We start from the raw sequence: 60,948 nt of genomic DNA, 5'->3' as shown, positions 1-60,948 counted from the left end.
AAATTTATTAAATATACTTTACAACTTTTTTAAATAAAAATATATTTTTTTTAAAATACCATTCATTTAATATAACCTTAAATGATTAAAGAAGATAGAAAATAATAAGGAGGAAATGATATCATAAAAAAAGTATAATATTTAATAAAACTTAGTTTTTTTTATCAACTTATCTTATATTTTGAGACTCTAGATAACCTTCAATCAAAATTATCTTATAATTTAAAAATTAGAATAGAATGATGAAGGTATTATTTTGCAAAAGTGAATCATGGCCAGAGACAAAATATAATTGCAGGCAAAAAATTTAAATTGCTACTGTTCCTATTTAACATCAGATTGTTACCGACTTACAGTTTGATTAACTTTATTACAGCTGGCCAAAAAATACAATTTTTTTTTTTTTACATATGATAAAACTGTTATTAAAGTCTTTTTTTCCATCTGCTAGCGTAAACTTTACATCGAGCCGAAGCCGAGCTGTTTAGCTTCGAGCTTCGACTTGTCGTCGTTGTCGGTGGTTCTTACTGTGGAGTGACGGCTACGACTGTGAAGCGCCCGACGTTTCCTTTCGTCCCCTCACTGAGACTCTGCACTAAAGAAAATGAAAAAGTAACAGTCAAATAAGGAAAATACAAAGAATAAGCAAATCGAAGCTCACTATTTCTCCTACCCAGGCGAACATCCTGATCTTGTCATCTCTCTCTTCCTTTATCTTCTGCTTCTTCGGGTTCCCTTCTCTTGCACGAAACCATTTGATGCATTTTAGCGCTTCTTCATTTCTCTGCGTCTGAAGGTCTTGCTCCTTCTCTCTTCTCATTCGTTTCTTTTAGCTCCTTGCATTGATTAAAATTGATGTACCCTGTGAGTTTCATGCATTTATGTCCCTGATTCGTGCATTCCTGGCATAAATTGGATAGTGTTTTCATCTTCCATTAACTAAACAGAATGGGGTTTTGACTTTGATTTTTCGGTAATTGATCTACTATCTTTTCTCCAAAACTCGTTGACTGTCACTGCAATTTGTACGGAGGTTCCATTTTTGGGCGATTTGGTTGCATTTCGCTCTATTTGTTTGCTGAGGAAACCTAGATGCAAACTTATAGTCCTCAATTTCGTCATCATTGAAGTGTCAATTCAGAGGCTAATTTGTATTGCTTATGGTGATAATAAGATAAATGATTTTGGAATATTCGTGGAATGCTGCAGCAATTTATCCGTTCTTTTTGGTTTTCTTCTCGTGGGCTAGGTCGATCATCAGCATTTAAATTGTGAAAGTATTAGCGCAGGATCGGGTTGTTGCATTATAAATATCCCCCCAATCCCCAGTTATCATTGAGATTTGCAGTTGGCTTTGATTTTTATTCGTTGAAGTTATAATTACTCGGCAGGGGGCTTTGATGTTCTGGCTGTCTCTCCAGTATAGATCTGGAGGGGAGCTGGGTGCTGAATCGATCTACTTGGGTGTCTTGACGTGAACTGAATATGACGACTACACTTGCCTGGAGGTTTGGTTCCAACAATGGTGGCAGCCTTGCTGCTAATGATATGGTGCATTTTCAAATCAATGTTAATTTTTCATTCGTTGCCAGTATTCCAACATAAATAATAATCTTATGCAATCATAACCAGCCAATTGGATAAAATGATTGTTAGACTTGTATTAGCGTGTAATATTTCATAAATCACTTTCAATTGGTGCATCTAGAATTTTGAAAATTGATATAAAATTTAAGTTGCTACTGTCTTGTCTGAGCCAAGATATTGTCAACGCTCTCCTCTTGCACTACTACCTAGAGTATCTAGAAAGTTTAATGTGGCACATAAAGAAGTTACAACTTTCTGCTGTCTGTTTCTTCCCTTTATCACTAAAAACACGTTACACTTACACTTCATACTTAAGACACGTACAAGTTAAATCCAGAAAATCTCTTGAGTATTCAAATTTACTTGGCTGATGCTATATTAATGTAGTGACCTTTTATGCTGCATGAATACTGCCATAGATACACTCATCTTGGTATTAAACATTTGATGCAGGCAAAGCTAGAAAAAAGGAAAAGAAAAGGATAGTTATTGAATAGTCTTTCTGTTTTATCAATGCGGTAATCAAAAGTTATAACTATCCTATTGGTTAGTTAATATTTCTGCTCTCTAGAAGAAAGTATAGTTGTCGAGAGTACAGTTCTTTGCTGACACAATATAGTATGTCCCTACAATATTATATTCCTTTCCAATTTTCCATCTGTTTGGCTCAACAGACGCAATGGGTCAGTTGGAATTAAATCTGTTAGTAATTTGGTTCTTACATTTTACTGAGAAGGAATATAATCAAGCTGTGGTATATTGTTATTGGATCTCATTTTTTCCTTTTTTTCCTTTTTCATAGAACTTAGTTTTCCCAAGCTTCTTGTTTTTAAGAAGCAAGTGTAAAGTTCACACTGGAATGAAATGAGCAATTAAAAATTTGAAAGAGTAAAAATGCCACCAATGCCCTTAGAATGATTTATATTTATGGAGTATCAAATTTGTTAGTCCCTGGTTTTTTGTTATTTTTGTTCTTTTCTGACGTGGCCATGCCAGTTGTCATTCTTCAGTCTTCACTATTGATCTATTGATTGCAGGAAAGAAATGGCGAGGGTAATATTCCAGATTCAGAGCCCCCTACTCCACATTCTGTTTTGAAGATGGGATTGAGGTTAGCTAAATCATAATATTTCCTAGATATTTTGCAATACAGGAACAATTTACTACCTGACATGATTATAGACTCAAAATTCTCATCTGTTTCAAAATCTAAACATAAAAAGGAATTGTGTTTACATAAAAATACTCATATCATGCAATATCTAAAGCGGGGGCCTCTTTGATAATTTGGTATATTTGTCATCTGAATCAAGAATTCCTTTCCCCTGAATTGATTATCTAAATTTCATGGCAATGGAAATTTGAAATTTGAGTAGAAATCTGACTTCAGCTGTCCAACTCAAGCTCCTTACATCCTTAACTGGTTGCAGAGAGCGCAGCAGCAGCATGGAGGATCCAGATGGGACATTAGCAAGTGTTGCCCAATGCATCGAGCAGCTGCGACAGAGCTCATCCTCTGCACAAGAGAAGGAATACTCCTTAAGGCAGTTATCGGAGCTTATTGATGTGCGTGAAAATGCATTTAGCGCTGTTGGATCTCATTCTCAGGCAGTGCCAGTGCTTGTTTCTCTTCTCCGATCAGGTTCAGTGAGTGTGAAGATTGAGGCAGCGACTGTTTTGGGCTCCCTTTGTAAAGAAAATGAGCTAAGAGTGAAAGTGTTACTTGGAGGATGCATTCCTCCATTGCTTGGTCTACTTAAATCCAGTTCAGCTGATGGTCAAGTAGCTGCTGCGAAGACTATTTACGCTGTCTCTCAAGGTGGCTCAAAAGACCACGTTGGATCAAAAATTTTTTCAACTGAGGGAGTGGTACCTGTGCTGTGGGAGCAGCTTCAGAAAGGGCTGAAGACTGGAAATGTAGTTGATGGTTTATTGACCGGAGCCTTGAAAAATCTCTCTAGCAATACGGAGGGATTCTGGAATGCAACAATACAAGCTGGAGGAGTGGACGTGTTAATGAAGTTATTGACAGCAGGTCATCCTAGCACTTTAGCTAATGTGTGCTTCCTACTTGCCAGCATGATGATTGAGGATGCGTCTGTTTGTTCTAAGGTGTTGGCTTCAGAGGCGACAAAACAGCTCCTAAAATTATTGGGCCCTGGTAATGACGCCCCTATTAGAGCTGAAGCAGCCGGTGCTCTGAAATCCTTGTCTTCTCAGTGCAAAGAAGCAAGGCGGGAGATAGCTAATTCTAATGGCATTCCTGCTCTGATCAATGCTACCATAGCTCCTTCGAAAGAGTTCATGCAGGGCGAGCATGCTCAAGCATTGCAGGAAAATGCCATGTGCGCGCTGGCTAACATCTCTGGTGGTTTGTCTTATGTCATCTCCAGCCTTGGTCAAAGCCTTGAATCGTGCACCTCAGCTACTCAAATTGCTGACACATTGGGGGCTTTAGCTTCAGCTCTTATGATATATGATAGCAAGGCTGAAGCTACTAGAACATCAGATCCGTTGGTAGTGGAGCAAACATTGCTCAAGCAATTCAAACCTCAATCACCTTTTCTTGTGAAGGAACGAACCATTGAAGCCCTGGCTAGTTTGTATGGCAATCCCGTACTGTCAGTTAAGCTTGCAAATTCAGATGCAAAACACCTGCTTGTCGGATTAATAACGATGGCTGTCAATGAAGTGCAAGATGATCTTTTAAGATCTCTCCTTACATTGTGCAGCAATGAAGGCAGTCTGTGGCGTGCCCTTCAGGGCCGTGAAGGAGTTCAGCTGTTGATATCCCTTCTCGGGCTTTCATCAGAACAACAGCAAGAATGTGCAGTCGCTCTGCTATGCCTTCTATCTAATGAAAATGATGAAAGTAAATGGGCCATTACTGCTGCCGGTGGTATACCTCCTTTAGTTCAAATTTTGGAGACAGGATCCACAAAAGCAAAAGAAGACTCGGCAAAAATCCTTACAAACCTGTGCAATCACAGCGAAGATATACGTGCTTGTGTGGAGAGTGCTAATGCTGTTCCTGCATTGTTGTGGCTATTGAAGAATGGAAGCCCAAATGGGAAGGAGATAGCAGCAAAAACCTTAAATCACTTGATTCATAAATCTGATACTACCACAATCAGTCAGCTTACAGCCTTATTGACAAGCGATCTGCCTGAATCGAAGGTCTATGTTTTGGATGCTTTGAAGAGCATGCTGTCAGTTGCCCCTCTCGGTGACATTCAACGAGAAGGTAGTGCTGCAAGTGATGCAATTGATACAATGATAAAATTAATGAGCTCTACGAAAGAAGAAACTCAAGCTAAGTCAGCATCAGCTCTGGCAGGCATCTTTGAAATGAGGAAAGATGTGCGTGAAAGCAGTATTGCTGTTAAAACTCTTTTGTCAGCCATGAAGTTGCTTAATGTTGAATCTGAAAGTATCCAAATAGAGTCTTCAAGGTGCCTTGCAGCAATATTTCTTTCCATCAAAGAGAACAGGGATGTAGCTTCTGTTGGTAGAGATGCATTTCTCCACCTAATTACACTAGCAAATTCTTCTGATTTGGATGTTGTAGAGTTGGCAACATGTGCTGTGGCTAATCTTATTTTAGATAGTGAGATTTCAGAGAAGGCTGTTGCTGAGGAAGTTATCATGCCGGCTACCAGAGTATTACGTGAAGGCACAATTTCTGGAAAAGTTCATGCAGCAGCAGCAATTGCTCGCCTCATACATTCTCGACAAGTTGATTATTCTATAACTGAATGTGTGAATCGTGCTGGGACTGTGCTTGCTTTGGTTTCCTTCCTGGATTCTGCTATTAATGGATCAGTTTCTACCTCTGAGGCTATAGAAGCACTTGCTGTTCTGTCCAGGTTGGACCAGAATAGTGAACATGTTAAACCAGCATGGGCTGTATTGGCTGAATTCCCTGAAAGCATAAACCCAATAGTGCTGTCTATCGCTGAATCAACACCAATGTTTCAGGATAAAGCTATCGAGATATTATCCCAGTTATGCAGGGATCAGCCCGTTGTTCTTGGAAACAATGTTGTTTCAGCCAATGGATGCTTGAGTTCGTTGGCTAAAAGGGTAATTGGTACTAAAAATGTAAAGGTCAAAATTGGGGGAGCTGCACTTATTAGTTGTGCTGCCAAAGTAAGCCACCAGAGAGTGTTGGAGGAACTCAACCAATCAAACTTGTGTGTTGATCTTGTTCAATCTCTTGTTAATATGCTTTCTTCTGCATTGCCTTTGTCATACCAAGGTGAAGGAAACAAGGAATTCATTAGCATTTTCATACATAGAAAAGAAGACGCCAATGGTTGTAAATCCAGCACTGGCACCATTATATCTGATGCTAAGCTAGCTATATGGTTATTATCTATTCTTGCTTGTCATGATGAACAATGTAAAATTGCAATAATGGAGGCTGGAGCAATTGACATTCTCACTGAAAAAATATCAGACTGTTACTCGCAATATAGCCAGGTATTAAAGAAGGCCATTTTATTTTGCAGTCAATCAGAAAGAAATATGACATGTATTAGGCTCTGGTTGGTCCAGAAATTTGCATATTTGCACATAAAAACAACCTTACCTGTCAAACATTGTTTCTAAGTAATGTCTCATCTCTCTGGCATGCACGAATGTTATTGGTTAGAAATTCATTTGTGATTATTGTTATATATATATATATATATGAACCTTTGTCCTTTTGGTGTCATTGCAGATTGATTATAAAGAAGATAGTAGCATGTGGATTTGTGCATTATTGTTGGCTGTATTATTTCAAGATAGAGATATCATCAGAGCACATGCTACCATGAAATCTGTACCAGCTATTGCCAGTTTATTGAGGTCAGAGGAATTAGATAACAGATATTTTGCGGCACAATCAATAGCTAGCCTAGTCTGTAATGGAAGTAGGGGTACACTACTGTCTGTTGCAAACTCAGGGGCTGCAAGTGGGCTAATCTCCCTACTTGGCTGTGCTGATGTTGATATACAGGACCTTCTGGACCTGTCAGAGGAGTTCTCCTTGGTTCGTTATCCTGATCAAGTTGCTCTTGAGAGGTTGTTCAGAGTTGATGACATTAGGGTTGGTGCCACTTCACGGAAGGCAATACCTGCCCTTGTTGATCTGCTCAAACCAATTCCAGATCGCCCAGGAGCACCGTTTTTAGCTCTTGGGCTTCTAACTCAGCTCGCCAGAGATTGCCCATCCAATAAGATTGTAATGGTAGAATCTGGGGCCTTGGAGGCACTTACGAAGTATCTTTCACTGGGTCCCCAAGATGCAACCGAAGAAGCTGCTACTGATCTGTTAGGAATTCTGTTTGACTGTGCTGATATCCGGAGACATGAGGCAGCGTTTGGTGCTGTTACTCAACTTGTAGCTGTCTTACGTTTAGGGGGGAGAGGTGCGAGGTACAGTGCTGCCAAAGCCCTGGAAAACTTGTTCTCTGCTGATCAGATTAGGAATGCAGAAACATCTCGACAAGCTGTTCAACCCTTGGTGGAGATTCTTAATACTGGTTTGGAGAAGGAGCAGCATGCTGCAATAGCTACGCTCATTAGGCTCCTAAGTGAAAATCCATCTAGAGCGCTAGCAGTTGTTGATGTTGAAATGAATGCAGTTGATGTGCTTTGTAGGATCCTTTCATCGAATTGTTCATTGGACCTCAAAGGGGATGCTGCGGAATTATGTTGTGTCCTGTTTGGAAATACACGGATTAGGTCCTCAATGGCTGCTGCACGCTGTGTTGAACCTCTAGTTTCTCTCCTTGTAAGTGAGATTAGTGCTGCTCAGCATTCGGTTGTCCGCGCACTGGATAGGCTTGTTGATGACGAGCAATTGGCTGAACTAGTTGCTGCTCATGGTGCCATTATTCCTCTTGTTGGTCTTCTCTATGGCAGGAACTTTTTGCTCCATGAGGCTATTTCTAGAACTCTGGTTAAACTAGGGAAAGACAGACCTGCTTGTAAAATGGAAATGGTCAAAGCTGGAGTTATTGAAAGCATACTTGACATTCTTCATGAAGCACCTGATTATCTATGCGCTGCATTTGCTGAATTGCTGCGTATATTGACTAACAATGCTAGCATAGCTAAAGGGCAGTCTGCTTCTAAAGTGGTTGAACCCCTATTTTTGTTGCTGACAAGACATGAATTTGGGCCTGACGGACAGCACAGTGCATTGCAGGTTTTGGTTAATATCTTGGAACATCCACTATGTCGTGCTGATTATACGTTGACATCTCACCAAGCTATTGAACCACTTATCCCCTTGCTTGATTCTCCGATACCGGCAGTGCAGCAGTTGGCTGCTGAGCTTCTCTCACATCTACTTTTGGAAGAACACCTTCAGAAAGATCCAGCTACACAGCTGGTAATTGGTCCTCTTATTCGAGTTCTTGGCTCTGGTATCCACATATTGCAGCAGAGAGCTGTGAAAGCCCTAGTTAGTCTTGCACTGATATGGCCAAATGAAATTGCAAAAGAGGGTGGTGTTGTTGAACTTTCGAAAGTAATATTGCATGCTGACCCTTCACTTCCGCATGCTTTATGGGAATCTGCTGCTTCTGTTTTGTCAAGTATTCTGCAGTTCAGTTCTGAATTCTACTTGGAAGTGCCTATTGCTGTGTTGGTAAGATTGCTTCGTGCTGGTTCAGAGAGCACAGTTATTGGTGCATTAAATGCTCTTCTAGTGTTGGAAAGTGATGATGGCACTAGTGCAGAAGCAATGGCTGAAAGTGGTGCGATAGAGGCTCTCTTAGAGCTTCTAAGGTCTCATCAGTGTGAGGAAACTGCTGCTAGACTACTGGAAGTATTGCTAAACAATGTCAAGATTAGAGAAACAAAAGCTACCAGATCAGCCATTGTGCCGTTATCGCAGTACCTCTTGGACCCACAAACCCAAGGACAGCAGGCAAGGTTACTGGCAATTTTGGCTCTTGGTGATCTATTTCAGAATGAGAGTCTTGCTCGAACAAGTGATGCAGTTTCAGCGTGTCGTGCTTTGGTGAATGTGCTTGAAGATCAGCCAACAGAGGAAATGAAAGTTGTTGCTATATGTGCTCTGCAGAACCTTGTGATGCATAGTCGATCAAATAAAAGAGCAGTTGCTGAGGCTGGTGGTGTACAGGTTGTATTGGATCTGATAGGTTCTAGTGATCCAGAAACATCAGTTCAGGCTGCAATGTTCGTTAAACTTCTCTTCTCTAATAACACAATTCAAGAATATGCTTCAAGTGAAACGGTCAGAGCAATAACTGGTGAGTTTTTATCTGCTGCTTGTGCAGTATTTACTGCTTGCTAAATGATCTTTTTACAATTCATTTTTATTCTGAACAGCTGAAGAAACACATTATCATTTTTTTACTTGTATAAGAAAAGGCATAATTGTTTCAATAGGGTTGGGAACTTTTGGCACAGATTTTGTTCTCGTATCATCTGTTAATTGAGCAATCATGGTAATTTGTGTTTAGATTACTTTTAAAAGGCAAGGAGATAACTTGATTTTCAACTAAATTTACAATAGCAGAGATTTACAATGTTGCAGTGAGTATATTATGTTATTCTCTTGCGGCTGACATAGTATAAATTGAACTTAAAATCCCATGGCATATGAAAGAACGTGCTGTTTTTGATGTGGGGTAATGATGTTTTTCAGTTCAAGACCTCAAACTGTTTAGCCTTGCATACAGCCACAGTCTGATATCTGTGTCTGTATTTGCGCATGCCCTGGTGCACTTGTTAAATTGATTATTGATTTTTCACGGTGATGCAGCTGCTATTGAAAAGGATTTATGGGCTACTGGAAGTGTGAATGATGAGTATCTGAGAGCCTTAAATGCTCTTTTTAGCAACTTCCCACGACTGAGAGCCAGTGAGCCAGCAACACTTAGCATTCCCCATCTGGTTACATCATTGAAAACAGGTTCTGAGGCCACTCAAGAAGCTGCCTTGGACACACTTTTTCTTCTCAGGCAAGCTTGGTCAGCATGTCCGGCAGAAGTCTCAAGAGCTCAGTCAATAGCAGCTGCAGATGCTATTCCTTTGCTACAGTATTTAATCCAGTCTGGTCCTCCTCGGTTTCAAGAGAAGGCTGAATTTCTACTGCAGTGTTTGCCTGGGACATTAGTTGTGATTATAAAACGCGGTAACTACATGAAGCAGTCAGTTGGTAATCCAAGTGTTTACTGTAAGCTTACACTTGGCAACACTCCTCCAAGGCAAACCACGGTATAATGTTTTATTTAAGACTTGCTTATCTCCAAACTGCAATCTTTTTATTTTTCCTTTTTTGTTTTTGGTCCATCTTTGTCCCCAAAAAAATGTGGGGGGTTGGGGGTGGAGAGAAGAGGTTAAAATGGGCCTAGTTTCTCTCTACGTGCGCTAGGATGTGATGAAAATGGTGCACTAGACTAGATGTAGATCCAAGTAATGCACTACGATTTGTTGAGCTGGTTTGTTATTAGAGAGTTTATGCTATTTCTTGAGGAAATTATGGCAAAAAATTTTTTCTCAATTAAATGATGTGCACTCTTGGGTTTGCTGCCTCGAAAAAAATTCCAGTTGACCTCCATGTATATGCCATAGTTCTGCAGCTATTCCAGTTGAGCAGGTCAATTTAGGATTTGGTGAAAGCTAATCCCATGACTCTGTTTGCATGTGAAACTTCAGTTTTTTTTTTTTTAAATTTATATTTTATTTGTTTCAAAATTCTGAGCAGTTAAACTTTTTGTTTGATTTCACAAGTTGATAACATTTTATATGGAAGCAGCTATTTATTAGAGGGGATTATTTGGCCGATTATCAGAGCCGAAGTGGTTAGTTTGCAATCTGGTTTTTTATTTTGGTGTGCTTGCAGTTTAGATAATTTGAATTAATTTGTGATTTGCTTCTTTGTAGATGTGGAAGTATCCCCCCTAGCTGTATAACCACCCCAAGTCCTAGACTATTTTGCATTTAATATTCAACCACAAGTGTGATTTGTCCCCAAATTGTGATTGTACTATGATTTAAGCCTAGGACATTGTGTTTTTTGCTTGCTACAATGTTTAATACATTTAATCACCCCCCCTTGCTTATAGTGATCCCTTTTGTATTTACTCTGATCAGGTGGTCTCAACTGGCCCAAATCCGGAATGGGATGAGAGCTTTTCATGGTCCTTTGAGAGCCCTCCAAAAGGCCAGAAGCTTCATATTTCTTGCAAAAATAAGAGCAAAATGGGAAAGGTAAGTTGGGGAAAACATAGATTTCAAGATAAAAAAGGTGTATTCATTCATCTTCTTAGTTTTATTCTCTTTTCCTTCTCCACTGTCATTCGACATTTTATTGTAATATGATGACAGAGTTCATTTGGGAAAGTGACGATCCAAATTGATCGCGTCGTGATGCTCGGATCTGTTGCCGGCGAGTACACTCTACTACCAGAAAGTAAAAGCGGTCCCTCGAGGAATTTAGAGATAGAATTCCAGTGGTCTAACAAGTGATGCCCGTTAGAGTTTAACTTCAAGCTTCAGATTTGGTGGTCATAGGAAATGCCTGGAGAGAAATTTTTGTTGTGTTATTTATCATGTTAATGTACATAAGGCAACATTTGCTTTACTTTTGGCCTACACACCCATACCTGTATTCTTTTGTAAAATTTGCTTGTATTCTTTTATTTTTGGATTACATTTGGATCCAAAGTTCAACCAACTCTTTCGAGTTTCTTTTGTAATTCTTGCTTCTTGTCAATTTATACTTGAGAGGGCAATGCGATTGTTTATACTTTTGGGTTGTAGACATTTTTTTCCTCCACGAGGGATGAAATACCATCAGTGGAGTTTATCATATGCTGGAATCAATAATTAGTCACTTTTTTTTTTTTCCGGATGATGAAATTTTTAGTGTTTGAAGTTTGCTTCGATCCTCAGCTATCTTTGTGGTCTTTTAAGTTTATTTTTTTTAATTCTTACAATTTTTTTTTAAATTATCATGTTAATTCTTTAAGTTTTAAAATATAAATTAACTTTTAAATTAATCTAATGTATAAAATGTATTAACGATTTGATATGTATGTATAATTAAATGAAAACAAATTAGTTTTTAAATTGTTTTAATTTTTATCAATTTAATCAGTTATGTTGTGTGTTTTTCAATAAACCAATTATGTTGTGTTTTATTTTTTCATATAAATAATTGTACTCTCTTTGTTAAAAAATATAAGATATTTTTTGAAGGGTTGGATATTCAACAATACATAACATTTAAGGTGTAATCATTGTGTTTTTTTAAGTGCTCCTAATGAATAAATTACTTTATATTTATTTTAGAGTGAAACACTTTATTAAATAGAAGTAAATGTAAAAAGATAATGTTAGTTTGAAGACAAGTAACTATTTTATTAAAGATAAAATTTAATTAAAAATACCTTATATTTTTTAACGGAGTGAGTATTTCATTTTATTAATCTACACAGCTGTTATCTTTAAATAAAAAGAATCAAACTGATAATTGATGCAAATTTAAGGGATTAAATTAAAAAAATTAAATTTAAAAAACTAAATTGATAATTGAGATAAATTTAAGAGAATAAAAATTTTATTTTTTTTTAAATATTTGTTTAGTTGGAAAGAAAGGACATACAAAATGAAATATATACAATTTCATTTATAAATATCTTCCTCATAAATACACAATCTCGTTTGAAATAAGTCTGACATTAAATGCAATTATCTCTTCTACAAGGAATTCGAACTTTAATCCCTCATATTGTGAGGGTTATTTTTTTTTTTTTTAATTAGACCCAACTCTCACTAGTTAGCCCATTATTCTTTTTGTGATGAATATTTTTAATCCATTTTTCTTCTGTTTGGATGTTGATGAAATAAATAAGATTGTATTAATCTTGAAAATTTCTAAATTATTAGCAGACATTTTGACATCAATGGTCTTGATTTAGTTTCATAATTGAAAATAGCGAGAGAAAAAATAAATCATTACTCCATGGAAATACAAAACAACATCATCAAATTGGATTCTTCTAAAAATATATGCATTGTTTATAGAATATTATTATTATTATTGACAACACTTGTTAGGATTCCTATTGCCTGATATTTTTAAATTAAAATTGCTTAAACTGAATATGATATTAACTTTGTTAAAAGATAGACTGAACAAATTAAGCATTTTCTATATTTAGAGTGACATATTAAAACTATTTTACTATGAGGGCTAAAGTACAAATTTATCCTCAATCTACAAGACGGCACGCTAGCAACCATGGCAACAAAAATCACAGCCAACTATCTTTCTCCACATAAAATGAAAATCACAGGCAAACATAGCTAATTTATACTTCGATCTAAGAATGCTATCCAGATTAAACCCATCGTTGTTCACCCAGAAAATTATAAAAAAAAAAAAAAAATCAAACCCTAGAAACCCGTTGAACCTAGAAATCCAATGCAAATTAATTTCTGGAGAACACGTTGGATCCAAAGGAGAAATCAAGCACTAAACAATAAAGCCCAAAAGAGAAATCAAACACAAAATCATCCAAAAAAAAAAAAAAGAATTCAAAGAAGAAAAGCACAAAATCCAGGACCAAAAGATTAAGCCTTGTGAATGAAGGCAGAACTAGATGGAGATGGTGCGATCGTTGGAGTCGAAATAGGTGTGGGGCCTTCAATAGAGTAGCCAAGCTCTGATCAATCTTATTCCCAGTTGCGACCCAGACGACGAATCAAGGTTGAATTGCTAGTGTTCAATGAATCAGCCTAGTAAAAATCGCTCATATTCTGAGGAGAGGAATCGAGGTTGATGGAGCTGGATCGAGGTCCCAGGAGCACTTTGTCGACTCTTCGGACAAGATTCCGAAGGTACGGGACCTAGAAGAAGAATGAAGAAGACAAAGAAGTACTGAGAAGAACAAAGAAGAATGACAAAAAGCACACATCATACACCATTTGAAGCATAACTGGAAGAAGAATGGAGAGGAATGAGAGAGATGGGTCTTTTCTTATACTCATCAAGAACCCAAAAACCATGAATTGAAGGTGCCGAACCACACGTTCTTCAATCACCGTCTTTATTGGCGCAGCTGCTCTACCTTTCCTCATGATCTAAACCAATAGAAACCACGATCTAGTCTTCATATCAAATGAGCAGATAGACGATTTGGGTCTTGGGGTTTTCGGAGCTTAGATTTGGGAAGATGATGAAGGTGGAAAGGAAGAGATATGGAAGGGAGTACTGAGGGTGGCCTCCTTTGTCTATCCATTCACGTAGAGATAAATCTGGATGTTTAGATTTAATATTTTTAATTTATATTTTAAAAAAATATACTAATCAATATGAAAATTTAAATTTAATATAAATAATTTAAACTTAATATTAAAATTTTAAATTATTTTTTAATATATTATGAATAGTATAAATATATTTTAAACAGAGCAATAAATTTATTAAAAAAATTTAATATTAAATTTAAACTTCCAGACTAATAAGTTTATTTATTAATTTTTTTAATAATTTTTTATATATTTTTATTTTTAAAAAATAAATATTAAATATTAAATATTAAATTTAATTAATTTAAATTAAACCTCTACATAGAGAAGTCTTTTTTTTTTTTTTTTTTAATTTTAATGGAAGGAAGCCAACTCCGAGACAGAAGAGCTGGAGAGGCAGAGCAATGGGATAATTAGAGAGGCAGAGGCGCAGAGCCAATGGTATTACTACGTGGCTGTGAAGAAGAAAAACAATAAAATGATTTATGTCGGACATTGACTTCACGTAACAGTCAAGGAGGGGATTTAACAGCGAAAATTACTAAAGTAACAGTCAAACTGACGGTGGAACAAAATTGTTTCAAATTTAAAAACGTTATGATTACATTGCACCAAAAAAAAACTTGAAAATATCAGATGCACTTGTGTAAAAATTTTAAGAATAAATTTATACTTTAGCTATTACTATAAAAAAGAAACATATGGGAATGGATGGATTATATAATCATAATTTTTTTAAATGAGTTAAGTTTCAAAAACTCATTAAAACTAAAACATAAATGAATGAATTATATTATAGCATTAAGATACATTTTCACCCTATTTGATTTGAGGCGCACTTGAATAAAAAAAAACACAATATCATCATTCTAAGTATTAAAAATAGTAGAATATCATTCCTTCATTTAATAGTCTACTAGTTTGATTAAGAGCTATCAAAATGAGTTAACTTTTATAAATTGTGGATTGAATAGACTAACTCATTCAACTTACATTAGTTTAATATGTTGAATATCAAAACTTAACTCATCAAGCAAGTTATACGAGCCAACTCACTTAATTTGTATAGAATTTTGAAATAAATAGAAAATCAAAATTACATTTATTCAACATTTAGCATTCATCATCATCAACATTTTAATTTGTAGATTCCATGCTAATAATTTTTGAAAAAAGGAAAAAGAAAATCAGGTATAATTATCTAAAATTCTCTTTGTATTCTTCCAAAACATTTTTCATATGAATAGCGAACTATAATATAAATATAATAACGTAACTCAACTTCCGTACCCCCTGCTAATTTACTTTCACCCAACTTTTCTTTCAACATCCGTTATGTATCTTTTACTATACCAATATTTTATGAAGGGAAAATCTCACTCAAAGACTCTGGCATCATATAATTCACGAAAAATAAATTCTGAAATTTCTATGTGGTCCTTGAGGTCTGTTCTACAAATAAGATTCAAGAGAAAAAGATTATAATATCCTTTTTTTTTAAAAAAATTCACTTTCTCCTTTATTATCGGCGTTGGCCGTTGGATTGCTAGCCGTTAAGGCTGTCAGATTCAATGATCAATTAAATCCTCTAGGTGATTAAAGGGTCTTGGATTCAAGGGATGCTTGAACTTTAGTTATGTAGCACAAAATCTAATATATATTGTCAATTTAATTTTTTTTAGTTTTCAAACTATTTACTTATTTAAACAAGCATGCATTCATTACCTAAGAAATATTCATATGCATTTAACAAGTAGAGACATGCATTAATTATCAAATTCAAAAATTTAATAGACCTATTGTGGGAAGAAATTAGTGTAGGACTTGTTTGTTTCAATAAATGTACATTCATTTTTAATTTTATAACTTTAAATCTCTGCATTTTACTCACCTTTTTGTTATAGGTTTTTGTATTTTTTTTTGTGTTTTAAATTTTTAAATAAATAAAGTGTAGATACCTTAGAGAGACCTAAAATACTAAAAAATAAAAGTGTAAAAATTTAAAATACTGAAAAAAAGTATAGGAATTTATAGCAAAGTGCAGGAATTTAAAGTTATATTTTTCTTAATTTTATGTCTTTTTCTCCTAAATTAAAAAGGAAAAAAGGCATAAAAGTTAAAAAAAAAAAATATCTAGACACGACCAATATTCTTTGCCATGAATAACTTCTAAGTCACAAGCGCTGCGACATCAACTTCTTATGAGTCAATCTTTTATAGCTTAGCCATAAGATCAAACAAAAGCAGAAGGAATTAAGAGACAGAGAGAGAGCAAAGATGACTGAGAATACATCACTTGTCCCAAATTTGAAGAATAAATAAAGGGTCAAGAAATAGCAGCTGGTAACGAAGGTATAGAGTCTCAATCTCAATCATCGTTATCATACCAGCAAATGCTTGCTGGTGCAACTAATAATAATACATAAATAATTAAATCATATGTGTAGCCTCTTTGTCTTCTCTCGCAGCCAATTAAACATAGAGTTTATTATTTTATTACAATAACAATAATGCAAAGTCACGTTATTAGCATAAGATATTTTATTGGTGTGTTATCACTGTGGCTAAATGAGAATTAGTTGTGTATTTTATGTTATCATCATCATCTCTTGTACATGTTTCAAAGTTCAAAAAACAAAATTATAGTTTGTTTACTAACAAAATTCTCACTGCAACCTTGTGAAATAAAAGTTAAATCTCTGTTGTCATGGTAATTGTTGTTATTATTAATATTTACTTATTTATTTATTTATGGTTTTCTAGCTTTACATGCCTCAAGCCCTTCTTTGTCACTGCCAAAGTTGTTTCTTTGGAGTTTATTTAGGGAGAATGACAGATAGATTTTAAGAAATCAATTGATTTAAATTAAGTCTTAAGTGTCAAATTTTAAAAATTTACAAATTTGACTTTCAATTATACAATTTCATTGTGATAAATTTGTAATTTATGTTCTAAATTTTAGTAAGGAAAACAAATTTAATTATTCTTTAACTATGTTAAAATTTAAAAAAAAAAGTTACAAATTTATCACAATAAAATTATAGAATTGAGAGCCAAACTTGCAAATTGCTAGAGTTTGGCACTTAAAAATTAATTAACATTAATTAGTCCTTTTGAGACTTATCTATTATTCTCCTATTTGCTTATGGCTTATTATTGTATTATATTAGTTGTATTGTACACGATAGTTTTAAAATTAAAACCAATGTAGGTATAATTTTAACATTAATTTGGTACTCTTTCAATCTTAAATTATAAAATATTTTTGAATAAAATCTCACATATATACAACTTCATTAGATATATTTGACAAATTTATTTTTTCAAAACAAAAATATAAATTTACAAAAAAAATTTTTATTTAATATATTGAAAAAGAAAGGGAGGTAAATTAAATAGGGAAAGAAAGAATAATATTAAAATAAACCTATTTAATAAAATATTAATTTTCTCACAATGTATTATATCTTAAAATGTCAAACTTCTCCTAAAAATGTATTCCAGTTTGGGATGGAGGAGTATCATTCAAATTCACACCTACTGTACTTAAAAGTTTGACCAATTTTGAGTCATTTAGTAGAATGTTTTGAATGATAAGAAATTCAATTTTTCTTTATCAACATTTTAAATCCGAATGAAATAAATGATCCTTTGGAGGGTGATAGAAGCTAAAATAAACAATGTATGAAGTTTGCCTGTGAATTTATGCAAAAGATAAAATAAGTAGTATTATATATAAACAATGTATGAACATTACTGCAAATTAATCATATAATTATATATATATATATATATATAATAAAAGTAATTATTAATTAAGATAGACTAATTTTAATTAGAGGCAATATCAGCAAGTAGTGATAAAGTTTTACTATTACAGACATTTTTACTATTTTTTTAAATAAACGTTTTTTTTTTAAATTTTATACCTAACCTAGCCCAACCTTTCCCTTTAAAAAAAGGGAAATACACGTATAGACAGGTATATAGACATGTCAATACTTGGTTTGAATTTAGGAGGCATGACCTTAAAAGGAAGGTAACGCTACTGCTGAAATAACTAGCCGTTAATTTTTGAAGAAGTGGTTAAAATGTTTGAGAACGGGTATATTTTCATTGTTTAAAATTATAAAAATGACATTATAATTGTATTTTCTAAAATTTAGAATTATGAAATTTTTTGGGGCAACGAAAATTTTTCAAATTGACGTGCATGATCTGGAATCTGGAAAAATCCAAAACGAAAGTTGCATTATTGAGCATCCACTTAGTGGCAGTAACATTGCACTAAGCCGAAGTAGTTGTTGAAGCTTCGAGCTTCCTTGTCGGTGTACTGTGAAGTGACGGAGACAACTGTAAATGCGCTCAAAGTTCCTCAGTCTTTTCCTCACCGAGACTGTGTGTTCATGAAAATGAGAAGAACGTAAAACAAAAATTTAACGTTGCAAAATAAATAAATAAATAATTACATAAATCGAATCACACTATTTCTCCTACCGAACGTTCGAACCTCCCAATCTCCTGCCTCTTCTTTTCTCTTTCTTTTATCTTCTGCTTTTTCTTGTTCCCTTCTGTTTCACGAAACCGTTAGATGCATCAAAGCGCTTTCTCATTTCTCTGCCTCTGAAGGTCTGTAACTGCTCACTTCTCTTGAGTATCTTTGAGCTGCTTGTATTTATTAAAACTGATGAATTCTGCGAATTTGATGTATGAGTCTTGCTGACTCGTGCATTCCCAGCATAGATTCCATAATGTTTTCATCTTCCATTGACTAGACAGAATGTGTTTCTGACTTTGATTTTTCGGTGATTGATCTGTTATCTTTTCTTAAAAACTCGTTGATTTTCACTGCAATTTGTTCGAGGATTCGTTTTTTGGGATGATTTGGGTGCATTTCACTCTATTTGTTTGCTGAGGAACCCGAGATGCAGTCTCACTTTTTTCAATTTCGTCACAAGTGAAAGTCTCAATTTAGAGGCTGATTTGTATTGCTCATGCATGATGAAAACATTAACCATTTCGGGATGCTCGTGTGATGGTGCAGTAAATTATCCGTTCTTTTCAATTTTCTTCTCCTTTGCTGGGTCGATCATTAGCATTTGGATCATTCGAATTGTTTCCGTTAGCAAGCTTCACGTCCTTTTAAATTGTGAAAGTATTAGTACATGATTGGGGCATTGGAAATTTTTGTCTACTTATCTGAGATTCCTAGCCGGCTTTGATTTTTATTCCCACATCGTTGAAGTTATTTCTAACTCATGCTTATTATTATTTGGCAGGAGGCTTTGATGTTCTGTCTGTCTCTCCAGTTTAGATCTGGAGAGAAGCAGCGTGCTGGATCGATATACTTTGGGGTGTCTTGAACCGAAATCAGTATGGCGGCTACTCTTGCTTGGAGGTTCGGTTCCGATAATGGTGGCAGCCTTGCTGCTAATGATATGGTACTTTTCAAATCTATGCTAATTTTTCATGTACTGCCAGCATTCTTGCATAAAAAATAACCCTAAGCAATTGTGACACCGAATTAGGTAAAATGATTGAGATCTGTAGTTGCGTGCGATATTCTGGAAATCATTTTCCGTTGGTGTATCTTTAATTCTATAAAGTGATGTAAAATCCAAGTTTCTTGGCTGACCCTGAACATGCTCTCTTCTTGCACGATAACAGGTTCTAGAAAGTTTTATTTGGCACGTAAAGACAGTGCAATTTTCTGCTATCTGTTAAAGACGTTTGATTATGTTCTCAATTGGGAGTTCAGACTTGTAAAAGTTCAGGAGTATTCAAACTTATGTACAGAAACAATATATTATGTCCGTACAATTTGGTTGATTGGTCTTCAAGCATATTCTTTCTTCTAGTTATAAGATTTTATAAAATCCAGAAAACCTTAAGAAGCAATCAAATTTAGTTGGAGATGTTATATCAACTACTCACTGCACCTTTCATGCTCTGTGCTCTGTGCTACTGTAATAAGAGAGTCAATTCATTGTCTTTCTCTGTCTTCTATGTGGCAATAATAAGTCATTACTATTTATCTTCATTGGTCAGTTAAGATTTTTGTTCCATAGAAGAAAGTATTGTTGTCCAAAGTCCAGTTCTTTGCTGACATAATGCCTACAATTTTGATTTCCTTTCGAAATTTTCCTCTGTTTTGCCAAGCCCAATGCATTGTGTCAATTGAAATTTTGGCAAATTCTCTCTAATTAATTTGGATTTTACATTTTCTTGAGCAGGAATATAATCAAGCTGTGATATATTGTGATTGAAACTCACATTTCTTTTTTCTTTGTTCCTTTTTAATAGAACTTAGCTTTTCCAAGTTTCTTGTTAAAGGCAAGTGTAAAGTAAACATTGGACATGCCATTTATCATTCCTCAGTTTTCACTGTTGATATGTTGATTGCAGGAAATAAATGGTGAGAGAAACAATCCAGATTCAGAGCTCCCAACTCCACATTCTGTTTTGAAGATGGGATTGAGGTCAGTTAAATCATAATTCATAACATTCACAAAAATTTTCATCTGGTTCTAAATATAAAGATAAAAAGGTTTTGTGTTCTCATAAAAATTCTCATATGATGTGATTTCTAAAGCAGAGGAATCTTTGATAATTTGGCATATTTATCATCTGAATTAAGAATTTCTTTCCCCTGAATCGATTCTCTGAATTTAATGGCAATGGAAATTTGAGATTTCAGTAGGAAATCTCATACTTCAGCTATCCAACTTAAGTTCCTTGCATCCTTAACTTGTTGCAGAGAGCGCAGCAGTAGCATGGAGGATCCAGATGGGACATTGGCAAGTGTTGCCCAATGCATCGAGCAGCTGCGACAGAGCTCATCCTCTGCACAAGAGAAGGAATACTCCTTAAGGAAGTTATCGGAGCTTATTGATGGGCGTGAAAATGCATTTAGCGCTGTTGGATCTCATTCTCAGGCAGTGCCAGTGCTTGTTTCTCTTCTCCGATCAGGTTCAGTGAGTGTGAAGATTCAGGCAGCGACGGTTTTGGGCTCCCTTTGTAAAGAAAATGAGCTTAGAGTGAAAGTGTTACTTGGAGGATGCATTCCTCCATTGCTTGGTCTACTTAAATCCAGTTCAGCTGAAGGTCAAGTAGCTGCTGCGAAGACTATTTACGCTGTCTCTCAAGGTGGCTCAAAAGACCATGTTGGATCAAAAATTTTTTCAACTGAAGGAGTGGTACCTGTGCTGTGGGAGCAGCTTCAGAAAGGGCTGAAGACTGGAAATGTAGTTGATGGTTTATTGACTGGAGCCTTGAAAAATCTCTCTAGCAATACGGAGGGATTCTGGAATGCAACAATACAAGCTGGAGGAGTGGACGTGTTAATGAAGTTATTGGCAACAGGGCATCCTAGCACTTTAGCTAATGTGTGCTTCCTACTTGCCAGCATGATGATTGAGGATGCGTCTGTTTGTTCTAAGGTGTTGGCTTCAGAGGCGACAAAACAGCTCCTAAAATTATTGGGCCCTGGTAATGACGCCCCTATTAGAGCTGAAGCAGCCGGTGCTCTGAAATCCTTGTCTTCTCAGTGCAAAGAAGCAAGGCGGGAGATAGCTAATTCTAATGGCATTCCTGCTCTGATCAATGCTACCATAGCTCCTTCGAAAGAGTTCATGCAGGGCGAGCATGCTCAAGCATTGCAGGAAAATGCTATGTGTGCACTAGCTAACATCTCTGGTGGTTTGTCTTATGTCATCTCCAGCCTTGGTCAAAGCCTTGAATCGTGCACCGCAGCTACTCAAATTGCTGACACATTGGGGGCTTTAGCTTCAGCTCTTATGATATATGATAGCAAGGCTGAAGCTACTAGAACATCAGATCCGTTGGTAGTGGAGCAAACATTGCTCAAGCAATTCAAACCTCAATCACCTTTTCTTGTGAAGGAACGAACCATTGAAGCCCTGGCTAGTTTGTATGGCAATCCCGTACTGTCAGTTAAGCTTGCAAATTCAGATGCAAAACACCTGCTTGTCGGATTAATAACGATGGCTGTCAATGAAGTGCAAGATGATCTTATAAGATCTCTCCTTACATTGTGCAGCAATGAAGGCAGTCTGTGGCGTGCCCTTCAGGGCCGGGAAGGAGTTCAGCTGTTGATATCCCTTCTCGGGCTTTCATCAGAACAACAGCAAGAATGTGCAGTCGCTCTGCTATGGCTTCTATCTAATGAAAATGATGAAAGTAAATGGGCCATTACTGCTGCCGGTGGTATACCTCCTTTAGTTCAAATTTTGGAGACGGGATCCACAAAAGCAAAAGAAGACTCGGCAAAAATCCTTACAAACCTGTGCAATCACAGCGAAGATATACGTGCTTGTGTGGAGAGTGCTAATGCTGTTCCTGCGTTGTTGTGGCTATTGAAGAATGGAAGCCCAAATGGGAAGGAGATAGCAGCGAAAACCTTAAATCACTTGATTCATAAATCTGATACTACCACAATCAGTCAGCTTACAGCCTTATTGACAAGCGATCTACCTGAATCGAAGGTCTATGTTTTGGATGCTTTGAAGAGCATGCTGTCAGTTGCCCCTCTCGGTGACATTCAACGAGAAGGTAGTGCTGCAAGTGATGCAATTGATACAATGATAAAATTAATGAGCACTACGAAAGAAGAAACTCAAGCTAAGTCAGCATCAGCTCTGGCAGGAATATTTGAAATGAGGAAAGATGTGCGTGAAAGCAGCATTGCTGTTAAATCTCTTTCGTCAGCCATGAAGTTGCTTAATTTTGAATCTGAAAGTATCCTAATAGAGTCTTCACGGTGCCTTGCAGCAATATTTCTTTCCATCAAGGAGAACAGGGATGTAGCTGCTGTTGCTAGAGATGCATTACCCCCCTTAGTTGCACTTGCAAATTCTTCTACTTTGGAAGTTGCAGAGTTGGCAACGTGTGCTTTGGCTAATCTTATTTTAGATAGTGAGATTTCAGAGAAGGCTGTTGCTGAGGAAGTTATCGTGCCAGCTTCCAGAGTATTACGTGAAGGCACAATGTCTGGAAAAACCCATGCAGCAGCTGCAATTGCTCGCCTCATACATTCTCGACAAGTTGATTATTCTATAGCTGAATGTGTGAATCGTGCTGGGACTGTGCTTGGTTTGATTTCCTTCCTGGATTCTGCTATTGATGGATCATTTTCCACATCTGAGGCTATAGAAGCACTTGCTGTTCTGTCCAGGTTGGACCAGAACAGCGCACATGTTAAACCAGCATGGGCTGTATTGGCTGAATTCCCTGAAAGCATAAACCCAATAGTGCTGTCTATTGCTGAATCAACACCAATGTTTCAGGATAAAGCTATCGAGATATTATCCCAGTTATGCGGGTATCAGCCTCTTGTTCTTGGAAACAATGTTGTTGCGGCCTCTGGATGCATGTGTTCATTGGCCAAAAGGATAATTGGTACCAAAAATGTAATTGTCAAAATTGGGGGAGCTGCACTTCTTACTTGTGTTGCCAAAGTAAACCACCAGAGACTGGTGGAGGAACTCAACCAATCAAACTTGTGTGTTGATCTTGTTCAGTCCCTTGTTAATATGCTTTCTTCTGCGCTGCCTTTGTCAAACCAGGATGAAGAAATTAAGGAATTCATTAGCATTTTCATACATAGAAAAGAAGATGCCAACGGTGATAAATCCAACACAGGCACTGCCATTATATCTGATTCCAACTTAGCTGTATGGTTATTGTCTATTCTTGCTTGTCATGATGAAAAATGCAAAATTGCAATAATGGAGGCTGGAGCAATTGACATTCTCACTGAAAAAATTTCAGATTGTTACTCACAATATACCCAGGTATTAAGCACCTTCATCCATTTTATTTCTGTTCAATCAGAAAGATGTAGCATGAATTAGATTCTGCTTGGTCTAAACATTTGCATAAAAAAACAACCTTAGCTGTCAAACAGGAAGGACCAAGGTTAAATGAATTTGGGGCAGTCACCCTCCTCAGAATTTGTGATGATTTATGTATCATATATGCATTTTGATGGGTACTTCCTTGTTGATACCACGACAGGCATTGAAGCAGCTGAAAGGGACGGAGTGGGTTAACATGAATTTTTGGAGTTCTTGTCTGTGCTGTGTTTGATGTTTGACTGGCTGTTTTTATTTTTTCTTAGGGTGACTTGTTCATTAATTCTTTTTTCTTGTACAAGATTTTTTGTATTATTAACTGTGGCTGCTTTGTGGTTTTCTAGGCTAGTTTTTGGATTCTTTTAGAGTTTATGGATTATGCTTGTTTGGGCTTTGTATGTATTTCTTTGGTTAACGCAATATTCATTTCATAGAACCATACTTTAAAAAATAGTTATATCTTATATTGATAATAAATATAAATTTTATCAAACAAATCAAATAAATTAAAATTTTTAGTTTTTTATATCCCCATTCTTTCAAAATGATTAATGTGCGCGTGCGCACGCTGTTTACTCTCCATCATTTTTGAACAAAATTTCTTTCTTTTTATTTTTTAACTATACTTTTTACTCACAATAATATAGTTAATTTTTGAACAAAATTAACTATATTATTGTATTGATCAGTAATTTGTAAAGAATTTTGCTATATAATATATTATAAATATTTTTTCTCAGTTAAAAAGTGATTTTAATGTATATTATTTATTAATTACTATAATTTAAATTCTTAGATTCTGGCCATTATATTTATTGTAATATTATTTTTTATTATTGTATTAATTTAATGAACATTTAAGCTATATTTTTAACGATTATTAATAACAGTATACAGGTTGGCCCCCTATTGATGATTTCTGGTTCCACCCTTGCGGTCAAACATTGTTTCTAATCGTGTTCCATCTCCTTGGCATGTATGAATGGTATCGTTAGATGGTTAAACAAATGTTCGTATGATTATTACTTATATATATATATATATATATATTTATTTATTTATTTATTTATTAACTTCGTCCTTTTTGGTGACCATGCAGATTGATTATAAAGAAGATAGTAGCATGTGGATTTACGCATTGTTATTGGCCGTATTATTTCAAGATAGAGATATCATCAGAGCACATGCAACCATGAAATCTATACCAGCTGTTGCCAGTTTATTGAAGTCAGAGGAATTAGCTAACAGATATTTTGCAGCACAATCAATAGCTAGCCTAGTCTGTAATGGTAGCAGAGGGACACTACTGTCTGTTGCAAACTCAGGGGCTGCAAGTGGGCTAATCTCTCTACTTGGCTGCGCTGACATTGATATACAGGACCTTCTGGATTTGTCAGAGGAATTCTCTTTGGTTCGATATCCTGATCAAGTTGCTCTTGAGAGGTTGTTCAGAGTTGATGACATTAGGGCTGGTGCCACTTCGCGGAAGGCAATACCTTCTCTTGTTGATCTGCTTAAGCCAATTCCAGATCGCCCAGGAGCACCGTTTTTAGCTCTTGGGCTTCTAACTCAGATCGCCAGAGATTGCCCATCCAATAAGATTGTAATGGTAGAATGTGGGGCCTTAGAGGCACTTACAAAGTATCTTTCGCTGGGTCCTCAAGATGCAACCGAAGAAGCTGCCACTGATCTGTTGGGAATTCTGTTTGACAGTGCTGAGATACGGAGACATGAGGCAGCGTTTGGTGCTGTTACTCAACTTGTAGCTGTCTTACGTTTAGGGGGGAGAGGTGCGAGGTACAGTGCTGCCAAAGCCCTGGAAAACTTGTTCTCTGCTGATCAGATTAGGAATGCAGAAACATCTCGACAAGCTGTTCAACCCTTGGTGGAGATTCTTAATACTGGTTTGGAGAAGGAGCAGCATGCTGCAATAGCTACGCTAATTAGGCTCCTAAGTGAAAATCCATCTAGAGCGCTAGCAGTTGTTGATGTTGAAATGAATGCAGTTGATGTGCTTTGTAGGATCCTTTCATCGAATTGTTCATTGGACCTCAAAGGGGATGCTGCTGAATTATGTTGTGTTCTGTTTGGAAATACACGGATTAGGTCCTCAATGGCTGCTGCACGCTGTGTTGAACCTCTAGTTTCCCTCCTTGTAAGTGAGTTTAGTATTGCCCAGCATTCGGTTGTCCGCGCGCTGGATAGGCTTGTTGATGACGAGCAATTGGCTGAACTAGTTGCTGCTCATGGTGCCATTATTCCTCTTGTTGGTCTTCTCTATGGCAGGAACTTTTTGCTCCATGAGGCTATTTCTAGAGCTCTGGTTAAGCTAGGGAAAGACAGACCTGCTTGTAAAATGGAAATGGTCAAAGCTGGGGTTATTGAAAGCATACTTGACATTCTTCATGAAGCACCTGATTATCTGTGTGCCGCATTTGCTGAATTGTTGCGCATATTGACTAATAATGCTAGCATAGCTAAAGGGCAGTCTGCTTCTAAAGTTGTTGAGCCCCTATTTTTGTTGCTGACAAGAGATGAATTTGGGCCTGATGGGCAGCACAGTGCGTTGCAGGTTTTGGTTAATATCTTGGAACATCCACAATGTCGTGCTGACTATACATTGACATCCCACCAAGCTATTGATCCGCTTATCCCCTTGCTCGATTCTCCAATACCGGCAGTGCAGCAGTTGGCTGCTGAGCTTCTCTCACATCTACTTTTGGATGAACAGCTTCAGAAAGATCCAGCTACACAGCAAGTAATTGGTCCTCTTATTCGAGTTCTTGGTTCTGGTATCCACATATTGCAGCAGAGAGCTGTGAAAGCCCTAGTTAGTATTGCACTGATTTGGCCAAATGAAATTGCAAAAGAGGGTGGCGTTGTTGAACTTTCAAGAGTGATATTACATGCTGATCCTTCCCTTCCTCATGCTTTATGGGAATCTGCTGCTTCCGTTTTGTCAAGCATTCTGCAGTTCAGTTCTGAATTCTACTTGGAAGTGCCAATTGCAGTGTTGGTAAGGTTGCTTCGTGCTGGCTCGGAGAGCACCATTATTGGTGCATTAAATGCTCTTCTAGTGTTGGAAAGTGACGATGGCACTAGTGCTGAAGGAATGGCTGAAAGTGGTGCCATAGAGGCTCTCTTAGAGCTTCTAAGATCTCATCAGTGTGAGGAAACTGCTGCTAGACTACTGGAAGTATTGCTAAACAACGTCAAGATTAGAGAAACAAAAGCTACCAGATCAGCCATTGTACCATTATCCCGGTACCTTCTGGATCCACAAACCCAAGGACAGCAGGCAAGGTTACTGGCAACTTTGGCTCTTGGCGATCTATTTCAGAATGAGAGTCTTGCTCGAACAAGTGATGCAGTTTCAGCTTGTCGTGCTTTGGTGAATGTGCTTGAAGATCAACCAACAGAAGAAATGAAAGTTGTTGCTATATGTGCTCTGCAGAACCTTGTGATGCATAGTCGATCAAATAAAAGAGCAGTTGCTGAGGCAGGTGGTGTACAGGTCGTATTGGATCTGATAGGTTCTAGTGATCCAGAAACATCAGTTCAGGCTGCAATGTTCGTTAAACTTCTCTTCTCTAATAATACAATTCAAGAATATGCTTCAAGTGAAACGGTCAGAGCAATAACTGGTGAGTTTTTCTTTGCTTCTTGTGAAGTATTTACTGCTTGGCTTACTGATCTTTGCATTTTGTTTTATTCTGAACAACTGAAGAATTTCGTATCATTATTGTTACTTATATAAAAAAAGCTGCTGATTCATTACTTTTCTGTTGGGTGCTTTTGGCCTAAATTTTGTTCTCATATAATTTAATTGAGCAATCAGGGTAATTGGTTTTTTATTACTTCTATAAGACATTGAGATAATTTGATTTCAACTAAATTTATAATAAAATGGGATATTGCATGTCAATAACATTACCTATGAAGAAGCTGATGGAGATTTGAAAAATAGCAGAGCTAATCTTCTATAGTTATTGATCGCCTTACTGGTCATTGAACCTTTCTTCTTCATCATCCTGGGTTTGTACACATCAATTATTGCTGCATTACTTGAACAGCTTGATTTATTTTTGCAATGTGACTTTTTGTAGCGTAGATCAACCACATTTCAATGAGTATATTAAATTGTTGTCATGTGTCTGACAAAGTACGCATCTAATATTTACCAAATTTTGTAGGAAGGCATTTAAGCTGTTTACTATTCCTAAGGTCACAAAATTAGCTTTTCTCTGGGCACTGTGCCATTATTTCTTTTATTTTCAAATTTGAAATTTAAACTTTCCCTCCTCTTTCTTTATTTTCATCTAACTCCTCTTTTTTAATTTGATTGCATCTAATTTTTTGTATCTTGTGCATACAGGCACACCTATGTACATTTCTGTGTGGGTGGGTGTGCTCACATGTGCATGTTAAATTGGTTATTGATGTAAAATATTTTTTTCGGTGATGCAGCTGCTATTGAAAAGGATTTATGGGCTACTGGAAGTGTGAATGATGAGTATTTGAGAGCCTTGAATGCTCTCTTTAGCAACTTCCCACGACTGAGAGCAACTGAGCCAGCAACACTAAGCATACCTCATCTGGTTACATCATTAAAGACAGGCTCAGAGGCTACCCAAGAAGCTGCTTTGGATGCACTTTTTCTTCTCAGGCAAGCTTGGTCAGCATGCCCAGCAGAAGTCTCAAGAGCTCAGTCAGTAGCAGCTGCAGATGCTATTCCTTTACTACAGTACCTAATTCAGTCTGGTCCTCCTCGGTTTCAAGAGAAGTCTGAATTCTTATTGCAGTGTTTGCCTGGGACATTAGTTGTGATTATAAAACGTGGTAACAACATGAAGCAGTCAGTTGGAAACCCAAGTGTTTACTGTAAGCTCACACTTGGCAACACTCCTCCGAGGCAAACCGCGGTAAAATGTTTTATGACTTCATGCTTATCTGCAAACTGCAATCTTGTGATTTTTCCCTTTTCTTTTTTGGTTCATCTCTGTCCCAAGAAAGAAAAAACAAAAGAAAAGAAAGAGGGAGATGGATTATCCAGGAGAGAAGAGGTTAACCTTTTTGTGTCTCTCTGGGTTTGGCCAGACTAGATTTAGATACTTATAGATGATTGTTTGTCTGTGTTGATCGTGCAAAATTTTATTCTGTGAATTTTGTTAGTTGAACTTACTAGTCCTCTGAGAACTTAATATTATTTGCTATTTCTAGAGGAAGTCACTAGGTTTCTCAATTCAATGATACGCACTCTATGGTATGCTGCCTAAAAATAATTCCAGTTGACCTCCACTTATACTGCCAATTGCCATAGTTCTGCTGCCATTCCAGTTAAACCATATCAATTAAGGATTTGGTGAAAGAGGGGATTATTTGACCGATGATTAGAGTTGAAGCGTATAGCTCGCAATTTGGATCCTTTTTTTTGGGGTGCTGCTGTGATAGTTTGAATTAGTTTGTGATTTGTTTCTTTATAGAACATATGGTTTCCAGATTCTGGCGTCCCTCTCCTGCCAACCAATTAAAGTCCTAGACTTCTTTTGAATTTTAAGCACAAGTATGATTTGCCCCACATTGCGGTTGTATGCTGTTAAGCCAGGGACATCGTGTTTTTTCCCCCCTTCGCACATGAATTTTTTTTTCCCTGCTTCTAACGAAGCCATTTGTACTTGCACTGATCAGGTGGTCTCTTCTGGCCCTAATCCAGAGTGGGATGAGAGCTTTTCATGGTCCTTTGAGAGCCCTCCGAAAGGCCAGAAGCTTCATATTTCTTGCAAAAACAAGAGCAAAGTGGGAAAGGTAAGTCTGGGAAACATAGATTACATGGTAAAAAAGGTGTTTTTCATCTTCTTAGTTTTCTTTTTTCCCCCCTTCTCCACTGTTCATAAGCATTTGACATTGTCGTTGTAATCCGATGACAGAGTTCGTTCGGGAAAGTGACGATCCAAATTGATCGCGTGGTAATGCTAGGATCTGTAGCCGGAGAATACACTTTACTGCCTCAAAGTAAGAGTGGTCCCTCGAGGAATTTAGAGATAGAATTCCAGTGGTCTAACAAGTAATACCTGTTAGTGAGTTCATTCTCAAGCCTCAGATATTCCATCATAGAAAATGCTTGGTGCGAAATTTTTGATCTGTTATTTATCATGATGTATATAGCAGCAATTGTTTTATTTTTGGTCTTTAGTTCCATATCTAGCAGATTCTTGTGCCTGTATTCTTTTGTAATTTGATCCTTAAATTCCTACCATAAACACTGGGGATGCAAAGATCAACTCTATTTCGAGTTGCTTTGTACAATTCTTGTGAGTTGTCAGATTTGTAAGGAAAGATAATGAGCTTGTTGCTTGTTTTTGTTTTGTAGTAGACTTTTTTCCTCCCTTTCTTTTCACGAGAGTCCTGTACGAGTATATAATATCATTTTTTTTTTGTTTTTTTTTATTGAGTATTTGTCACATGCTCTTGTTAATCGCTGGAAAATCATAGAGCCAATTTGTTGTTGTTATTATTTTTGGAAAGAAATTTCATATAAGACGAAATATATGCGCTATAAGATAAAAAATAAAGTAATCATTTACTCTCTGTTTTTTCCCCCAAAGTAATCACTACTCTCTCCATTGCATATAAAAATGTGTGGCAAAGCAAATTTTTTTAATATAGACCAAGAAAATCATAAAATAATTGAAGTTAATCTAATACTTTTCTAAATTGCTCTTAATGTTCTCTAAATAATAAAAAGCAAAACAGAAGTTAATCTTAATATCTTTTTTAAATTTGAAAATAAAATAATTAAAATGCAAAAATTAAAATAATATTTTCTCTTTTTAATATAATACTAAACGAATAATAAAGACTTGGACCCCACACAACACCAGATGAACCCCACCACCAATGGAAACTCGTTGTTTTGTCTGACACGTAAAGATAAGGGTGGGGCCACCCGCGTGGCGTCCCCTCGCGGCGTAGTCAGAGTCACAATCATTAACCTTTCAAATTCGTAAATGCTAATCATAATAATAAAATTTCCTTCCCGAAATCACTTTTTCCTTACTTTACATTAAGTAAATTAATTAAATCAATATAATTAATTCCATTGTTGGATTTTATTATCTTTGTGTTTTATATTTTATTTTCTTGATACAACGCAGAGCACCCCCCATCGGCCCATCCTAAACTTCTCGGCCCCCCTTGCCAAGTGCCAATGATAGTACCATTACCAAACCAACACCAAAAGCTTTACTTATAATGTGTCTCTTCTATACTCTGTAGTCTGTACCTCCTTCATCCATAAAATCTTCCGACCAATATTCTATTCTCTCTCAGCTCTAACTTGTGACTTCGATTCAGTTCTGTTATCTCTGGAAGACTTGAAGGCCGATCGAGGTATCGGACTTGTCTTAGATCTCGGCCTACGAGGCTCTTCCTGATCCCTCGCCATGGCCCCTCAGTGGCTGTTGGTCTGGGTAATGGCGTCCTTTCTCCATGCGAATGCAATGCCGATCACTTTTTCTGCGAGGCTGATTCATCGTTTCTCCCAAGAAATGAAGGCGCTCCGGGTTCCGAGTGGTGGTGGTCGTAATATGTCTGGTGGCTGGCCGGAGAGGAGGAGTATGGAATACTACGAGATGCTTGTTGGCGGCGACTTTCTTAGGCACAAGATGAAGCTTCGAGCACCGCATCAGTTGCTTTTCCCCTCTCATGGCAGCAAAACGATGTCGCTTGGAAACGACTTTGGCTGGTAAGCTTCTGCTTTTTCCCTGGTGTAAAGTGTTGTATTCGTGTCTTTTTCTTTAAATTAATTAAAAAGATTATTGTAAATTGTTCATTGATGTCCAATCGTTGATAGAGATAGTGTACTAAACTTTCAGGCCGCCTTGATTACTATATTCAGATAGAAAACACAAAACTGTTTTTTGTTGCGAAAAACGATTAGAAATTTTGACTCTCAGATCAAAGCTGAGAAATACAAGGGAAGTATATCTCACTCTTCTAGTCATGGAAATTATTCTCTTGGCCCCAAAAAAACAACGATAAATTATTCGGTCTGTTTTTGTGGCCGAGTGGAAATTCTTCCGTTTGAGGATATCATTTTGTTCCTGTTTTGTTTTTTGAAACAAAAATTTCGCCCAAAAGTTTACATCCTTGTTAATGAATACTTCAAGTGGAAAATATTAAATTTTCAACAAAGGTTGCTGAATAGTACTAGTCTTTATTTCTTTAGGAGCCGGAACCTGCTAGGTACGGCACTGTCTTTTGTATTGACGAAGATTTAGACAGAAGCATTCAAGATTTTTAAATGGAAAAAGTTACAACAAACTTTTTTTTTTGAATGAATGTCTCAAGATATTTCTAAATACAATTCCCCTCTGGAGCTTTCCTATCGCTATGCCAGTGGCAGTGGGGAAGATGTTAAGCTGAATAAATGTAAATCTTGTGATATTTTTTATTGATTCTTTGTCTCCTCATGTTTCGCCTTTGTCTAAAGGCACCTTGTCTTTGCTCATTGCTTGTTTAGTATACCTATTCTTTTTTAAAATAATGATTTGGCATATAGCATTGTTTTCATCTGTTTGCAAAGTTCTCAATTTTCCTTGTGCCATTTCTTAGGTTACATTACACATGGATTGATCTGGGGACACCAAGTACTTCATTCCTTGTAGCACTGGATGCTGGGAGTGATCTGCTTTGGGTTCCATGTGATTGCATACAGTGTGCTCCTCTATCTGCTAGTTATTATGCCAATCTGGTAGGCAAATCATCTTATGTTTTAATTCTCTTTTGTTGAGTAACATATTATCTTCTTCTATTATCATCGTTTTTTTCCCCTCCCTTTTGCATGGGAACTTTTTCTCCCTTTTATTGTTCTTGAGGTGCTTTTGTTTGATATTGTAATGCCAATGCTTTTATTTTCTTTGGGAGGACGTCTTTCCTATTTTTCCTTCTGAAATTTTCCTAAAGAATTTCATTGCCCCATTATTTCAATATGATTGCGATGCATCTTTCCCCTATGATGTTTACTATATTAGTAATAGGATAAAAACCAAATGTTCCTACTTCCAAGCAATTGAATATTGATTTAAGGGAGAATTACATTGAAGTCTTACATAAGGAAATTAATTATTGCAAGGTTCGTTGATAGCTGAACTAAATTGTATTGACAACACAACCAGCTGTCAATGCAGCTTAGTTCAGTTATCAATGGACCTTGCAATAATCAATTTCCCTATGTGGGACCTAGTTGTAATTCTCCCATGATTTAATGGCCTCATTCAATCAGTTGGTCTAAAGTGAATATTTGAGAAATTTGTGATCGCAAAGAACTCCAAGACTGCATATTATTCACTTTCTTATTTGTGATAGCATAAAACTTTTTTCCATAGGTCTTAGAGTTAGGAAGAGTGTATGCTGAAGTCCCACAAGAATTCTGTATCATTTAAATTTGAAGCTCAGACATGAGACTCGAGTGTAGCCAGTTGAATGTGTTATCTTTTGTGACACTGGTGTAAGATTCCAGCCTCTTAACAAAATTTGTTTGTCTAGTGATCAATGGCCTGCGGTGTAACAAAATTTTGTGCTCTTGATCGAGCCAATCTTCATGCTGAATGTATAGTAACCTGGGAGAACACTTCCTTAATCTCTCTGCATATTTCTCAATGGAATTGTGAAGTCAAAGCTAAGACTTGGTAACCGGTTTTGCACTTATTTCCAATAATTGATTGGCAGGTGCTCCCTCATATACGGGGCATGTATTATGCAGGATAGAGATCTGAATGAGTATAGTCCATCTCGATCAACATCCAGCAAGAACCTATCTTGCAGCCACCAGTTATGTGAGACGGGTTCCAACTGTAAAAGTTCCAGGCAACAGTGTCCTTACACTGTCAATTACGTCTCAGAGAATACCTCAAGTTCTGGATTTTTAGTAGAGGACATCTTGCATCTTGCGTCAAGTGGTGATGGTGAATCCAACTCTACAGTTCAGGCTCCAGTCGTTATAGGGTGTGGCTGACAGATCTATTGCTTCTCACTTAAGTGTTTTCCTGATGAATTGTTTTTAAAATTGTAGAGGATACCTTACACATTTTATGTTCAATGTATGTATTAATAAATGCAGATGCGGCATGAAGCAGAGTGGTGGTTATTTGGATGGGGTTGCTCCAGATGGTCTTCTGGGTTTGGGAACGGGGGAAATTTCAGTTCCAAGTTTGCTTGCCAAATCAGGATTAATCCACAATTCTTTCTCAATGTGCTTTGACGATGATGATTCTGGTAGAATATTCTTTGGGGACCTTGGATCATCCATTCAACAGTCTACTGCATTCTTGCCACTGGATGAAACATAGTATGGAACTCTGTACTCTAATTCAATTTACTATTATTCACAACATTTAAACTATTTACAAAGTTACAATCTTGTTATTTATTATTGATTTCTTTGCCTAGTTCAACTTATATTATTGGAGTGGAAGCATGTTGTATCAAGGATTCATGTCTTAAGATGACTAGCTTCGAAGCACAGGTTGATAGTGGAACATCTTTTACATTTCTTCCAGGCCATGTGTATGATGCAATTGCCGAGGAGGTACCTATGTTTTGTGAGCTGTCCAAGACTGTAAAATTTCTTGTCAGCTATTTAATATGATTTCTTTTGTGGCAGTTTGACCAACAAGTGAATGCTTCGAGATCTACCTTTGAAGGATCCCCATGGGACTATTGTTATGCATCTAGGTGAATTTAACAGCTGCTTCTGTCTTTTTTTCTTTTTTTTGCCCCCTCTCCCCTTTCATTATCTGTTTAGTGTATAATATTTCCTTGAACTGTACCATTTTCATGCCTTTATGAAGACTTATTATTATTATTATTATTATTTTGGATACAGATCACCTGAGTTGCCCAGGGTTCCCTCCCTCACATTTACGTTCCAACAGAATAGCAGCTTTGTGGTCCATAACCCTGTATTTGTATTTTCTGACAATCAGGTAGGTAGCAACTAACTTTCCATTACTTGATCCTTTTCACTTGTCAACGATAACTAGGGGTCTCAACTTAAAGGAAGTAAAAGACTTAATGATAACAGGGCATAGGCTTTTGATCAGTCAGATAACTAATATCAGTGCATCCCTAATTCTGATTCTGGACAGCATAATTTGTTCTCACCCATCTATTGGTGTGTTTTGGCCCTAAGGCTCTCGTAATCCTTTTCTTGCTGTTCTTGGTTACTGCCAATCTGTCCCAATCTTCCTGTTTTCATCTTACTTCCATACTCTCTGGCCCATAGTGTTTGATCTGCTTAGCTCTTTTTCCTTGACATTGTAGTTATTGTCACTCCTCGCTGCTGATGTGGAAATGCAATTCATAGTTTTCTTTTTCTTCCAGGTTTATCTGTTTCAGTAAGTTCTATGAAGCATGGACACTACAAAATAAAAGGGGGGGGGGGGGAGAAATCGTGTCCATGTCCATTACATGTTAAAAAACTCAAATTAGACTTGACTTCTAAATTGCACTCATGCATTTAAGATTTGTCATATTTTGACGTCTGTGTAATGTCTTGTGTCTGTGTCTGCTTCCTGGAGCAAGAGTGTGTAAATTTGTCGCAGAACTGAGCTTTAGCAAACTTAGTTGTCTTTTCTTCCACGCACAAATTTCTTTCCAAATACATTGGGTTTTGCATAATTGCAACCAACTATATAAATTTCAAATTTTTTCAGCAAAAAGCAAAAAAAAGGGGGGGGTGGGAATGCAAGAAATGAAGAACGTTTGTAATTTTTTTCTTGGTATAAGAGCATTACTGGCCTTTTTTGTGCAGGGAGTTATTGGATTTTGTTTAGCCATACAGCCAACAGATGGAGATATGGGAACAATTGGACGTAAGATTGAATATTTTCTTCAGCAGCCTGCCATTTCCCTCTACTTCCCTAGGCTCTGAAAATCCATCTTTGATCATTAATCTGATATTAACCTTTTTGCAGAGAACTTCATGACAGGCTATAGGATGGTGTTTGATAGGGAAAACATGAAACTGTCCTGGTCACCCTCAAGTTGTGAGTTTATTGTACTTCTCTATGAATTTTATATACTACCACCTATGAGCATAGCTTCATGTTGTGCGCATCAAGCCAAACCTCAATAATAGGCGAATGAAGGTTCGAATCGTTGACCTATTTCTGCTTGCTTTTTGTAGGTCAGGATCTTGCTGGTAAGAGCATGCCCTTGTCCCCTCCAAATAAGACGCCACCAAAACCCTTGCCTACGAATGAGCAGCAGAGAACCAATGGGCATGCCATCGCCCCAGCCGTTGCCGGAAGAGCTCCTCACAAACCATCAACTGCTTCATCTCGGATGATGTCATGCCGACAACTTCATTGGCACATTTGTTTGTTTCTTCTTCTCCAGCTTGTAGTAGTAGCCTCTTTAAGGCTCTAAGGGTTACATCGGCATGCCATCTTGTATTGTCTAGGTAGTATTACATGTATATCCATTTTGTCCCCACTTTTTGCCCCTTAGTTCTGTAAGTATTTTAGATGTCTTTATTATCATCTGATGCTGCTATTTTTACCATACCAGGCATTAGATTGATTGCAGCTAGTGAAGGATCATATTTTTTAGCGTCCTCCCTTGATGAGTTTGGGGCTGTATAATTTTATTTGTTTGTTTTTATCCTTCTGAGTTAGACTTTGTCGTACCAAGAACTCTATTGTGCAGTTTGTGCACACTTTACACAATATGGTGCTTTGCACCAAAAGTACAGTCCCACAATTTAAAGTTAAAAGGCCATAGATTTTGGGGGGAAAAAAAAAAAGCAACCGAGGATTTGTCAACTTCAAAGGAAAAGTTCGTTCTAAAAGATTAGTTTGTCTGAATGAGAGTTTTCCGAACTTATAAATTCTAATTTTCTCACTAGATTTGCTGCGTATGAAGTGACTTCGCGATTTCTGGATTTTAGTTATAAATGATAAATGAAGCTACTACTTTTTCAATTTATTCTTAGGATGTTGGGTCATGTATTTTGTACCGGAAAATTGAGGTAGTTATTTATGTATGAGGTAAAAATTATATAATAAAAATGATACAATTTTTAAAATTACATATATTTTTTCTGAATCACAATACCAAACATCTTCCAGAAATCCTATTTGGTATAGAATATGTGGCATTAGACATAGTTAGTTTATATAATTGTTTTTTTAATTATGTCGCTATCACATTTATTTTTTTTTTTGAAAAAGATAATGTATTGAAATTTCAATTGTCATTATTAAAATATTTATATAAGATGTTTAGTATAATTATAAAGATGTAAATTTGTTTTTTAAGAGATTAGGATTTCACCAAAAAATTTTGGGAGACATGAGGCAGTTATTATTACATTATATTGTAGTCAAGGGGGCAAAATATATTTGAATATAGATCCAAAACTGACGGTGTGATGTAATCAGATGCCAGCGCCCAGCTGTATATGAAAACAGATTTAGGTGAGCGTTTTCAAATGCTCATGAGGAAATATTGTACAGGTTGACGTAGCCACGTAGATGCGCTTCATGACAAAAATATCGAGTAATATACCAAACATAATAAAATGTTAATAATTGAGAAGAATTGGTCTTAGGAAAGGCCAATGGCATGAGGGCTTATATCGAAATAAAAGATTGCGTTACAATATAATCTCACCTAATCCTGTTCGTATGGATGCCAGCTGATGAAGTTGACAAATTTTACTTCGAATAAAAACAGCTTTTTGAGTCCCAACTTGAATGTGATAACCTAAAGGCAAGAACACGTTGTGGGCCGAGTGCTGAATCTTTTTGCAAGCTTTTTAATTACTTTTCAGCCAAATGAAATTTTAGTTGTGTGACGAAGAGAGCAACAGAACTGTCAATTATTGGAATGGCGAAGGAGAGAGAGATTTTTTTTTTTTTTGAGCATTCGGTATCCTGGATTTGCTCAACGTCGAGCTGAGAGAAATTTAATGAAGCTAAGACTAATCTCGATCAAATTGGGTTAAGACACTTTCAAGTGAAAGCTCTGTTATCAACACCATTGCATTATTAGAATTCAAACTCAAGATTCTTGATTAAGTTGATATAACTTCCTTACAAATTGAACCAAACTTCCAATCTAATGGTTGGGAAAGGAAGCGTATTAAGGTTTAGTTTTCACTTTCTCGGCTCATCTTCGAGCGAAAGTTCTTTTGTTCGATGAACAAAAAGAATCTGGCATGCATGCATGTTAAAGCAAAAGGGAAAGTGTAAAAAAGACGACAATCCGGTGCCCTTTAACCGTGACTTTTATGGAAAACAAACAAGAATTCATGTGTCCCCCACAGATTTCCAAGAGCAGCAAATAGCAATATATACGTATGTATGTATATTGCTTTTCGACCCAAGAACAAAAATAGCAATTAATATTGGGAGAATTGTTAATAAATCCTTCATTGGGGTCAAAATTGTGATAGAGGATAAAAAGATTAGGATGCAAGCAAATTGACTTAGGGTGCATGCAGATAGGCTTGGGATTTCATGGCTATTTGTTTGCATCCTAGTCCTTTGGTCCTTCAACACAATTTCAATTTCAATGAGAGATTTACTAATAATTTTCTCTTAATACTTTTCATACTAATAATTTTCTCTTAATACTTTTCAAATTGAAGTGGCTCTCTGTGGGTATGTAATCCATTTATAAACAAATATATAAGTATTTTATGTACTTTTTTTATTGAAATCTATTTCTTTTATTTATAATAGTGTGTGTAGTTAATTATGAGCAACACAATTAGGCACGGGTCCATATCTCCCTGAATTAATTTGTGATGGGTAAAATTATTTGCGGCATATCTTCTAAGTTGAGTCTTTGTTAATATTTTCAACATGTCATTGACATCTCTTACACAATAGAAATGGGAGTGTATCTCCTTCTCATATATGTATAAATACATACATTTGTTAATTGTGACTCAACAAACCCCTACATTTAAAGGAAGTGCAAGTACCAATCACCTTACAACTTAGTGCCATGTAAGTTTTGTTATAAATAAGAGATCACAGGTCTCATGTTTGTAACTCTATGCCGTTAGTGTCTACTTTTTAGGCCTTGTTTGGCATGTAAGTTTCCCTTTAGAGGAATTGGGAATAAGGGTGAGAATGAATCTCTAAAATTATGCTTTGTATAGAGTAAGATTTGTAAGGAATAGTTATTTTTATTTTTTTTACAATTAAACATAAATTATGAAAGGATTATAATATTACTTAAAATTAAAAAAAAATAATTGTAACTCTCTTTCTCCCCCAAACAATGTCAGTGGTAGCGCAACTCATTCCACAGCCTATCCTCATCGTCTTCTTCTTTCTTCTTCCTATTGCTCTTCCACTTCTATTCATACTTGTGTTGGAGTCTTCCATGGAGGGAGGCTCATCTATCATCTTCATTATTGCGCCTTCCAACTAGAAATGATGGAGAGGAATGATGATGAAGAACCTAAAAGAAAATGATAGAGATGAAGGTGACTTGTCGCTCAACCTTGCTCATTGTCAACTGTTTTAGGGTTAGCTTCTGCTCATCACTCGATTTTGATTGAGATTTGCTCGTTGCTTGTCTTCATCATTTGATTTCAAATCGCTCGATTCTATTTGATTATGATCTAGATTTGCTCATCACTCCCCTTCATCGTCTACTTCTACTCATCGTTGTCTAATTGCACATGAGCAGGGTGGAGAAGAGAGGTTGGAAGGGCATTTTTTTCCTAGAAAAATCAATCCCAAAATTGATTTTGCAATACTAGGGATGGTGGTATTGAGTAATTCCATGTGAAGTGAGATTGGTTCTAAAGCTAAGTATTCATTGCAGCATATCAAATATGAAAAGTTAGGATTGTTCAATCCTCATGTCAGTCCTTCCCCCCTATCCCAAATAACAATTAGGGCCTTAAATAGTTTAAAATAAAAAGTTTTTTTTATAAGTGGAAGGTCACGACTTTAATATTACTTATAACCTCATGCCATCATCAATGCCTACCCTTTAGATAGTTAAAAAAGGGAGGGTTAATTAGAGCTAATGACCTTATGAGTCAAGTGAAAAACGAATAATGACCCCAACAAGATCATAAGCAGATATAGCAAGGTTGTTACCACTGACCTTTGGGGCACTTCAAAAGTTGCTAAAGTGGTGACATCACTGTCTGCAATTTCACTTCACATGGTTCATGGAATGGCTTCCAGCGTGCTACAAAGCAAACCACTTGTGATCTAATTTATATTTCCTTCAATAAAGCCTTCACAGATATTTCTTCATTGTGATGCGTGCTTCTCACCCACTTCTCTTGTTCTCTCTATTCGTTATGTTCAATTTTTTAAAACCTTTTGGCCCTACTTTTTTAAAAAGCGACTGTAAATAGGAAAAAGGTTTATGCTAGCCCTGCAGGTTAATTAACTTGCATCATTGTTTTAATTGTTTCATTTGGTTTTTCTTTATGAAATATCTCTGAAATGGATAGATGATGAAGAACGGCAAGTGTTCATAAAAGGAAATCTATTTGTCGTCTAACACCTTCATTCACATGAAACACTAAAACCATGGTCTTAGAGATAGAGAACCTCCATTCTTTTTCTTCGATCGGAATTCAGTTTCTTGAGAAGAAAGAACGGTGGTTTTGATGGTGAAAATAAGTAATTAATCAAGATTATCTCACTTGTCCAGTTAGTGTAATTTGACAGAGATATGCGTACATGGTGATAAATCCTAGATGTCAAGATTAATTTATGTCAAATATGCTAAAGGATTCTTTTCACCAAAATAACTTCGACTATTTGGGATGAACATATCCTAAGATTTATATATATATATATATATATATTGCATATTTTATAATTACTATATGTGGGATTTTTTCTCTAATATTTCCTTTGCTATTTTTTAAAATTTTTTCTTAGGTATCTTAGGTCTATTACTCTCTACTCTCCCCCCTTATGTTTTTTCTTCTTCATCTTTCATTCTTTTTTTATTGCTTTTTTTTTGTGGAAAAATATCATTTAAGGACTATTGAGAAGATTTAATATCAAACAATAATCAAAAGATTATGAAATATTACTTCAAAATCAAGGGTTTGATTTGAAAATAAATTTAGATAAGAAAATACTATAATATCTCTACTTTTTTTTTTAAACTTGTCGATTAGCGAATAACTTTTTATTAAATACGAATAGGTACTTATTAATTAATGAATGACTATTTATTGAAGCGTATCTAAACTTATTCTTTCCTACAATCAAGCTCTTTTAGATTATTGAATTTGTTAATTAGTGAATATCTTATTGTTAAATATGAAAAAGTAATTGTTAATTAATGAATTATTACTTATTAAAACATAGTTTACACTTGTCACTTCTCACAATTAAACTCTTTTAGATTTTTAAACTTATCAATTAACAAGTGGCTTATTATTAAATACGAATAGGTACTTGTTAATTAACAAATGACTTTGTTAATTAAAAAAATAAAAGCAAGGGTATTATAATATTTTTTCATATAAAATTATTTTCAAATTAGTTTCTTAATCCTATAGTGATATTTTAAAATCTCATGATTCTTGTTTAATATTAATATTCTCAACCATCCTTGAATGATATTTTTTCCCTTTTTTCTCAGTATTTTTTCATTAGATCGGATGGCTTTTAATATCATGTCAAGTTATTATATTAAGTATGCTTAAGGATTGCATATTTCACTAAAATAGTTTAACCACTTTGTTAGACATATTCTAAGCTTTATATATCCTTAATTTTTTTAATTATTAGATGTGAGACTTCTTTCTCTAATGCTTAATTTTTTTTTTTGTTGGCTAGGTTTAGGCGATAACTTTGACCTCATAAAGATAGAAATGAATCTCTAAAGAGAATGGGTGAATTTCATGAAATTTATCTTTTTTGAGAAAGAGGTAGAATATTTTTATATTTTATAAAAAAATAAAAAATGAGAAAATGTCAAAAATAAAAAATTCATGGGAATTTAGATAATAAACTTATTAATTTTATTTTATTAGTTTGTTTTATAGATAATAAACTTATTTTAATTTATTTTTCCTAAAATTAAAATTTCTACTATTTTCATTTTTTTATATTTTATTACTTGTAATTTATGGTTGTTTATTTTTGTTATTTTCGACTTATAAGTTATTTAATTTAATAAATATCATGTTGAACTTAAGTTATATTTTTTTTATTATGGTTATGCTAGTTTTATTGCTTGCGTTATAAGATTCATTTTAGCTAATAGTTCTATATATCAATGGTATTTCAACTTGTAATTTAAGGTAAAATATTGATTTTTGAGTTTACAAGATATTATATTTTATGTCACATTTCTAAGAATTCTTATTATTTTACATCTTGAATTGATTGTTGAACGATAATGCTTAAAAACAAATAGATTTTTATTGGAAAAAAATAAGAAAAAAAGTGTGCTTAATTACTTTGAATTTGCAAACATGAATGTTGTCAAAGAGATTAGTTGATTAATCCTTACTTTTTCATATCTTCTATTTTAATTTCATTCTCTCTCTTTTGCTGTGATTTCTCAATCTTGTTTTGATCTCAAATGAGACGAAACAATTTTTGAGACAAAATATGACATGAAACTAAAATTCAATCTTAGTTCTTTCTTGAAATGAAGTATAAGATAAGGCTATCATAGTCTCATCTAGTCCCATGCATATGCCTATTAGAAGAAGACTTAGCCTTAAGGCTTAAGTATCAACATATTTATATGGAAGAATGATATTGAAGGCCCTCTTAAAAAAATTTATTGCAATAAGGATCCATCAATTTTGCATGGGGTATTGTCTTGTAAAATCATGTATATGTCATTGTTGAATCTTAACTAGTTAAATTTTTAAGGAAACCCTAATAAAAAATACAAGTTAAGGTTCAAGCTTTAACAATTATATGTATGTATTTGTAGAAGACAATATTTAATGCAAAAATGATGGGCTTTTATTGCTATAAATTCTCTTAAGAGAGCCTTAAATGTCATTCTTTCTATTTATATTTAACAAGAATTGATCGTGGGATAAAGAGAGATATATTATTTATAATTTATAAATAGTATTTCCTCTAATTTTTAATTATGAGAGACAATTACCTAATTCATATATATAAATTATTTAATTTTTAGAAATTTATTTATTTTAGTTTCGCCCTCTATTGATTGTGATCATTTTTAGATGGGCTAGCTCATCTTATTTATATAAATGGACACTAAAGTAAACCCCTCCAAAATTATCTCTTATGAATGGAGTATGACATTCTATATATGTTATATATAAATGTATGTTGATGATATAGTAATAAGTGACATCAAGAGTACCAATTAAAGCGTTAAAGGTATATGGAGTATATACTTGCGATCGTAAAATTGTTTAAACTAAATCAGCTTGCTTTATTAAGTGTCACCAAGTATAAAATTTAATTTGAATATTTCAATCAGTTAAATCAACTTGCATGTGTTATTTTTATTGCTTTAATATTTTTCTTCTAATAAAAAAAGTGAAATAATTAACTACTAAATGAGCAAACTGTCGTTTTACATTGCCCCGATCATATCCTAACATGAATTAAAGTGCAAGTTGTACATTTACGACTCAAAAGAAACTTGAATTTGGTGTAAGAGTAGGTAGATATGATGAGTTTAAACTATATATGCCAGAGTACTCACTCCAAGGATGAGGACTAAATGTTTTTAGGAGTATTAGATAATTAATTATTCATAATTTCTAAATAGTGAAATATAATTCATACTTCAATGTGTTTTTATTGCACCGTTCGATTTTGATTTTTTTTTTAAATAGCATCCATAAAATATATACAATCATGGCAAAAGTGCACTGTTTTTTTTTTTTTTTATAGTGGAAGAGGGATTCACTGCCAATAAATAACACAAAGAATATATACAGTAACCCCAACAAACGATCAAGGGGAATGATCAAAAAAAACAAGGGAAATAGAAACAAATTAAAGAAAAGTTACATTGGAGCAACAAATTATTCCGTTAGACTACAATATAACACAATGATAAATATTTCACGGTTCTAAAAAAATATTAGGTGAAACTTTAATTTTATAACAAAATTACATATTTTTCATTATACTTTTATTAAATATTATATATAAGTGTTTTAATAATGACAATTAAAATTCCAATGCATTATTTTTCAAAAAGAGTAATAAATTAAATATGAATATAGTTGAGAAAAATAATTATAAATACTATATACTGCCATATATGTTAGAGATCAAGCAAAACTTTTAAAAGATACTCTACATTGTGTTGTGAAGGATTCTGCTATCAATGATGGTGTGTGATGAACAGAGTTGAGCGTTGGATTTCTTGAGAGGTGAAGCTCCTTTTATTGCTTGCAATAGGATTCGTTTGCGGGTTTATGTTCTGTTGGATACACTGTTTCAATGGTTTGCTTGGTATCAAGTATGAGAAGTTTTAAAAAATATTTTTTTAATCTTCGAGCTAGTTTAACATCATTCGAAGCCGTTTGATTATCGAAAAGAACGAGAATATAATAAATTAAATAAATAAAAATAAATTAATTACCCTCCCTTTCATGATAAACAAGATAAAATTAAATACCATATAACACAAATGCGATAAACATTACTTCCTTCACAAATTTCATAAATTGTAACTTTTAATTTCATAAACTAAATTATTCTTCGTTTTCATTAACATGATTGAGTTATCTTCCCTCCATATCCTCATCATTCTATTTTTGTTTTTATTTCTTTAACTCATTCCATCATCTTCCTTGCCAATAACTAAACAGGCATTTAATTTCACCAATTGAAACATTCTAAAATGACATATTATATTTAATTTTAAAAAAATAAAAATGATTGGATTAAAATATTATCATTTGATAATTGTTTATTAGTATTTAAATTTTAGAGTTAATATTTTTTTTAATAAAATTAAAAATATTAAAATTAAATGGTTAAAAAAACACTTTAATTTGGTGGGGAGTGATAATACCCTGAGCTTCCCAGGACACTAAGAGATGAAAAAAAAAAAGGAACCAAACTGAAATTTTGTGTAAAATTATAAAAATAAAAGTATATTTTGCTTACGGTCATTGATGTACGTTATTATTAAATCATATATATGGATCCAGCATAATGGAAAGTAACTTTTCTAAAATAATTTTTTTAATCTATAATTGGATGGCTTTTTTAAATTTATATGACATGAATTTAAAATCCAAATGGGGCTAAAATTAGGCTAAATTAAAGGCAGAGAGCAAGGTGTCCGTACAACTATAAGCAGCTAACCCTCTGTACTCCTCTCTCCCACTTTTACCCTTTTCTTCATTTCGTTTCCAAATCTCATAAATTGTTTTTCCCCATTAAGTTAAAGGAATTGACGATGAAGTGAATGAACCCCGTGTGTCTATCTTTCTTCTCACGACGCAGTGTTGCTATAATAATCAATGTTAAGAAAATTATACTAGTCATTAAATCAATTAAAGTATTGGTTTATTACATAATAGTTAGACTATGATTTAAAGTGTGATTCAATCAGTTATAAATAAATTGATATATTTTAAATCATATATATTTAAAATAAAAAGAAATAATTATGTATAATAATAAAAATGAATTTTTAAATTTCAATCGAGATAATATAAAATAAAATAAGTAATATCCAGTAATATTCCATCATTTAAATATAACACACATACACACTCTTATTTCATAATTTATAATTTATAATTTTAAAATATATACATATATACATATTCTATACATATATTTCTTGCATATTTATTCATTTTTTTCATTTATCAATGCTTATTAGGTATACATATGTATAAATTGTAGTTTATATTTTTTATATATATATATATATATGAATTCAAATTTTAAAAAATAAAAAATTAAAAAAATTAAAAAAATTGTTTCAACTAGATTTTTCACTAGTTCTACTAGTTTAAGACTGATTATCAGATTGATCGATTCTCAATTGCGACCAAACCAGACTTAGAATCGATTCAACTAGTGGAACCTGGTTTGAGTTTAATAGCACTAGTAATAACAAAACAATAATTATACAAAAATGAAATATATATGGATATCACTTAGATGCACCTTTAATTTTTAAATTTTATGCAAGATTTTATTTTAATATATTAATCTTATAAAATATCCTTTCAGTTTTTTAACCCTAATACTATTAGTTTCGTTAATGAAATATTTTATATTGAAATTTTAAATATTAACATTAAATTCTTAAATTTTTTTTGTTAGCAAAAATATTTTTAAATATTAACATATTAAATTTAATATTTTAAAATAACATTAATCGGCATGAAAAATAATTATTTAAAACTAATGACATTAAAGTTGAGGAAATGAAAAAATATTTTATAAAATTAAGAGATTAAACTGAAATCTTATATACATTATAAGACCAAAGGTACACTTTAGCATATGAATATTTATTGACAGGTCATATTTATAAATAAATACTCAGTCATGAAGATATTTATTTATAAGGACCAAAATATGGTCATTTTTATCATAATTAATTTTTTTAAAAAAAATTAATTGAACACTAATTATTAATTAAAGGGCAAAAGTAGGGTTTCAGAGGACTTTTTTTAAATTGTGGGGGCCACGACCTTTCCACTGTGGGAAACTGATGAGAAAAAGCGTCTCTATATAAGAAGGGCTGTGTCCTGTGATGTGCTAAAGATCTCTGAAACCAACTAAAGAAACGAAAGTTCTTCACCACATCACACACACAAAGCAATACTTATCTACCTTTACATCATCTTTTATTGATTATTCCCCGGTAAGCAAGGAATCCTATTTCCCCCCTGCGTTTCTTCTTCTTCTTCTTCTTCTTTAGTATGTTTTCAAAATAAATTATATAACTGAATTATAAGTTCCATCTCTCAACATCTTCTGATACACACACACACACTCTCTCTCTCTCTCTCTCTCTCTCTCTCTTTTCTGTAAAGCTGTTTGGTTCTGAACACAGAAATGGGCGTTGGAGGCACTCTCGAGTACTTATCTGATCTAATGGGAAGTGGAAACCACCATCACCAGCACCGCCATTACAACAAGATGATGAAGAAGAAGCCATTTCAGACTGTGGAGCTCAAAGTCAGAATGGACTGTGAAGGCTGTGAACTTAAGGTCAAGAAAGCCCTCTCTTCCTTAAGTGGTGAGACTTCAATTTCTGTGGTTTAAGGTCACTGAAATAAATATGAAATTGATGATTAATGGGATGGTCAATGGTTAATTGATGTAGGGGTGAGATCGGTGGAGATAAACAGGAAGATGCAGAAAGTGACAGTGACAGGGCATGTGGAAGCAAGCAAAGTGTTGAAGAAGGCGAAATCAACAGGGAAGAGAGCAGAGATATGGCCTTACGTGCCTTACAATTTGGTGGCTCATCCTTATGCTGCTCCTGCTTATGACAAGAAGCTCCTCCTGGTTTTGTCAGAAACGTTGAGCCTTCTTCTTCTTCCTCCATTGCAGCCCTCTCTGCAACAAGATATGAAGATTCCTTACATTCTTGTTCTTCCTCTTCATGACAACCCCAATTCTTGCTCTGATATGAAGATTCTTACATCTCCTTCTTCAGTGATGACAACCCCAATTCTTGCTCTGTTATGTAATTATTGTTCTTTCAATGTTTTTGGAGGGAAGAGAAGATTTTAAATAAGGTAATAATCATGCCTGTTTTGGCTCACACTCCCTCCAATGGCCTTCCTTCTCCTCTGTACTTGTGGTTTTGCAGGAATAGTTTTTTTTTCTGGTTTTTACTGTAGTACCAAAGGAAATGATTATATATATATAAGATATATAATATAATATAATATATAAGTAGTACTAGGTTCAAAACTTATGTAACGCTTAAGCTGAGTTTGAAAACTAAGGACGCAATATTATTCAGGTCTTACACGTTAATCATATTTTGTTTCATTTCAGTTGTTTAGCATCCTTTCTGATTTGAAAAATGCTCATAAGGACAATGAACTAAACCAGTGATGTCTATTTTGCTGACATGGACTTAATATTGCTAAATATGTAATAATTGGAAGATGCTGTTTGGGCCAGATGAAATATAAATTGTGTTAAGTCACATGTCACCAAATAAGTACAATTTATGGTCCTTATGAGTATTTTTTTTATCCTTTATTTTTAAACCAAAATGACTACATTGCAGTAGACCAAGTAGAAAAAAAATATAAAGAGATGGAGAACAATGAAAATAAATTACAAAGACTAAAAATTAAAACATTTAGAGTATAGGGACTGTGTTTTTCTCAAAACTAAAAAAACCTTAGTACTTGGTAAAATATTGTTGAGATTGGCCTGCCAAAGCAGAGATCACAAGTGATGCTGAGGGAAAGCATATCCTTTTCTCACGATGAACGTGAACCAACGGGAATGACCTTTACGTAGTTTGTGTATTTGTTTATTTTTTGCTTTTTGGACCCTCTCAGCCAGCCTTTACCAGATCCTAAGAAAGTGTAAAGGCATAGCATATGTTTTCCGCCAGCACGTAGGGTTCCACACATAATTAATCACGCCAACGTTACCATTGATTAATTAATTATTACAAATTATTAGAGTGAGTAAGTGAGACTGTGGCAGATACGTTTTCCAAGTCCTAACACAGTAGAAATAAATAATACTCTCTCTGTCCTAATCTATAAAACATTTTAAACAAAATTATTAAATATATTTAACAACTTTAACAAAAATATGAAATTTTAAAAAAATTCTCTTAATTTGATAATATTAAAAAAATGTTATTAATAAAATTTATTTTTATCATAATGTCTTATATTTTAAAATATAATGTCTTTTGAAATAATATTTTATAAATTAAGATGAGAGAGTATATATAGCATCTTCTCATTTACCATTGCTTAAGAATAGACAAAATCTCACTCATTACTTGAAAAAGTTGCTGTGGTTTTAGTTAAAATGAAATTATCCAACTTCCTATGATTTATAAATGATATGGATATCGATTACTATAAATTTTATATTATATATATATATATATATATAATGGACATCTTGATCTATCATGGCTTGACTACTGTACTTAAATGTAATTTCATTATTTAAATAGATAAGTGGCTTGCGATTTGGGTTTAGAGTTGTATTCATCAATTTCGAGCCTCGCACAATTGTCAATTTTTCGGGCCAAATATTTATCCGTTTCAATTATTGAAATTACAGATTTATCCCTCTCTTTTGAAGATTCGTTGGCCATAGACCAAAATATCCCTTGTTAATTCAAAAAGTTGACAATAGTATTTTTTTTGTTGGAGAATGACAATTAAGGACTTTCTAAAAGTATTAGTCTCAACTACGGATCGTAAAATTTTAAAATCTCAGTTAAAGATCATGGTCCTTAATTGTGATAAAAAATATAGTTTGTGAGGTGGAATTCAATATTACCACTTAGAAATTCACTAACCCAACTTGAGAAAATTTGTAATGTACATTGTGAAAATATGAAACCCCACTTAAAAATTAATTGTTTAACAAAAACCGCCACTTAAGAATTCACTAACTCGACTTGAAAAAATTTTTAACGTATATTATAAAAACATGAAACTCCACTTGAGAATCGATTGTTTAATAAAAAACACCAATTTGGACAAGTCACTTTTTATTAATGATTCTCAAGTAGGGTTTCATTTTTTCACAACATATGTTAGAAATTTTGTCAAGTCTAGTTAGTGAATTCTCAAGTGACGTTTTTTGTTAAACATTCTATTTTTAAATGGGGTTTCATGTTTGTACAATATATGTTAGTAATTTTTTTAAATTGAATTAGTGAATTTACAAGTTGCATTAGTAAATCCCACCTCACAAATTACATTTTTTATCACAATTAAAGACCATAGTCCTTAACTGAAATTTCAAAATTTTACAATCTGTAATTAGAATTAATGATCTTAGAAGGTCCTTAATTATTATTCTCCCTTTTTTTAAATTGAATTATCCAACTTAAAAATGGAGATAACTGTATGTGATGAGAATGTATCTTCTAAAGTTGAGAATGTATGTTTTAAAGTTGAGAATCTGTAAATTTAATAAATTTATCTTTTAAAAATATAGAAAAATTGATATTTTATAAAAATAATAAAATGAGAAAAATATTTACAAAATTTTACATGAATTATAAATATCAAATTTTGAGGATTTAAATTCGTATGTGATGTGAAGAGGAAGTAGAAGTTTCTTTTTCTTTTTTTTTTTTAAATGTAAGTAGAACTATTTGTTTTGTCCCCGGCAGGCAGTGCAAGTGGGCTCGGGCTTTTGGGTTCAAAACAGGATTCGAGAATGAAGGCCCTCTAACAATTTCCCCCATTAAATTTTGAAATTACGGAATTGTCCTTTTCAAGTTTCTTCATATTCCTTTGGTTTTCAGTTTTCCCGCCAAATGCAGCTAAATCTCATAACCACCCATGCGCGCGTCAGCTTCATCTAACGACCTCATAACCGCTTCCTCACTATTTCACGCATAAATTCTTTCGCACTCACTCGCTTCTTTCATTGTGGTTCGCATTCTCTCTGAAATTTCGAAACAGTTCTCTGATTCCTTTTCTCTCTCCGTCATGGATACTTCTCTGCAACTCTCATTGCTCTGTGCCGTTTCGATCGTTGCAATGCTTTGCTCACCCACGGTGACCGCTATTGAAGGACTGCAAGGAAGCTTCACGCCTCCAACCGTACCGTTAACACCACCGCCGGCTCCACAAGAACTCCAAGAACACTCATTCTTCTCACACACAGCACTCCTCCCTCCGATCTTGTCTCATCTTGGCTTCCACGAGCTGGCCACGGCGGCTCCTTTACTCTCTGACTCAACCTCCTCCGCTGCCTCTTCCTGGACTGGTCCTTCTACGATCTTTGCTGCGTCAGATGCCTCCCTTCGCACCTGTTTCTCTTGCTCTGTTCCTAATCTTCTTCGCGAGCACATCGTTCCTGGATACTTTACCATTGATTATCTGCGGAAACTTGCCTTCGGAACCAAGATCGAAACCTTGAGTCCAGGTCGTTGCATTACTCTCACGTCTGATTCGGTCCACAGAAACTCCAGCACTGCTGGTGAAGTGAAGGTGTTTGTCGGAGGGATGGAGATCACGCAGCCGGAGTTATTCAACAATGGTATGGTTGTTATTCATGGCATTCAAGGCTTTGTCTCACCACTGTCTCCGTTTTCTTGCGAAGTGGAGAGGATGTCTTCGCCCTCGTATCCTTACCATCTAGACCATCGTTCCGGTCACCACACCACGTCCGGCTCAATGCAGACAGCCATCACGCGCCTGATGATCAGAGACGCGATTCTCCGACTACGTAACAATGGCTTCAGCATCCTAGCCCTTGCTATGAAGGTGAAGTACTCCGAGCTGGTCACACTCAATAACATGACGATATTCGCCGTTGACGATCTCTCCATCTTCTCCGGTTCACATTCTTATATCAGCAATGTGAGGTTTCACATCGTGCCGAACCATTACTTGACATTTACGGACCTGGAGAAGCTACCGGTAGGAACGCCTCTGCCGACTCTGGAACGTGGCCAAACGCTGCTTATCACTACCTCAAGTGGAGGCTTGACTTCAGCGCCGATGAGGATTAACTATGTGAGGGTTAAGGTGCCGGACGTTATCCGCAATATCAAGATAGTGGTGCACAGTGTTTACTTGCCATTTCCACATATTAGCCCTGTCGCTGCGGCTTACGACAGCATACTTGGAGGTGAAGGAGCGGCTCATGCGTCTTCAGATCAGATGATGGAAGGAACCTGTGCTGCTATGGATGGGAATGGAAATTGCAGCGGGCAGCCAATACCTCAGGCCAAGCCAATGGTGGAGATCGAAGATCACCATGGTCTGTGATTTGAGAGTTCGAGTGTCTTGTGACACGCATCTAGTTGTCTGTCTTTCATGGTTAGTGCGCTGTTTCTAGTTCCCTGTTAGTTCGTTGCCGCTTGAGTGGAGTCTTAAACTGAGTCAATCCAAGAGGTTTTTCTTCATCCATTTCTTCAGTTTTAGCTTATGGTGTATACGGCAACACTCTGTTACACCTTAGTAAAAGTTTGTTGATTCTGAGCTTTCTTGATATGTTTCTTGTTCTTGTATTTTCTTAAAGAATGATATTCTTGACTTGTTTCCCTTTGCTGATGATATTGACTAACGGGATATATATATATATATATATATCGTGCACCTACTTTCAGAAAATGAGAAAATATTTTCATTAATTTCGCTATTACTGCATTTCTTGGGTAAAGAAGTTGCAAGACTGATTTCACTTGAGTTTAGACTGTTTTGTTTGGATTCGAATAACTTCAATAAAGTTTGATCCCCTAAGCTATGCACATTAAAATTAGTGATTCAATAGTAACATTAACTGGCGGCATATTTTTTCAATTTGAAGAAAGAGTTTCTGACATGGTAATGACATTCAAGGGTTCACAAACTCCGGGAAAAATAATCATATGGACCTCTGTTTTTAAAAGTAAATATCGTCAACGTTAACAAATAATTGAGATGAATACAGTCAAATCTGTTTGGCCAGAGTATCCAAACAATATAAGTTTCTCTTTCCCACTATCACTCTGTTCTCAAGACCTTCATGCTGGTGAAATAGAATGAGTGTTGTCAGTCAGTAATGAAACGGTATAAAGTTGAATCAAGGCGTGTGAGAAACTCTGGTTTTACCACAACCCATGATGGAAGAAGGCAGCTTGCCCACCCTCTCAATTCCTTCTTCAAAAACCACACCCATCCCCATGTAGAAATGAGCTTCTATATGACAATGGAATGCCCACACTCCTGGATTCTCCGTCCTAAACCTCAAAGCTGTCCATCCATTCGGATGTACTGCCACCGTGTTCTTCATCATCGGATTCACCAAATTGTATTTCTTTGGGTCTCTGTTTCCATCAAACTTACCCTTACCATATCCCAGAACCCAAAAGTCGTGCCCGTGAAGATGCCATGGATGCGTCTCACTGTTATTTTTGTTCATGGTGTTGGCATTCTGAAGTACAATATCAACCGTCGTGTTGAACTTTAGCCTGTAAATCCCATTACTAGAAGTGGCATTCGTGTTGTTTTGCACTTTGAAGATGTCGTAGCCAAGAGAATCGTAGCTGTCAGGAGGTGGGGTCTGATCGAAAGCGTCGGTGATGTTTTGTTTCAAGGCAACGAGGTAAGGGGTGTGAGGAAGAGTGAACGACACATTGTTCACCGACCAACGTCGATAACCGTCTATGGTGTTTTGCGTGTTGAGCAACACTATGACTCTATCTGAGGTTGAGGGAGGCTGGATTACATACCCTGAGCGAGCTTTAATGGCGAGGCTTTGAGCCAACCGGGGCTCAACGTCATCCCAAGCCGGGGGAGTCGGTGGAGTTGACGGAGGGGACCGCCGTGGATGGTTGGGATAGTAATTGAAAATGCCCAGACCAGGTGGGGTGGTTCTGTTTCTGCTAACAACATTGGAAGTGATCCAGTAATTCCTGGAACGGTCTCGATCTGCTTTCACAAGAACAGAGTATGTCTCCCCGGAATACAAGAACAGGTTTTGAACCACGAAAGGCTCAACATAGTGGCCATCTGCTTCAACCACAGTCATGTTGTGGCCCTGCGTGTTAAAATACTCTGTCAGTAAATAGTCTTAAGGCCGATTTGCTGGGGAAATTATAAGACGCTGAGGGGGAAAAAAAAAAGACCTCAATTTGAAAACTGAGTGCTGATAAAGCAGTCAAGCTAGCAACTCTGAGTCGATATGTTTTTCCAGGGACCACTGTTTGCACATAAGGAGAACATTCAGGGTTTGATGTGTTGCAAACTCCGGCGTCTAAGCTTGGAGTTGTGAGTATAGAGCAATTGAATCTTCCTCTTCCTTGAATCAGAAGAGACTGCAGAAGACAAACATGAAATCAACTCACGAGATTTGCATAGAAGTACGAAATCAAAACTAGCAGAATTTGAGTTGAACTAGTTTGGAGCATTGAAGAGCAAAGTGATTTACCTGAGGCTCTCCCACCCAGACAAAAGGATTTGACGACAATCCCGTGGCCTGTTCATAGGTACTTTTGTGGAACCAATCATTAAGAATAATGCTTCTTTCGTAGTCATAAGCAAAGGGCTCAGGATCACGAGGTGACACTTTGATCATTCCATACAGTCCAGCTTCTCTTTGCATTCCATAGTGTGAGTGGTACAGATACGTCCCAGGCTACAAATTAAACCAGCTTTCTAGATATAACAATGTTGAAGAGAAATCAACACAATGGCTCTTATTCAAACTAACATCAGATGGTTACAACTTACTCTATCAACTACAAACTGGTACTTAAATGTGTCTCCTGGCAGTATTGGACACTGAGTCACCCCTTCTGTACCATCGAACCAAGGAGTTCCAATCTGCCATGTACAGAACCACGTAAACCAAGTTAATTTGCAGAAAAAGTATGATTCAGATCAATTTTGTGTGTGGATAGGAAAAAAATCGAAGTCTGACCTGCCTAATCCCATGCCAGTGGATGGCAAGGTTTTCTGTCAACAAGCTGTTCTTAAGTTCAACAACGATGGTATCACCCCTTCCTGTGCTTGGATGGTGGGCCCAGGAGTTCCGCCATTTATGGTGATAACAAGCTTCTTAAAGCAATCAGGAGACTTGTACTCATACTTCACCTCCCATCTATAACGTCTGATTCTAGCCTCACAACTGCTTAAGTTTGTGAAACAGAGGAACAAGTACAGAGTCACAAGTGCTGGCACCATTCTTAAGCTCAAGGGAAGCTCAGCCATGGCTATGATAGTTTCTAGTAATGCAAGGCTAAATAGTAAAGTGATATGTATGAGTAAGCTGAATGGCTGCTTTGTGATTCTCTGGCGATGGAGATTACTATGGTTTGTTTGATGTCACCTTTGAAATGGCTTTACAGAAATGATTGCCTCTATTACTTGAGCTGTACAGATATAGTATCACTTTTATAGTGCAAGTCCGGGGACAGTCAAACAAGGAAGGTGTTGACGTGTTAGTTTGCTCAGAAGAACAATTCTTACAATGGAAATTTCCTTCTGATTTTTCATTTTTACGCCTTGTTGTCTGAGAATTCAGTCCTTACATTTTTTTTAAATACTAAACTATTATCTTTAAATGATTTTTTTTTTTTGACAAAGTCACCATTAAGATATTATTTTTATTTTACATTTTGTCTATTAATAGCACAACTTGTTCTTGGATTTCATATGAGAGATCTACACACTTTATAATATAATTAAATTAAATACCTCAAGCTCTATTAATGATTGAGAGTAGCAAAATCATAATTAAAGACTCCTTTAGTTGTTGAAAAGAAATGCAAGGGAGTGAAATGGGGTGATGAGGAATTAAAAAAAAAAAAAGTTATGGACTGGTGGAAAGGTACGAATGATAGAGAGAGAAGGATCATAAAATGATAGGGAGGAAGTCATGTGTGAATTAATAATCTTATTCATATCAGTCTTCATTCACAAAAAGTCATGTGTGAATTGATAATCTTATTCATGTCAGTCCTCATTCACAATTTTCTATCACTCAATTACCCTCATATTTTTATTCCTAAACATAATTTTTTCTTTTGGTTTTGTCCTGACCTACCTTGTTATATGCTTCTATACTCTTGAAGCTTTATGTGATGATAGTTTAAATTGTTATTATTGTCACTTTTTTGAGAAAGGAAATAATATATTGATAGGAAGTATGGTAATTTTTTTTCCCAAAAATTTTGTGATCATTACGTGATTTATCACTTTTATATAATAAATTAACTTGTGTCGTAACTGAAGGTTCCAGGTTATAAGCAATATATAAAATATTCTTTTATTGACTTCTTGATTTTAAGATATACACAAATTGTTATATTGACCATTATTTAAAAAATAATGAACATTCAAATAAACTCTCGCGTCATAAAAGGTGATTTTTCCTAGTAATCACCTTCAAAATTCCAAGTGGACAAAATAATTGACGTTCAAAACTCTCAAATAAAATCATCGATGTATATATAAAGAAAGTCCACAATCATTATTATTCCAAGCTGTTATTTATCAATTTATTTATTTTAGAATGCGTGTATTTTTATAATTAAAAAATGTTTATTCAATATCCAGGCAAGTGAGATTTACTCCATAAGTAAGTTACACAAGAGGATAAGAAACACGTAAATGTATTTCTTACTCATTAGGAGTGCTGAGATGAAGTTTGTTTCTTGTCATTTTATCTTAATAATCATTTATTATTTATTTTTTAATTATGTCTTCGTAATTCCATCGGAGGAGTTCCTCGAACTTTCTTGAGTAAATAATATTATAATATCTAGCGTGAAATTCAGCGATGCTTCGTTCTTGAGACCGCGTTTGGGTGAGAAAATGAGTGGTCAATGACAACGCTTTCACCGCGTAAATTTCAACATTATCTGGCATTCCAAATTGGACTTTGACAATCAAATAATTGAACTACTTTTTCATTTTATATTTTTTTGGTAATTATATGTTATCCGATACTTCTCATATGTCATTAATTCATATTAAAATTATAGCAGTAGCTTTACAATATAATTGGTCCATGAATTTTTAACATATTTTTTGTATTAATCTCTATACTTTTTTTGTGCTCTTATAATTTCTTAAATTTTATCCTTCTACAACGTTAATCCCCATATTTTTAAATATCATAAGTAGGTTCCAATCAATATAATGTTCGGCTCTATATGCTTTTTATCTGTTTAAGATTTTTTAAAAATTACTTTGCAAATTTATTTTTAAGGTAATTTCAATTCAATGTCTCTCCACACAGTTCAGCATATATTTTGATGATTCCTATTAACTTCTATAATCTGTAGACCAATAATGTTATATGGTCCTTAATGTTCAGTTATTAAAGGGACAGTAAGAATAAAAAAGAAAAAAAAATAAGAATGTCAATATACGTGTAAACAAGCTTTGAAATTTTTACAAATTAAACAAAAACAGTAATTACCAGACATTAGAAGAAAATAATACTCCCTATGATCCTAAATGAAGGAGATAATACATTAATTTAGATAGATTGAAATATTACCAAAATAATTTATACATCATATAATAATATAAATAAATATTGGAGGTAAAAGAGATTAAGATCTTATATTTAGGACTAAAGCAAACCCACCAAATAGCTCTTGCATTAGAATAGGAGGGAATAAATTAAATATGTTAGGGTTGATTAGACGTAAGTTAAGGTGATTTAGACACGTATGTAAAAACATATTTATTAGGGTTTGTTTGGTTTGGAAGGTACCTAATGGATAGAAGAGGAGGGAAGATTCTAACAAAATTGATTTTTTTAAAAAAAATGAAGAAGCGGAGTTAAAAGATTTTAATTAATTTTTCTTGCTGTTTTCATTTATATATTCTCTTTGTTAAAATGTTAGAACCCCACTTATTTATCTTTCGTAAATTGAAGTTATTAAAAACCCCCTCCCCTCCAACCTATATAACAGGGGTTAGAGATGTTAATAAAGAGAGTTGGGCAAAGTGAAGTTATGCCAAAAGAATCAACTGTATTGAACTAAATCAAGCTCAAGTGAATATCTTGTTAAAAAAGGTTTTGAATTGATTGCTTCTCAGCAAAGAAATAATTATGCTTCATTGTTGAATTTCCCTTGCTAGAAATCCCTATGGCAACTGCATTCACCTTTAAAGCACATATTATTTGTGTGGAAATTACTTCATAGAGCTCTCCCAATTAGTAACATTATCTAGGAGCATCACCTTGCTAACACCAATTTGTTTCCATTTGGTTATCGATGCGAGGAAACTATTGATTATGTCTTTACTTATTGTGCACTTGCCTAATCCCTTTGGTTTAGTGGATTGAACATCCAGATTTCAACCTTCCAAGATGTTAATTTGATATATTAGTTAATGTCCTCTTTCAAGAAACTTTGCAAGGATTCACATATTCATTCGATTCAACACATAAACATTTTAATTAATCAATTGTGGCAATTGAGAAATTTTATCATCCATCAATATTTGATTTTTGTTGTTCTTTAAAATATTTTCTAAAAACACATTACCAAATAATTTTTTTTATTTTGGAGAATTGAAAACCATTTCCAAAACATATTGCCAAACAAGCCTTGAAGCTTGAGAATACCAAGGTAAGCCCTTCCCTTCCTTTTCTTCTTCCTTTACTTACATTTCATTGTTGTTTTTTGAAAGGGTGATGATGACTTCTGTGTTGGGAGTAATTTGGACAAACCTATTGGCTTAGATGGAGACATTAGGAGTTAATTTTAGTTTCTATACCTATGGTTGGTGAGTTTATGTTGATTTGGAGTTGAGCCCTAGGGTATGGACGAACCTTGGCCTTAAATTTGCATATAAGGAGTAATGTAAATTATAAACTAGTGTTGTCTAACTTCATGGAAGCTAAACGAAGCTAATAGAATATTATTAAGGTATTGGTTTAGCCAATGACAGATTATGGGTGGCTTGATTAAGATAAGAAATGCTTATGTTATGGCTAATAATTAATACTTAGCATTTAATTATGTAGATTATAGTTGCTCGAAGCATAATCAAGCATGAGGAGGCTTGAGAAGTGTTGTAGAATCTACAAGTAACCTTTTTTAGTGACAAAAGATTTAAGATAACTGGATAACTTACTCTATTTATTGACTTGTTAAAATATATATGAGGTTTTATGAAATGTGTAATGAATAATTATATGTAATCATAGTTGTGGACAAGCATGTAGGCGTGCAATTTGGATTTGGAACTCGTGTGAAGTGTGAAAATGGGTTTGAAGCTATAATATTAAATATATTTAGATATGTTAGTTTTAACAATTTAATCCCATGCTAATGTGATGATGATCATGATTAGGTGATGTGAATCGTTGCAACATGTGGTTGCATGATCATGCATGTGAGGGTAGGAGGTTTACCTTAAGTGAAGTAGTGTAAAATCATATGATATCTATCAACAATGCATGTAGCCCCGATATTTAGTTATATTTGTTTGGAAGTCCTTGCTCATTGCATATGGTGGTAGTTAAGCATACAACACCTTGATTATTCAAAAATGGGAAAAATTATAGTCTGGAAGTAGAATAAGACCTTGACTGCGTTACCTTCCCTATTTGGTGAGCTTGGGTCCATCTAGTTACATAGACTTGGCTCGATTGTGTTAATTGCCCATGAATTTAGTTGCCAGTGCTTAGGAGGTTTGGTTGGAACCTATGGATAATGCATTATGCCTTATGGTTATTTATAAATTATGTTGTACTGTGATTATATAACTTGTGTATTATCCCACTTTGCATGCTCATTTATGTTTTGATTTGTTAATCAATAATGTAGCTTATTTAATTATTAGGACTCTATCTCATCCCTTGGTTATAATTTTACAGGTAACATTTGTAACATCCTCAACTTTAAATCAAGATTAAAAAAGTTTAAATAGACTAATTAAGTGGATTTGTGAGGTGTGTGGCTAAAGAGACCTAACAGACATGTTTGGTCTCGATTTTAGTTTTAAATGCTGGTTTAAAGGAGAATCGGGTCACCCAGGAATGAAAGAGGAAGAATTTCTGAAGGAAATGATTCTGTGCCATGCACCACAGCTTGTGGTTGGTCCATCATGGCGCATGCGTGACAACAAGCTTGGGAGAGGCTCTTTATACTGTGCGCCGTGACATATTGTGCGTCTGTCGTGATGTATAATCAGAATTTTATAGTATTAAGTCACAAACTTAAAGTAAAAGAGAAAAGAAAAACAAAGAGAATCGAGAGAGTGACGAAAGAGCTGAGTTAGGGCTTAAAGAAACTAACTTATAAGAGTGTTTTGAAGCTCATAAACACTAAAGGTAAGCTTCCTTGTTTAAATCTTCCTCTCTTCTTCTATTTTTTTAATGGTAGATGTTAGGGTTTGATTGTTAATGGTGATTTTCAGTTCATAGAAATTATGAGTTCGAACCCATTGACTTAAATAGAATTAATGGGAGTAGATTAAGTTAATTAAACTTGATATTTATAGTTTTATGATGATTGGTGGTTGGAGGACATTAAATGTTCGAAATTCTCATAAATTTGGTGGTTAAAAATAATGTGGTTGCATTAATACCCATTTAAGAGCTCAATGTTATTAATGAGAGTTAAAGGAAGCTAAGAAGCTTTATAGATACTTTTACATGAGTCAAAAATAAATTTTGAGTGTTAAGAAATGATGAAATGTCAGTGAAAATAGCTCAAAATGGATATTGATGTTTTATATGATAAATGCTTGTAGTGTAACTATCATTGGCACCATTCAAGCTTCTTGGAAGTTTCGGGAGTGAGTAGTTAAAGGGTGAAACCTTTAACCTCTCAAAGGTTTAAGGTAATCAGAAAAATTCTATCTTATACTTGTGTGTGTTTATTAGTTTATTGATTTATTATTGATCATTGAAATGTGTAAAATAAAAAGAAATGCAAGTGTGGCTTAATTTGTTAGGAAATCCACTAGATCCAATTTGTGAATTTTATGTTTTATGGTTTAACATGTCCTTAAGAACAATAGCGGTGAATTTTTATATTAATATTTATTGAGAGTTTAATGATTTTGCAAATTGAGAAGTAACATGAATCTTTGTTAAGGAAGTTCAACGATGTTTTAAAATAATAGAGTTCAATGATTTTGAAAGTGTGAAATATAATGATTATAAAGTTAGAGTTTAACAATTTATTTGTTTTGAAGTCTCATGAAATGTGATTGAAAAGTTCAATAATTGTGTAATGATCAAGTTTAACGAAAATTGATATGTAAAGTTCTATGAACTGTATATGTATGAGTTATGGCATGAAGGTGCATGGCATGATCTTGAGAGGCGAAAGTTCACCTAGAAAATGGAGTAGATGATAAAATCCACGTGGTAAGGCCCATCCGTGTGATGGTTTTTCTGGATTGATTCTATCCATATTATCCTACTTGTTCAAGAGGGACTGTCCCACTAGTTTAATGAGAGACTCGAATCTAGCTAACTATCTGTCAGTCCAACGAGGAAGCTAGTCTAGGGTGTATGACACCCCATACTGTGAGAAATGGGAAAAATCATGATCCATAAGTGAGTCAAGTGCGCCTTAA

At 34.9% G+C, this 60,948-nt stretch overlaps 5 protein-coding genes and 1 pseudogene across 7 annotated transcripts; 5 read left to right on the top strand and 1 right to left on the bottom strand.

The window, feature by feature from the left end:
• Positions 1 to 566: 566 nt before the first annotated feature.
• LOC129308244 (protein CELLULOSE SYNTHASE INTERACTIVE 1-like) lies at positions 567 to 11,422 on the top strand. 3 transcript variants are annotated; one of them, XM_054949307.1, is made up of 8 exons: positions 567 to 796; positions 1,392 to 1,551; positions 2,625 to 2,698; positions 3,018 to 6,069; positions 6,311 to 8,855; positions 9,371 to 9,825; positions 10,705 to 10,821; positions 10,939 to 11,422. In XM_054949307.1, the coding sequence occupies exons 2-8, from the start codon at positions 1,486 to 1,488 to the stop codon at positions 11,077 to 11,079; spliced, it is 6,450 nt and encodes a 2,149-aa protein (XP_054805282.1). In that variant the 5' UTR covers positions 567 to 796; positions 1,392 to 1,485; the 3' UTR covers positions 11,080 to 11,422. The 3 variants fall into 3 exon arrangements, with proteins under 3 accessions (XP_054805282.1, XP_054805284.1, XP_054805283.1); XM_054949309.1 differs by lacking the exon at positions 1,392 to 1,551; XM_054949308.1 differs by lacking the exon at positions 567 to 796 and having other exon boundaries at positions 1,432 to 1,508.
• A 6,869-nt stretch (positions 11,423 to 18,291) lies between these two features.
• LOC129308243 (protein CELLULOSE SYNTHASE INTERACTIVE 1-like) lies at positions 18,292 to 30,103 on the top strand. Its single transcript, XM_054949306.1, has 8 exons — positions 18,292 to 18,495; positions 19,146 to 19,307; positions 20,272 to 20,345; positions 20,624 to 23,678; positions 24,838 to 27,382; positions 28,206 to 28,660; positions 29,427 to 29,543; positions 29,666 to 30,103. The coding sequence occupies exons 2-8, from the start codon at positions 19,242 to 19,244 to the stop codon at positions 29,804 to 29,806; spliced, it is 6,453 nt and encodes a 2,150-aa protein (XP_054805281.1). The 5' UTR covers positions 18,292 to 18,495; positions 19,146 to 19,241; the 3' UTR covers positions 29,807 to 30,103.
• Positions 30,104 to 30,913: 810 nt separating this feature from the next.
• Positions 30,914 to 36,414, top strand: LOC129310137 (aspartic proteinase-like protein 1). The gene is made up of 10 exons (XM_054952004.1): positions 30,914 to 31,482; positions 32,352 to 32,490; positions 33,502 to 33,743; positions 33,859 to 34,086; positions 34,188 to 34,326; positions 34,402 to 34,472; positions 34,624 to 34,723; positions 35,551 to 35,611; positions 35,714 to 35,785; positions 35,926 to 36,414. The coding sequence occupies exons 1-10, from the start codon at positions 31,181 to 31,183 to the stop codon at positions 36,165 to 36,167; spliced, it is 1,596 nt and encodes a 531-aa protein (XP_054807979.1). The 5' UTR covers positions 30,914 to 31,180; the 3' UTR covers positions 36,168 to 36,414.
• Positions 36,415 to 46,638: 10,224 nt separating this feature from the next.
• Positions 46,639 to 47,424, top strand: LOC129308472 (heavy metal-associated isoprenylated plant protein 23-like). Its single transcript, XM_054949580.1, is given in 4 exon segments — positions 46,639 to 46,967; positions 47,055 to 47,228; positions 47,231 to 47,287; positions 47,360 to 47,424. Coding segments are annotated over 4 exon segments (480 nt in total). The 5' UTR covers positions 46,639 to 46,783.
• A 2,813-nt stretch (positions 47,425 to 50,237) lies between these two features.
• Positions 50,238 to 51,954, top strand: LOC129308471 (fasciclin-like arabinogalactan protein 21). Its single transcript, XM_054949579.1, has one exon. The coding sequence runs from the start codon at positions 50,392 to 50,394 to the stop codon at positions 51,676 to 51,678; it is 1,287 nt and encodes a 428-aa protein (XP_054805554.1). The 5' UTR covers positions 50,238 to 50,391; the 3' UTR covers positions 51,679 to 51,954.
• A 229-nt stretch (positions 51,955 to 52,183) lies between these two features.
• On the bottom strand, positions 52,184 to 54,738 carry LOC129308470 (L-ascorbate oxidase-like; annotated as a pseudogene).
• Between the last annotated feature and the right edge of the window lie 6,210 nt (positions 54,739 to 60,948).

The sequence above is a fragment of the Prosopis cineraria genome, unplaced genomic scaffold (genome assembly GCF_029017545.1).
Source record: "Prosopis cineraria cultivar Desert tree isolate PC_DT_omini unplaced genomic scaffold, ASM2901754v1 PC4, whole genome shotgun sequence".
NCBI classification, from domain to species: domain Eukaryota; kingdom Viridiplantae; phylum Streptophyta; class Magnoliopsida; order Fabales; family Fabaceae; genus Prosopis; species Prosopis cineraria.
Note: the sequence above shows the minus strand (reverse complement) of the source record. Positions and strands in the feature narration are given on the sequence as shown.

What these genes read in the sequence shown, in the direction of transcription:
- LOC129308471 (XM_054949579.1), top strand. Translation starts at nt 50,392, where the DNA reads ATGGATACTTCTCTGCAACTCTCATTGCTCTGTGCCGTTTCGATCGTT.
- LOC129310137 (XM_054952004.1), top strand. Translation starts at nt 31,181, where the DNA reads ATGGCCCCTCAGTGGCTGTTGGTCTGGGTAATGGCGTCCTTTCTCCAT. An exon ending in CTTGGAAACGACTTTGGCTG is followed by an intron (nt 31,483 to 32,351) that starts GTAAGCTTCTGC and finishes GCCATTTCTTAG; the next exon opens with GTTACATTACACATGGATTG. An exon ending in ATGATGCAATTGCCGAGGAG is followed by an intron (nt 34,327 to 34,401) that starts GTACCTATGTTT and finishes CTTTTGTGGCAG; the next exon opens with TTTGACCAACAAGTGAATGC.
- LOC129308243 (XM_054949306.1), top strand. Translation starts at nt 19,242, where the DNA reads ATGGCGGCTACTCTTGCTTGGAGGTTCGGTTCCGATAATGGTGGCAGC. An exon ending in GCCTTGCTGCTAATGATATG is followed by an intron (nt 19,308 to 20,271) that starts GTACTTTTCAAA and finishes TGTTGATTGCAG; the next exon opens with GAAATAAATGGTGAGAGAAA. An exon ending in ACAAGAGCAAAGTGGGAAAG is followed by an intron (nt 29,544 to 29,665) that starts GTAAGTCTGGGA and finishes ATCCGATGACAG; the next exon opens with AGTTCGTTCGGGAAAGTGAC.
- LOC129308244 (XM_054949307.1), top strand. Translation starts at nt 1,486, where the DNA reads ATGACGACTACACTTGCCTGGAGGTTTGGTTCCAACAATGGTGGCAGC. An exon ending in GCCTTGCTGCTAATGATATG is followed by an intron (nt 1,552 to 2,624) that starts GTGCATTTTCAA and finishes TATTGATTGCAG; the next exon opens with GAAAGAAATGGCGAGGGTAA. An exon ending in GTTTTGAAGATGGGATTGAG is followed by an intron (nt 2,699 to 3,017) that starts GTTAGCTAAATC and finishes AACTGGTTGCAG; the next exon opens with AGAGCGCAGCAGCAGCATGG.